This window comes from Hyperolius riggenbachi, chromosome 6, assembly GCF_040937935.1.
Source record: "Hyperolius riggenbachi isolate aHypRig1 chromosome 6, aHypRig1.pri, whole genome shotgun sequence".
Classification (NCBI taxonomy): Eukaryota; Metazoa; Chordata; class Amphibia; order Anura; family Hyperoliidae; genus Hyperolius; species Hyperolius riggenbachi.
Genome location: NC_090651.1, coordinates 172,898,733 through 172,965,290, shown reverse-complemented (window position 1 = coordinate 172,965,290; position 66,558 = coordinate 172,898,733). Strand labels below are relative to the sequence as shown.

At 42.3% G+C, this 66,558-nt stretch overlaps 3 protein-coding genes and 1 pseudogene across 3 annotated transcripts; all 4 read left to right on the top strand.

Annotated features, from left to right (window-relative positions):
• Positions 1 to 16,979: 16,979 nt before the first annotated feature.
• On the top strand, positions 16,980 to 18,519 carry LOC137522605 (uncharacterized; the record flags this gene model as incomplete). Its single annotated transcript, XM_068242680.1, has 3 exons — positions 16,980 to 17,371; positions 17,508 to 17,872; positions 18,272 to 18,519. Coding segments are annotated over 3 exons (1,005 nt in total), but the record flags the coding sequence as incomplete, so codon positions are not given.
• Positions 18,520 to 24,217: 5,698 nt separating this feature from the next.
• LOC137522604 (uncharacterized) lies at positions 24,218 to 24,998 on the top strand (the record flags this gene model as incomplete). The annotated part of the gene is made up of 2 exons (XM_068242679.1): positions 24,218 to 24,611; positions 24,664 to 24,998. Coding segments are annotated over 2 exons (729 nt in total), but the record flags the coding sequence as incomplete, so codon positions are not given.
• A 2,040-nt stretch (positions 24,999 to 27,038) lies between these two features.
• LOC137522603 (uncharacterized) lies at positions 27,039 to 28,575 on the top strand (the record flags this gene model as incomplete). The annotated part of the gene is made up of 3 exons (XM_068242678.1): positions 27,039 to 27,433; positions 27,567 to 27,928; positions 28,328 to 28,575. Coding segments are annotated over 3 exons (1,005 nt in total), but the record flags the coding sequence as incomplete, so codon positions are not given.
• A 1,197-nt stretch (positions 28,576 to 29,772) lies between these two features.
• On the top strand, positions 29,773 to 44,777 carry LOC137522088 (uncharacterized; annotated as a pseudogene).
• Positions 44,778 to 66,558: the final 21,781 nt, after the last annotated feature.

Here is a 66,558-nt window from a genome sequence, read left to right as displayed (position 1 = left end):
GGTTCTTCTTCTTCTTGTTCTGGGTCTTTTTCAGATTATTCGTATTCTTCTTCTGGTTATTCTTCTTCTTCTTCTTCTTCTGGTTCTTCTTCTTCTGGTTCTTCTTCTTCTGGTTCTTTTTCTTCTTCTGTTTCTTCTTCTTCTGGTTCTTTTTCTTCTTTTTCTTGTTCTTCTTCTTCTTCTGGTTCTTCTTCTTCTTCTTCTTGTTCTTCTGGTTCTTCTTCTTCTGGTTCTTCTTCTTCTGGTTCTTCTTCTTTTGGTTCTTCTTCTTCTTCTGCTGGTTCTTCTTCTGGTTCTTCTTCTTGTTCTTTTCTTCTGTTTTTTCTTGTTCTGGTTCTTCTTCTTCTTCTTGTTCTGGTTCTTCTTCTTGCTCTGGGTCTTCTTTTTCTTCTGGGTCTTCTTCTTCTGGTTCTTCTTCTTGTTGTTGTTCTAGTTCTTCTTCTTCTTCTTGCTTGGGGTCTTCTACTTCTTCTGGGTCTTCTGGTTCTTTTTCTTCTGGTTCTGGTTCTTCTTCTTCTGGTTCTGGTTCTTCTTCTGGTTCTGTTTTTTCTTCTTCTTATGGTTCTTCTTCTTCTTCTGTTTTTTCTTATTCTGGTTCTCCTTCTGGTTCTTCTGGTTCTACATCTTCTTGTTCTTCTGGTTCTTCTTCTTCTGGTTCTTCTTCTGGTTCTTCTTCTTCTGGTTTTTCTTCTTCTTCTTCTGGTTCTTCTTCTGGTTCTTCTTCTTCTTCTTCTGGTTTTTCTTCTGGTTTTTCTTCTTCTGGTTCTTCTTCTTCTGTTTCTTCGTCTTCTTCTGGTTGTTCTTCTTCTGGTTCTTCTTCTTCTTGTTCTGGTTCTTCTTGTTCTGGTTCTTATTCTTGCTCTGGGTTTTCTTCTTCTTCTGGTTCTTCATCTTGTTCTTCTTCTGGTTCTTCTTCTGGTTCTACTTCTGGTTCTTCTTCTGGTTTTTCTTCTTCTGGTTCTTCTTCTGGTGGTTCTTCTTCTTCTGCTTCTGGTTCTTCTTCTAGTTCTTCTTCTGCTTCTGGTTCGTCTTCTGCTACTGGTTCTTCTTCTTCTTCTTCTTCTGGTTCTTCATTTTCTTCTTTTGGCTCTTCTTCTTCTTTTGGTTCGTCTTCTTCATCTGGTTCTTCTTCTTCTGGTTCTTCTTCTTCTTGTTCTTCTTCGTGTTTTGTTTCTTCTTCTTCTGGTTCTTCTTCTGGTTCTTCTTCTTCTTCTGGTTCTTCTTTTTCTTCTGGTTCTTCTTCTTCTTCTTCTTCTTCTGATTATTCTTGTTCTTCTTCTGGTTCTTCCTCTTTTTCTTCTTCTGGTTCTTCTTCTTCTGGTTCTTCTTGTTCTGGTTCTTCTTATTTTTCTTGTTCTGGTTCATCTTTTTCTTCTTGCTCTGGGTCTTCTTCTTCTTCTGGGTCTTCTTCTTCTGGTTCTTCTTCTTGTTCTGGTTCTTTTTCTTCTTCTTGCTCGGGGTCTTCTTCTTCTTCTGGGTCTTCTGGTTCTTTTTCTTTTGGTTCTGGTTCTTCTTCTTCTGGTTCTGTTTTTTCTTCTTCTTCTGGTTCTTCTTCTTCTTCTGGTTCTTCTCATTCTGGTTCTCCTTCTGGTTCTTCTTCTTCTTCTGGTTCTTCATCTTCTTGTTCTTCTGGTTCTTCTTTTTCTGGTTCTTTTTCTGGTTCTTCTTCTTCTGTTTTTTCTTCTTCTTCTTCTTCTTCTTCTTCTTCTTCAGGTTCTTCTTCTTCCTCTGGTTCTTCTTCTGTTTCTTCTTCTTCTGGTTCTTCTTCTTGTTCTGGTTCTTCTTGTTCTGGTTCTTCTTCTTCTTGCTCCGGTTTTCTTCTTCTTCTGGTTCTTCATCTTGTTCTTCTTCTGGTTCTTCTTCTGGTTCTACTTCTGGTTCTTCTTCTGGTTCTACTTCTGGTTCTTCTTCTGGTTCTTCTTCTTCTTCTGGTTCTTCTTCTGGTGGTTCTTCTTCTTCTGCTTCTGGTTCTTTTTCTGGTTCTTCTTCTTCTGCTTCTGGTTCTTCTTCTTCTGCTTCTGGTTCTACTTCTTCTTCTGGTTCTTCTTCTTCTTCTGGTTCTTCTTCTTCTGCTTCTTCTTCTTCTGCTTCTGGTTCTGCTTCTTCTTCTGGTTCTTCTTCTACTTCTGGTTCTTCTGCTTCTGGTTCTTCTTCTGCTACTGGTTCTTCTTTTTCTTCTTCTGGTTCTTCTTCTTCTTCTGGTTCTTCTTCTTCTGGTTCTCCTTCTTCTTCTTCTGGTTCTTCTTCTGGTTCTGGTTCTTCTTCTTCCGGTTCTTTTTCTTCTGGTTCTTCTTCTTCTGGTTCTTCTTCTGGTTCTTCTTCTTCTTCCTCCTCCCCCTCCTTCCTCATTCTTCTTCTGGTTCTTTCTATTCTTCTTCTGGTTCTTCTTCTTCTGGTTCTTCTTTTTCTTCTTCCGGTTCTTCTTCTGGTTCTTCTTCTTCTTCTTTTTCTGGTTCTTCTTCTTCTTCCGGTTCTTCTTCTTCTGGTTCTTCTTCTTCTAGTTCTTCTTCTTCTCCTGGTTCTTCTTCTTCTTTTTCTTCTGGTTATTCTTCTTCTGGTTCTTCTTCTTCTTCTGGTTCTTCTTCTTCTTCTGGTTCTTCTTCTTCTTCTTCTTCTGCTTCTGGTTCTGCTTCTTCTTCTGGTTCTTCTTATTCTTCTGGTTCTTCTTATTCTGGTTCTCCTTCTTCTTCTGGTTCTTCTTCTTTTTCTTTTTCTTGTTCTTCTGGTTCTTCTTCTTCTGGTTCTTCTTCTTCTGGTTCTTCTTCTTTTGGTTCTTCTTCTTCTTCTGCTGGTTCTTCTTCTGGTTCTTCTTCTTGTTCTTTTCTTCTGGTTTTTCTTGTTCTGGTTCTTCTTCTGGTTCTTCTTCTTGTTGTTCTGGTTCTTCTTCTTGCTCTGGGTCTTCTGGTTCTTCTTCTGGGTCTTCTTCTTCTGGTTCTTCTTCTTGTTGTTGTTCTGGTTCTTCTTTTTCTTCTTGCTTGGGGTCTTCTACTTCTTCTGGGTCTTCTGGTTCTTTTTCTTCTGGTTCTGGTTCTTCTTCTTCTGGTTCTGGTTCTTCTTCTTTTGGTTCTGGTTTTTCTTCTTCTTATGGTTCTTCTTCTTCTTCTGTTTTTTTCTTATTCTGGTTCTCCTTCTGGTTCTTCTTCTGGTCCTACATCTTCTTGTTCTTCTGGTTCTTCTTCTTATGGTTCTTCTTCTGGTTCTTCTTCTTCTGGTTTTTCTTCTTCTTCTTCTGGTTCTTCTTCTTCTTCTTCTGGTTCTTCTTTTTCTTCTTCTGGTTTTTCTTCTGGTTTTTCTTCTTTTGGTTCTTCTTCTTCTGTTTCTTCGTCTTCTTCTGGTTGTTCTTCTTCTGGTTCTTCTTCTTCTTGTTCTGGTTCTTCTTGTTCTGGTTCTTATTCTTGCTCTGGGTTTTCATCTTCTTCTGGTTCTTCATCTTGTTCTTCTTCTGGTTCTTCTTCTGGTTCTACTTCTGGTTCTTCTTCTGGTTCTTCTTCTTCTGGTTCTTCTTCTTCTGGTTCTTCTTCTAGTTCTTCTTCTTCTGGTTCTGGTTCGTCTACTGCTACTGGTTCTTCTTCTTCTTCTGCTTCTGGTTCTTCTTCTTCTTCTTCTGGTTCTTCATTTTCTTCTTCTGGCTCTTCTTCTTCTTTTGGTTCTTCTTCTTCATCTGGTTCTTCTTCTTCTGGTTCTTCTTCTTCTGGTTCTTCTTCGTGTTTTGTTTCTTCTTCTTCTGGTTCTTCTTCTGGTTCTTCTTCTTCTTCTGGTTCTTCTTTTTCTTCTGGTTCTTCTTCTTCTTCTTCTGATTCTTCTTGTTCTTCTTCTGGTTCTTCCTCTTCTTCTTCTTCTGGTTCTTCTTCTTCTGGTTCTTCTTGTTCTGGTTCTTCTTCTTTTACTTGTTCTGGTTCATCTTATTCTTCTTGCTCTGGGTCTTCTTCTTCTTCTGGGTCATCTTCTTCTGGTTCTTCTTCTTGTTCTGGTTCTTTTTCTTCTTCTTGCTCGGGGTCTTCTTCTTCTTCTGGGTCTTCTGGTTCTTTTTCTTTTGGTTCTGGTTCTTCTTCTTCTGGTTCTGTTTTTTCTTCTTCTTCTGGTTCTTCTTCTTCTGGTTCTTCTCATTCTGGTTCTCCTTCTGGTTCTTCTTCTTCTTCTGGTTCTTCATCTTCTTGTTCTTCTAGTTCTTCTTTTTCTGGTTCTTTTTCTGGTTCTTCTTCTTCTGTTTCTTCTTCTTCTTCTTCTTCTTCTTCTTCTTCTTCTTCTTCTTCTTCTTCTTCTTCTTCTTCTTCTTCTTCTTCTTCAGGTTCTTCTTCTTCCTCTGGTTCTTCTTCTGTTTCTTCTTCTTCTGGTTCTTCTTCTTCTTGTTCTGGTTCTTCTTGTTCTGGTTCTTCTTCTTCTTGCTCCGGTTTTCTTCTTCTTCTGGTTCTTCATCTTGTTCTTCTTCTGGTTCTTCTTCTGGTTCTACTTCTGGTTCTTCTTCTGGTTCTTCTTCTTCTTCTGGTTCTTCTTCTGGTGGTTCTTCTTCTTCTGCTTCTGGTTCTTCTTCTGGTTCTTCTTCTTCTGCTTCTGGTTCTTCTTCTTCTGCTTCTGGTTCTACTTCTTCTTCTGGTTCTTCTTCTTCTGCTTCTGGTTCTTCTTCTTCTGCTTCTGGTTCTGCTTCTTCTTCTGGTTCTTCTTCTACTTCTGGTTCTTCTGCTTCTGGTTCTTCTTCTGCTACTGGTTCTTCTTTTTCTTCTTCTGGTTCTTCTTCTTCTTCTGGTTCTTCTTCTTCTGGTTCTCCTTCTTCTTCTTCTGGTTCTTCTTCTGGTTCTGGTTCTTCTTCTTCCGGTTCTTTTTCTTCTGGTTCTTCTTCTTCTGGTTCTTCTTCTGGTTCTTCTTCTTCTTCCTCCTCCCCCTCCTTCTTCTTATTCTTCTTCTGGTTCTTTCTATTCTTCTTCTGGTTCTTCTTCTTCTGGTTCTTCTTTTTCTTCTTCCGGTTCTTCTTCTGGTTCTTCTTCTTTTGGTTCTTCTTCTTCTTCTGCTGGTTCTTCTTCTGGTTCTTCTTCTTGTTCTTTTCTTCTGTTTTTTCTTGTTCTGGTTCTTCTTCTTCTTCTTGTTCTGGTTCTTCTTCTTGCTCTGGGTCTTCTTTTTCTTCTGGGTCTTCTTCTTCTGGTTCTTCTTCTTGTTGTTGTTCTAGTTCTTCTTCTTCTTCTTGCTTGGGGTCTTCTACTTCTTCTGGGTTTTCTGGTTCTTTTTCTTCTGGTTCTGGTTCTTCTTCTTCTGGTTCTGGTTCTTCTTCTGGTTCTGTTTTTTCTTCTTCTTATGGTTCTTCTTCTTCTTTTTTTTCTTATTCTGGTTCTCCTTCTGGTTCTTCTGGTTCTACATCTTCTTGTTCTTCTGGTTCTTCTTCTTCTGGTTCTTCTTCTGGTTCTTCTTCTTCTGGTTTTTCTTCTTCTTCTTCTGGTTCTTCTTCTTCTTCTTCTGGTTCTTCTTCTTCTTCTTCTGGTTTTTCTTCTGGTTTTTCTTCTTCTGGTTCTTCTTCTTCTGTTTCTTCGTCTTCTTCTGGTTGTTTTTCTTCTGGTTCTTCTTCTTCTTGTTCTGGTTCTTCTTGTTCTGGTTCTTATTCTTGCTCTGGGTTTTCTTCTTCTTCTGGTTCTTCATCTTGTTCTTCTTCTGGTTCTTCTTCTGGTTCTACTTCTGGTTCTTCTTCTGGTTCTTCTTCTTCTGGTTCTTCTTCTGGTGGTTCTTCTTCTTCTGCTTCTGGTTCTTCTTCTTCTGCTTCTGGTTCTGCTTCTTCTTCTGGTTCTTCTTCTTCTTCTTCTGGTTCTTCTTCTAGTTCTTCTTCTGCTTCTGGTTCGTCTTCTGCTACTGGTTCTTCTTCTTCTTCTTCTTCTGGTTCTTCATTTTCTTCTTTTGGCTCTTCTTCTTCTTTTGGTTCGTCTTCTTCATCTGGTTCTTCTTCTTCTGGTTCTTCTTCTTCTTGTTCTTCTTCGTGTTTTGTTTCTTCTTCTTCTGGTTCTTCTTCTGGTTCTTCTTCATCTTCTGGTTCTTCTTTTTCTTCTGGTTCTTCTTCTTCTTCTTCTGATTCTTCTTGTTCTTCTTCTGGTTCTTCCTCTTCTTCTTCTTCTCGTTCTTCTTCTTCTGGTTCTTCTTGTTCTGGTTCTTCTTATTTTTCTTGTTCTGGTTCATCTTATTCTTCTTGCTCTGGGTCTTCTTCTTCTTCTGGGTCTTCTTCTTCTGGTTCTTCTTCTTGTTCTGGTTCTTTTTCTTCTTCTTGCTCGGGGTCTTCTTCTTCTTCTGGGTCTTCTGGTTCTTTTTCTTTTGGTTCTGGTTCTTCTTCTTCTGGTTCTGTTTTTTCTTCTTCTTCTGGTTCTTCTTCTTCTTCTGGTTCTTCTCATTCTGGTTCTCCTTCTGGTTCTTCTTCTTCTTCTGGTTCTTCATCTTCTTGTTCTTCTGGTTCTTCTTTTTCTGGTTCTTTTTCTGGTTCTTCTTCTTCTGTTTTTTCTTCTTCTTCTTCTTCAGGTTCTTCTTCTTCCTCTGGTTCTTCTTCTGTTTCTTCTTCTTCTGGTTCTTCTTCTTCTTGTTCTGGTTCTTCTTGTTCTGGTTCTTCTTCTTCTTGCTCCGGTTTTCTTCTTCTTCTGGTTCTTCATCTTGTTCTTCTTCTGGTTCTTCTTCTGGTTCTACTTCTGGTTCTTCTTCTGGTTCTTCTTCTTCTTCTGGTTCTTCTTCTGGTGGATCTTCTTCTTCTGCTTCTGGTTCTTCTTCTGGTTCTTCTTCTTCTGCTTCTGGTTCTTCTTCTTCTGCTTCTGGTTCTACTTCTTCTTCTGGTTCTTCTTCTTCTTCTGGTTCTTCTTCTTCTGCTTCTGGTTCTTCTTCTTCTGCTTCTGGTTCTGCTTCTTCTTCTGGTTCTTCTTCTACTTCTGGTTCTTTTGCTTCTGGTTCTTCTTCTGCTACTGGTTCTTTATTTTCTTCTTCTGGTTCTTCTTCTTCTGGTTCTCCTTCTTCTTCTTCTTCTGGTTCTTCTTCTGGTTCTGGTTCTTTTTCTTCTGGTTCTTTTTCTTCTGGTTCTTCTTCTTCTGGTTCTTCTTCTGGTTCTTCTTCTTCTTCCTCCTCCCCCTCCTTCTTCTTATTCTTCTTCTGGTTCTTTCTTTTCTTCTTCTGGTTCTTCTTCTTCTGGTTCTTCTTTTTCTTCTTCCGGTTCTTCTTCTGGTTCTTCTTCTTCTTCTTTTTCTGGTTCTTCTTCTTCTTCCGGTTCTTCTTCTTCTGGTTCTTCTTCTTCTAGTTCTTCTTCTTCTCCTGGTTCTTCTTCTTCTTTTTCTTCTGGTTATTCTTCTTCTGGTTCTTCTTCTTCTTCTGGTTCTTCTTCTTCTTCTGGTTTTCTTCTTCTTCTTCTTCTTCTGCTTCTGGTTCTGCTTCTTCTTCTGGTTCTTCTTATTCTTCTGGTTCTTCTTATTCTGGTTCTCCTTCTTCTTCTGGTTCTTCTTCTTTTTCTTGTTCTTCTGGTTCTTCTTCTTCTGGTTCTTCTTCTTCTGGTTCTTCTTCTTTTGGTTCTTCTTCTTCTTCTGCTGGTTCTTCTTCTGGTTCTTCTTCTTGTTCTTTTCTTCTGGTTTTTCTTGTTCTGGTTCTTCTTCTTGTTGTTCTGGTTCTTCTTCTTGCTCTGGGTCTTCTTCTTCTTCTGGGTCTTCTTCTTCTGGTTCTTCTTCTTGTTGTTGTTCTGGTTCTTCTTTTTCTTCTTGCTTGGGGTCTTCTACTTCTTCTGGGTCTTCTGGTTCTTTTTCTTCTGGTTCTGGTTCTTCTTCTTCTGGTTCTGGTTCTTCTTCTTCTGGTTCTGTTTTTTCTTCTTCTTATGGTTCTTCTTCTTCTTCTGTTTTTTCTTATTCTGGTTCTCCTTCTGGTTCTTCTTCTGGTCCTACATCTTCTTGTTCTTCTGGTTCTTCTTCTTCTGGTTCTTCTTCTGGTTCTTCTTCTTCTGGTTTTTCTTCTTCTTCTTCTGGTTCTTCTTCTTCTTCTTCTGGTTCTTCTTTTTCTTCTTCTGGTTTTTCTTCTGGTTTTTCTTCTTCTGGTTCTTCTTCTTCTGTTTCTTCGTCTTCTTCTGGTTGTTCTTCTTCTGGTTCTTCTTCTTCTTGTTCTGGTTCTTCTTGTTCTGGTTCTTATTCTTGCTCTGGGTTTTCATCTTCTTCTGGTTCTTCATCTTGTTCTTCTTCTGGTTCTACTTCTGGTTCTTCTTCTGGTTCTTCTTCTTCTGGGTCTTCTTCTGGTGGTTCTTCTTCTTCTGCTTCTGGTTCTTCTTCTTCTGCTTCTGGTTCTGCTTCTTCTTCTGGTTCTTCTTCTTCTGGTTCTTCTTCTAGTTCTTCTTCTTCTGCTTCTGGTTCGTCTTCTGCTACTGGTTCTTCTTCTTCTTCTGCTTCTGGTTCTTCTTCTTCTTCTTCTTCTGGTTCTTCATTTTCTTCTTCTGGCTCTTCTTCTTCTTTTGGTTCTTCTTCTTCATCTGGTTCTTCTTCTTCTGGTTCTTCTTCTTCTGGTTCTTCTTCGTGTTTTGTTTCTTCTTCTTCTGGTTCTTCTTCTTCTTCTGGTTCTTCTTTTTCTTCTGGTTCTTCTTCTTCTTCTTCTTCTGATTCTTCTTGTTCTTCTTCTGGTTCTTCCTCTTCTTCTTCTTCTGGTTCTTCTTCTTCTGGTTCTTCTTGTTCTGGTTCTTCTTCTTTTTCTTGTTCTGGTTCATCTTATTCTTCTTGCTCTGGGTCTTCTTCTTCTTCTGGGTCTTCTTCTTCTGGTTCTTCTTCTTGTTCTGGTTCTTTTTCTTCTTCTTGCTCGGGGTCTTCTTTTTCTTCTGGGTCTTCTGGTTCTTTTTCTTTTGGTTCTGGTTCTTCTTCCTCTGGTTCTGTTTTTTCTTCTTCTTCTGGTTCTTCTTCTTCTGGTTCTTCTCATTCTGGTTCTCCTTCTGGTTCTTCTTCTTCTTCTGGTTCTTCATCTGCTTGTTCTTCTGGTTCTTCTTTTTCTGGTTCTTTTTCTGGTTCTTTTTCTGGTTCTTCTTCTTCTTCTGTTTTTTCTTCTTCTTCTTCTTCTTCTTCTTCTTCTTCTTCTTCTTCTTCTTCAGGTTCTTCTTCTTCCTCTGGTTCTTCTTCTGTTTCTTCTTCTTCTTGTTCTTCTTCTTCTTGTTCTGGTTCTTCTTGTTCTAGTTCTTCTTCTTCTTGCTCCGGTTTTCTTCTTCTTCTGGTTCTTCATCTTGTTCTTATTCTGGTTCTTCTTCTGGTTCTACTTCTGGTTCTTCTTCTGGTTCTTCTTCTTCTGGTTCTTCTTCTGGTGGTTCTTCTTCTTCTGCTTCTGGTTCTTCTTCTGGTTCTTCTTCTTCTGCTTCTGGTTCTTCTTCTTCTGCTTCTGGTTCTACTTCTTCTTCTGGTTTTTCTTCTTCTTCTGGTTCTTCTTCTTCTGCTTCTGGTTCTTCTTCTTCTTCTGGTTCTTCTTCTACTTCTGGTTCTTCTGCTTCTGGTTCTTCTTCTGCTACTGGTTCTTCTTTTTCTTCTTCTGGTTCTTCTTCTTCTTCTGGTTCTTCTTCTTCTGGTTCTCCTTCTTCTTCTTCTGGTTCTTCTTCTGGTTCTGGTTCTTCTTCTTCCGGTTCTTTTTCTTCTGGTTCTTCTTCTTCTGGTTCTTCTTCTGGTTCTTCTTCTTCTTCCTCCTCCCCCTCCTTCTTCTTATTCTTCTTCTGGTTCTTTCTATTCTTCTTCTGGTTCTTCTTCTTCTGGTTCTTCTTTTTCTTCTTCCAGTTCTTCTTCTGGTTCTTCTTCTTCTTCTTTTTCTGGTTCTTCTTCTTCTTCCGGTTCTTCTTCTTCTGGTTCTTCTTCTTCTAGTTCTTCTTCTTCTCCTGGTTCTTCTTCTTCTTTTTCTTCTGGTTATTCTTCTTCTGGTTCTTCTTCTCCTTCTGGTTCTTCTTCTTCTTCTGGTTCTTCTTCTTCTTCTTCTTCTTCTTCTGCTTCTGGTTCTGCTTCTTCTTCTGGTTCTTCTTATTCTTCTGGTTCTTCTTATTCTGGTTCTCCTTCTTCTTCTGGTTCTTCTTCTTCTTCTTGTTCTTCTGGTTCTTCTTCTTCTGGTTCTTCTTCTTCTGGTTCTTCTTCTTTTGGTTATTCTTCTTCTTCTGCTGGTTCTTCTTCTGGTTCTTCTTCTTGTTCTTTTCTTCTGGTTTTTCTTGTTCTGGTTCTTCTTCTTGTTGTTCTGGTTCTTCTTCTTGCTCTGGGTCTTCTTCTTCTTCTGGGTCTTCTTCTTCTGGTTCTTCTTCTTGTTGTTGTTCTGGTTCTTCTTTTTATTCTTGCTTGGGGTCTTCTACTTCTTCTGGGTCTTCTGGTTCTTTTTCTTGTGGTTCTGGTTCTTCTTCTTCTGGTTCTGGTTCTTCTTCTTCTGGTTCTGGTTTTTCTTCTTCTTATGGTTCTTTTTCTTCTTCTTCTGTTTTTTCTTATTCTGGTTCTCCTTCTGGTTCTTCTTCTGGTTCTACATCTTCTTGTTCTTCTGGTTCTTCTTCTTCTGGTTCTTCTTCTGGTTCTTCTTCTTCTGGTTTTTCTTCTTCTTCTTCTTCTTCTTCTGGTTCTTCTTCTTCTTCTTCTGGTTCTTCTTCTTCTTCTTCTGGTTTTTCTTCTGGTTTTTCTTCTTCTGGTTCTTCTTCTTCTGTTTCTTCATCTTCTTCTGGTTGTTCTTCTTCTGGTTCTTCTTCTTCTTGTTCTGGTTCTTCTTGTTCTGGTTCTTATTCTTGCTCTGGGTTTTCTTCTTCTTCTGGTTCTTCATCTTGTTCTTCTTCTTGTTCTTATTCTGGTTCTACTTCTGGTTCTTCTTCTGGTTCTTCTTCTTCTGGTTCTTCTTCTGGTGGTTCTTCTTCTTCTGCTTCTGGTTCTTCTTCTTCTGCTTCTGGTTCTGCTTCTTCTTCTGGTTCTTCTTCTTCTTCTTCTGGTTCTTCTTCTAGTTCTTCTTCTTCTGCTTCTGGTTCGTCTTCTGCTACTGGTTCTTCTTCTGCTTCTTCTTCTTCTTCTTCTGGTTCTTCATTTTCTTCTTCTGGCTCTTCTTCTTTTTTTGTTTCTTCTTCTTCATCTGGTTCTTCTTCTTCTGGTTCTTCTTCTGGTTCTTCTTCGTGTTTTGTTTCTTCTTCTTCTGGTTCTTCTTCTGGTTCTTCTTCTTCTTCTGGTTCTTCTTTTTCTTCTGGTTCTTCTTCTTCTTCTGATTCTTCTTGTTCTTCTTCTGGTTCTTCCTCTTCTTCTTCTTCTGGTTCTTCTTCTTCTGGTTCTTCTTCTTCTGGTTCTTCTTCTTTTTCCTGTTCTGGTTCATCTTATTCTTCTTGCTCTGGGTCTTCTTCTTCTTCTGGGTCTTCTTCTTCTTCTGGTTCTTCTTCTTGTTCTGGTTCTTCTTCTTCTTCTTCTTGCTCAGGGTCTTCTTCTTCTTCTGGGTCTTCTGGTTCTTTTTCTTTTGGTTCTGGTTCTTCTTTTTCTGGTTCTTTTTCTGGTTCTTCCTCTTCTGTTTTTTCTTCTTCTTCTTCTTCTTCTTCTTCAGGTTCTTCTTCTTCTTCTGGTTCTTCTTCTGTTTCTTCTTCTTCTGGTTCTTCTTCTTCTTGTTCTGGTTCTTCTTGTTCTGGTTCTTCTTCTTCTTGCTCCGGTTTTCTTCTTCTTCTGGTTCTTCATCTTGTTCTTCTTCTGGTTCTTCTTCTGGTTCTACTTCTGGTTCTTCTACTGGTTTTCTTCTTCTTCTGGTTCTTCTTCTGGTGGTTCTTCTTCTTCTGCTTCTGGTTCTTCTTCTGGTTCTTCTTCTTCTGCTTCTGGTTCTTCTTCTTCTGCTTCTGGTTCTACTTCTTCTTCTGGTTCTTCTTCTTCTTCTTGTTCTTCTTCTTCTGCTTCTGGTTCTTCTTCTTCTGCATCTGGTTCTGCTTCTTCTTCTGGTTCTTCTTCTACTTCTGGTTCTTCTGCTTCTGGTTCTTCTTCTGCTTCTGGTTCTTCTTCTGCTACTGGTTCTTCTTTTTCTTCTTCTGGTTCTTCTTCTTCTGGTTCTCCTTCTTCTTCTTCTGGTTCTTCTTCTGGTTCTTCTTCTTCTTCTTCTTCCTCCTCCCCCTCCTTCTTCTTATTCTTCTTCTGGTTCTTCTGGTTCTTTCTATCCTTCTTCTGGTTCTTCTTCTTCTGGTTCTTCTTTTTCTTCTTCCGGTTCTTCTTCTGGTTCTTCTTCTTTTTCTTTTTCTTGTTCTTCTTCTTCTTCCGGTTCTTCTTCTTCTGGTTCTTCTTCTTCTAGTTCTTCTTCTTCTCCTGGTTCTTCTTCTTCTTTTTCTTCTGGTTGTTCTTCTTCTGGTTCTTCTTCTTCTTCTTGTTCTTCTTCTTCTGCTTCTGGTTCTGCTTCTTCTTCTGGTTCTTCTTCTTCTGGTTCTTCTGCTTCTGCTTCTGGTTCTTCTTCTGCTACTGGTTCTTCTTTTTCTTCTTCTTCTGCTGGTTCTTCTTCTTCTTCTGGTTTTTCTTCTTCTTCTGGTTCTTCCTCTTCTTCTTCTTCTGGTTCTTCTTCTTCTGGTTCTTCTTGTTCTGGTTCTTCTTCTTTTTCCTGTTCTGGTTCATCTTATTCTTCTTGCTCTGGGTCTTCTTCTTCTTCTGGGTCTTCTTCTTCTTCTGGTTCTTCTTCTTGTTCTGGTTCTTCTTCTTCTTCTTCTTCTTGCTCAGGGTCTTCTTCTTCTTCTGGGTCTTCTGGTTCTTTTTCTTTTGGTTCTGGTTCTTCTTTTTCTGGTTCTTTTTCTGGTTCTTCCTCTTCTGTTTTTTCTTCTTCTTCTTCTTCTTCTTCAGGTTCTTCTTCTTCTTCTGGTTCTTCTTCTGTTTCTTCTTCTTCTTCTGGTTCTTCTTCTTCTTGTTCTGGTTCTTCTTGTTCTGGTTCTTCTTCTTCTTGCTCCGGTTTTCTTCTTCTTCTGGTTCTTCATCTTGTTCTTCTTCTGGTTCTTCTTCTGGTTCTACTTCTGGTTCTTCTTCTGGTTCTTCTTCTTCTTCTGGTTCTTCTTCTGGTGGTTCTTCTTCTTCTGCTTCTGGTTCTTCTTCTGGTTCTTCTTCTTCTTCTTCTGGTTCTTCTTCTTCTGCTTCTGGTTCTTCTTCTTCTGCTTCTGGTTCTGCTTCTTCTTCTGGTTCTTCTTCTACTTCTGGTTCTTCTGCTTCTGGTTCTTCTTCTGCTTCTGGTTCTTCTTCTGCTACTTCTTTTTCTTCTTCTGGTTCTTCTTCTTCTTGTTCTGGTTCTTCTTGTTCTGGTTCTTATTCTTGCTCTGGGTTTTCTTCTTCTTCTGGTTCTTCATCTTGTTCTTCTTCTTGTTCTTATTCTGGTTCTACTTCTGGTTCTTCTTCTGGTTCTTCTTCTTCTGGTTCTTCTTCTGGTGGTTCTTCTTCTTCTGCTTCTGGTTCTTCTTCTTCTGCTTCTGGTTCTGCTTCTTCTTCTGGTTCTTCTTCTTCTTCTTCTGGTTCTTCTTCTAGTTCTTCTTCTTCTGCTTCTGGTTCGTCTTCTGCTACTGGTTCTTCTTCTGCTTCTTCTTCTTCTTCTTCTGGTTCTTCATTTTCTTCTTCTGGCTCTTCTTCTTTTTTTGTTTCTTCTTCTTCATCTGGTTCTTCTTCTTCTGGTTCTTCTTCTGGTTCTTCTTCGTGTTTTGTTTCTTCTTCTTCTGGTTCTTCTTCTGGTTCTTCTTCTTCTTCTGGTTCTTCTTTTTCTTCTGGTTCTTCTTCTTCTTCTGATTCTTCTTGTTCTTCTTCTGGTTCTTCCTCTTCTTCTTCTTCTGGTTCTTCTTCTTCTGGTTCTTCTTCTTCTGGTTCTTCTTCTTTTTCCTGTTCTGGTTCATCTTATTCTTCTTGCTCTGGGTCTTCTTCTTCTTCTGGGTCTTCTTCTTCTTCTGGTTCTTCTTCTTGTTCTGGTTCTTCTTCTTCTTCTTCTTGCTCAGGGTCTTCTTCTTCTTCTGGGTCTTCTGGTTCTTTTTCTTTTGGTTCTGGTTCTTCTTTTTCTGGTTCTTTTTCTGGTTCTTCCTCTTCTGTTTTTTCTTCTTCTTCTTCTTCTTCTTCTTCAGGTTCTTCTTCTTCTTCTGGTTCTTCTTCTGTTTCTTCTTCTTCTGGTTCTTCTTCTTCTTGTTCTGGTTCTTCTTGTTCTGGTTCTTCTTCTTCTTGCTCCGGTTTTCTTCTTCTTCTGGTTCTTCATCTTGTTCTTCTTCTGGTTCTTCTTCTGGTTCTACTTCTGGTTCTTCTACTGGTTTTCTTCTTCTTCTGGTTCTTCTTCTGGTGGTTCTTCTTCTTCTGCTTCTGGTTCTTCTTCTGGTTCTTCTTCTTCTGCTTCTGGTTCTTCTTCTTCTGCTTCTGGTTCTACTTCTTCTTCTGGTTCTTCTTCTTCTTCTTGTTCTTCTTCTTCTGCTTCTGGTTCTTCTTCTTCTGCATCTGGTTCTGCTTCTTCTTCTGGTTCTTCTTCTACTTCTGGTTCTTCTGCTTCTGGTTCTTCTTCTGCTTCTGGTTCTTCTTCTGCTACTGGTTCTTCTTTTTCTTCTTCTGGTTCTTCTTCTTCTGGTTCTCCTTCTTCTTCTTCTGGTTCTTCTTCTGGTTCTTCTTCTTCTTCTTCTTCCTCCTCCCCCTCCTTCTTCTTATTCTTCTTCTGGTTCTTCTGGTTCTTTCTATCCTTCTTCTGGTTCTTCTTCTTCTGGTTCTTCTTTTTCTTCTTCCGGTTCTTCTTCTGGTTCTTCTTCTTTTTCTTTTTCTTGTTCTTCTTCTTCTTCCGGTTCTTCTTCTTCTGGTTCTTCTTCTTCTAGTTCTTCTTCTTCTCCTGGTTCTTCTTCTTCTTTTTCTTCTGGTTGTTCTTCTTCTGGTTCTTCTTCTTCTTCTTGTTCTTCTTCTTCTGCTTCTGGTTCTGCTTCTTCTTCTGGTTCTTCTTCTTCTGGTTCTTCTGCTTCTGCTTCTGGTTCTTCTTCTGCTACTGGTTCTTCTTTTTCTTCTTCTTCTGCTGGTTCTTCTTCTTCTTCTGGTTTTTCTTCTTCTTCTGGTTCTTCCTCTTCTTCTTCTTCTGGTTCTTCTTCTTCTGGTTCTTCTTGTTCTGGTTCTTCTTCTTTTTCCTGTTCTGGTTCATCTTATTCTTCTTGCTCTGGGTCTTCTTCTTCTTCTGGGTCTTCTTCTTCTTCTGGTTCTTCTTCTTGTTCTGGTTCTTCTTCTTCTTCTTCTTCTTGCTCAGGGTCTTCTTCTTCTTCTGGGTCTTCTGGTTCTTTTTCTTTTGGTTCTGGTTCTTCTTTTTCTGGTTCTTTTTCTGGTTCTTCCTCTTCTGTTTTTTCTTCTTCTTCTTCTTCTTCAGGTTCTTCTTCTTCTTCTGGTTCTTCTTCTGTTTCTTCTTCTTCTTCTGGTTCTTCTTCTTCTTGTTCTGGTTCTTCTTGTTCTGGTTCTTCTTCTTCTTGCTCCGGTTTTCTTCTTCTTCTGGTTCTTCATCTTGTTCTTCTTCTGGTTCTTCTTCTGGTTCTACTTCTGGTTCTTCTTCTGGTTCTTCTTCTTCTTCTGGTTCTTCTTCTGGTGGTTCTTCTTCTTCTGCTTCTGGTTCTTCTTCTGGTTCTTCTTCTTCTTCTTCTGGTTCTTCTTCTTCTGCTTCTGGTTCTTCTTCTTCTGCTTCTGGTTCTGCTTCTTCTTCTGGTTCTTCTTCTACTTCTGGTTCTTCTGCTTCTGGTTCTTCTTCTGCTTCTGGTTCTTCTTCTGCTACTTCTTTTTCTTCTTCTGGTTCTTCTTCTTCTGGTTCTCCTTCTTCTTCTTCTGGTTCTTCTTCTGGTTCTGGTTCTTCTTCTTCCGGTTCTTTTTCTTCTGGTTCTTCTTCTTCTGGTTCTTCTTCTGGTTCTTCTTCTTCTTCTTCTTCCTCCTCCCCCTCCTTCTTCTTATTCTTCTTCTGGTTCTTCTGGTTCTTTCTATCCTTCTTCTGGTTCTTCTTCTTCTGGTTCTTCTTTTTCTTCTTCCGGTTCTTCTTCTGGTTCTTCTTCTTCTTCTTTTTCTTGTTCTTCTTCTTCTTCCGGTTCTTCTTCTTCTGGTTCTTCTTCTTCTAGTTCTTCTTCTTCTCCTGGTTCTTCTTCTTCTTTTTCTTCTGGTTGTTCTTCTTCTGGTTCTTCTTCTTCTGGTTCTTCTTCTTCTTCTTGTTCTTCTTTTTCTGCTTCTGGTTCTGCTTCTTCTTCTGGTTCTTCTTCTTCTTCTGGTTCTTCTGCTTCTGCTTCTGGTTCTTCTTCTGCTACTGGTTCTTCTTTTTCTTCTTCTTCTGCTGGTTCTTCTTCTTCTTCTGGTTTTTCTTCTTCTTCTGGTTCTTCTTCTTCTTGTTCTCCTTCTTCTTCTTCTGGTTCTTCTTCTGGTTCTTCTTCTTACGGTTCTTTTTCTTCTGGTTCTTCTTCTGGTTCTTCTTCTTCTTCCTCCTCCTCCTCCTCCACCTTCTTCTTCTTCTGGTTCTTCTTCTTCTTCTTCTGGTTCTTCTTTTTCTTCTTCCGGTTCTTTTTCTGGTTCTTCTTCTTCTGGTTCTTTTTCTTCTTCTTTTTCTGGTTCTTCTTCTTCTTCTGGTTCTTCTTCTTCTGGTTCTTCTTCTTCTCCTGGTTCTTCTTCTTCGTCTTTTTCTTTTGGTTCTTCTTCTGGTTCTACTTCTGGTTCTTCTTCTGGTTCTTCTTCTTCTGGTTCTTCTTCTGGTGGTTCTTTTTCTTCTGCTTCTGGTTCTTCTTCTTCTGCTTCTGGTTCTGCTTCTTCTTCTGGTTCTTCTTCTTCTTCTTCTGGTTCTTCTCATTCTGGTTCTCCTTCTGGTTCTTCTTCTTCTTCTGGTTCTTCATCTGCTTGTTCTTCTGGTTCTTCTTTTTCTGGTTCTTTTTCTGGTTCTTCTTCTGTTTTTTCTTCTTCTTCTTTTTCTTCTTCTTCTTCTTCTTCTTCAGGTTCTTCTTCTTCCTCTGGTTCTTCTTCTGTTTCTTCTTCTGGTTCTTCTTCTTCTTGTTCTGGTTCTTCTTGTTCTAGTTCTTCTTCTTCTTGCTCCGGTTTTCTTCTTCTTCTGGTTCTTCATCTTGTTCTTCTTCTGGTTCTTCTTCTGGTTCTACTTCTGGTGGTTCTTCTTCTTCTGCTTCTGGTTCTTCTTCTGGTTCTTCTTCTTCTGCTTCTGGTTCTTCTTCTTCTGCTTCTGGTTCTACTTCTTCTTCTGGTTCTTCTTCTTCTTCTGGTTCTTCTTCTTCTGCTTCTGGTTCTTCTTCTTCTTCTGGTTCTTCTTCTACTTCTGGTTCTCCTGCTTCTGGTTCTTCTTCTGCTACTGGTTCTTCTTTTTCTTCTTCTGGTTCTTCTTCTTCTGGTTCTCCTTCTTCTTCTTCTGGTTCTTCTTCTGGTTCTGGTTCTTCTTCTTCCGGTTCTTTTTCTTCTGGTTCTTCTTCTTCTGGTTCTTCTTCTGGTTCTTCTTCTTCTTCTTCTTCCTCCTCCCCCTCCTTCTTCTTATTCTTCTTCTGGTTCTTCTGGTTCTTTCTATCCTTCTTCTGGTTCTTCTTCTTCTGGTTCTTCTTTTTCTTCTTCCGGTTCTTCTTCTGGTTCTTCTTCTTCTACTTTTTCTGGTTCCTCTTCTTCTTCCGGTTCTTCTTCTTCTGGTTCTTCTTCTTCTAGTTCTTCTTCTTCTCCGGGTTCTTCTTCTTCTTTTTCTTCTGGTTGTTCTTCTTCTGGTTCTTCTTCTTCTTCTGGTTCTTCTTCTTCTTCTTCTTGTTCTTCTTCTTCTGCTTCTGGTTCTGCTTCTTCTTCTGGTTCTTCTTCTTCTTCTGGTTCTTCTGCTTCTGCTTCTGGTTCTTCTTCTGCTACTGGTTCTTCTTTTTCTTCTTCTTCTGCTGGTTCTTCTTCTTCTTCTGGTTTTTCTTCTTCTTCTTGTTCTTCTTCTTCTTGTTCTCCTTCTTCTTCTTCTGGTTCTTCTTCTGGTTCTTCTTCTTACGGTTCTTTTTCTTCTGGTTCTTCTTCTGGTTCTTCTTCTTCTTCTTCTTCCTCCTCCTCCTCCTCCACCTTCTTCTTCTTCTGGTTCTTCTTCTTCTTCTTCTGGTTCTTCTTTTTCTTCTTCCGGTTCTTTTTCTGGTTCTTCTTCTTCTGGTTCTTTTTCTTCTTCTTCTTTTTCTGGTTTTCTTCTTCTTCTTCTTCTGGTTCTTCTTCTTCTGGTTCTTCTTCTTCTCCTGGTTCTTCTTCTTCGTCTTTTTCTTCTGGTTCTTCTTCTGGTTCTACTTCTGGTTCTTCTTCTGGTTCTTCTTCTTCTGGTTCTTCTTCTGGTGGTTCTTTTTCTTCTGCTTCTGGTTCTTCTTCTTCTGCTTCTGGTTCTGCTTCTTCTTCTGGTTCTTCTTCTTCTTCTTCTGGTTCTTCTTCTAGTTCTTCTTCTTCTGCTTCTGGTTCGTCTTCTGCTACTGGTTCTTCTTCTTCTTCTGCTTCTGGTTCTTCTTCTTCTTCTTCTGGTTCTTCATTTTCTTCTTCTGGCTCTTTTTCTTCTTTTGGTTCTTCTTCTTCATCTGGTTCTTCTTCTTCTGGTTCTTCTTCTTCTGGTTCTTCTTCGTGTTTTGTTTCTTCTTCTTCTGGTTCTTCTTCTGGTTCTTCTTCTTCTTCTGGTTCTTCTTTTTCTTCTGGTTCTTCTTCTTCTTCTTCTTCTGATTCTTCTTGTTCTTCTTCTGGTTCTTCCTCTTCTTCTTCTTCTTCTGGTTCTTCTTCTTCTGGTTCTTCTTGTTCTGGTTCTTCTTCTTTTTCTTGTTCTGGTTCATCTTATTCTTCTTGCTCTGGGTCTTCTTCTTCTTCTGGTTCTTCTTCTTGTTCTGGTTCTTCTTCTTCTTCTTGCTCAGGGTCTTCTTCTTCTTCTGGGTCTTCTGGTTCTTTTTCTTTTGGTTCTGGTTCTTCTTCTTCTGGTTCTGTTTTTTCTTCTTCTTCTGGTTCTTCTTCTTTTTCTGGTTCTTCTCATTCTGGTTCTCCTTCTGGTTCTTCTTCTTCTTCTGGTTCTTCATCTTCTTGTTCTTCTGGTTCTTCTTTTTCTGGTTCTTTTTCTGGTTCTTCTTCTTCTGTTTTTTCTTCTTCTTCTTCTTCAGGTTCTTCTTCTGGTTCTTCTTCTGTTTCTTCTTCTTCTTCTGGTTCTTCTTCTTCTTGTTCTGGTTCTTCTTGTTCTGGTTCTTCTTCTTCTTGCTCCGGTTTTCTTCCTCTTCTGGTTCTTCATCTTGTTCTTCTTCTGGTTCTTCTTCTGGTTCTACTTCTGGTTCTTCTTCTGGTTCTTCTTCTTCTTCTGGTTCTTCTTCTGGTGGTTCTTCTTCTTCTGCTTCTGGTTCTTCTTCTGGTTCTTCTTCTTCTGCTTCTGGTTCTTCTTCTTCTTCTGGTTCTTCTTCTTCTGCTTCTGGTTCTGGTTCTTCTGCTTCTGGTTCTGCTTCTTCTTCTGGTTCTTCTTCTACTTCTGGTTCTTCTGCTTCTGGTTCTTCTTCTGCTTCTGGTTCTTCTTCTGCTACTGGTTCTTCTTTTTCTTCTTCTGGTTCTTCTTCTTCTGGTTCTCCTTCTTCTTCTTCTGGTTCTTCTTCTGGTTCTGGTTCTTCTTCTTCCGGTTCTTTTTCTTCTGGTTCTTCTTCTTCTGGTTCTTCTTCTGGTTCTTCTTCTTCTTCCTCCTCCCCCTCCTTCTTCTTATTCTTCTTCTGGTTCTTCTGGTTCTTTCTATCCTTCTTCTGGTTCTTCTTCTTCTGGTTCTTCTTTTTCTTCTTCCGGTTCTTCTTCTGGTTCTTCTTCTTCTTCTTTTTCTGGTTCTTCTTCTTCTTCCGGTTCTTCTTCTTCTGGTTCTTCTTCTTCTAGTTCTTCTTCTTCTCCTGGTTCTTCTTCTTCTTTTTCTTCTGGTTGTTCTTCTTCTGGTTCTTCTTCTTCTTCTGGTTCTTCTTCTTCTTCTTGTTCTTCTTCTTCTGCTTCTGGTTCTGCTTCTTCTTCTGGTTCTTCTTCTTCTTCTTGTTCTTCTTCTTCTGCTTCTGGTTCTGCTTCTTCTTCTGGTTCTTCTTCTTCTTCTGGTTCTTCTGCTTCTGGTTCTTCTTCTGCTACTGGTTCTTCTTTTTCTTCTTCTTCTGCTGGTTCTTCTTCTTCTTCTGGTTTTTCTTCTTCTTCTGGTTCTTCTTCTTCTTGTTCTCCTTCTTCTTCTTCTTCTGGTTCTTCTTCTGGTTCTGGTTCTTCTTCTTACGGTTCTTTTTCTTCTTCTGGTTCTTCTTCTTCTTCTTCTTCCTCCTCCTCCACCTTCTTCTTCTTCTGGTTCTTCTTCTTCTTCTTCTGGTTCTTTTTTTTCTTCTTCCGGTTCTTCTTCTGGTTCTTCTTCTTCTGGTTCTTTTTCTTCTTCTTCTTTTTCTGGTTCTTCTTCTTCTTCTTCTTCTTCTGGTTCTTCTTCTTCTGGTTCTTCTTCTTCTCCTGGTTCTTCTTCTTCTTCTTTTTCTTCTGGTTCTTCTTCTGGTTCTTCTTCTGGTTCTTCTTCTTCTGGTTCTTCTTCTGGTGGTTCTTTTTCTTCTGCTTCTGGTTCTTCTTTTTCTGCTTCTGGTTCTTCTTCTTCTGCTTCTGGTTCTGCTTCTTCTTCTGGCTCTTCTTCTTCTTCTTCTGGTTCTTCTTCTAGTTCTTCTTCTTCTGCTTCTGGTTCGTCTTCTGCTACTGGTTCTTCTTCTTCTTCTGCTTCTGGTTCTTCTTCTTCTTCTTCTTCTTCTGGTTCTTCATTTTCTTCTTCTGGCTCTTCTTCTTCTTTTGGTTCTTCTTCTTCATCTGGTTCTTCTTCTTCTGGTTCTTCTTCTTCTGGTTCTTCTTCGTGTTTTGTTTCTTCTTCTTCTTCTGGTTCTTCTTCTGGTTCTTCTTCTTCTTCTGGTTCTTCTTTTTCTTCTGGTTCTTCTTCTTCTTCTTCTTCTGATTCTTCTTGTTCTTCTTCTGGTTCTTCCTCTTCTTCTTCTTCTGGTTCTTCTTCCTCTGGTTCTTCTTGTTCTGGTTCATCTTATTCTTCTTGCTCTGGGTCTTCTTCTTCTTCTGGGTCTTCTTCTTCTTCTGGTTCTTCTTCTTGTTCTGGTTCTTCTTCTTCTTCTTGCTCAGGGTCTTCTTCTTCTTCTGGGTCTTCTGGTTCTTTTTCTTTTGGTTCTTCTTCTTCTGGTTCTGTTTTTTCTTCTTCTTCTGGTTCTTCTTCTTCTTCTGGTTCTTCTCATTCTGGTTCTCCTTCTGGTTCTTCTTCTTCTTCTGGTTCTTCATCTTCTTGTTCTTTTGGTTCTTCTTTTTCTGGTTCTTTTTCTGGTTCTTCTTCTTCTGTTTTTTCTTCTTCTTCTTTTTCTTCTTCAGGTTCTTCTTCTTCTTCTGGTTCTTCTTCTGTTTCTTCTTCTTCTTCTGGTTCTTCTTCTTCTTGTTCTGGTTCTTCTTGTTCTGGTTCTTCTTCTTCTTGCTCCGGTTTTCTTCTTCTTCTGGTTCTTCATCTTGTTCTTCTTCTGGTTCTTCTTCTGGTTCTACTTCTGGTTCTTCTTCTGGTTCTTCTTCTTCTTCTGGTTCTTCTTCTGGTGGTTCTTCTTCTTCTGCTTCTGGTTCTTCTTCTGGTTCTTCTTCTTCTGCTTCTGGTTCTTCTTCTTCTGCTTCTGGTTCTACTTCTTCTTCTGGTTCTTCTTCTTCTTCTTCTGCTTCTGGTTCTGCTTCTTCTTCTGGTTCTTCTTCTACTTCTGGTTCTTCTGCTTCTGGTTCTTCTTCTGCTTCTGGTTCTTCTTCTGCTACTGGTTCTTCTTTTTCTTCTTCTGGTTCTTCTTCTTCTGGTTCTCCTTCTTCTTCTTCTTCTGGTTCTTCTTCTGGTTCTGGTTCTTCTTCTTCTGGTTCTTCTTCTGGTTCTTCTTCTTCTTCCTCCTCCCCCTCCTTCTTCTTATTCTTCTTCTGGTTCTTCTGGTTCTTTCTATCCTTCTTCTGGTTCTTCTTCTTCTGGTTCTTCTTTTTCTTCTTCCGGTTCTTCTTCTGGTTCTTCTTCTTTTTCTTTTTCTTGTTCTTCTTCTTCTTCCGGTTCTTCTTCTTCTGGTTCTTCTTCTTCTAGTTCTTCTTCTTCTCCTGGTTCTTCTTCTTCTTTTTCTTCTGGTTGTTCTTCTTCTGGTTCTTCTTCTTCTTCTTGTTCTTCTTCTTCTGCTTCTGGTTCTGCTTCTTCTTCTGGTTCTTCTTCTTCTGGTTCTTCTGCTTCTGCTTCTGGTTCTTCTTCTGCTACTGGTTCTTCTTTTTCTTCTTCTTCTGCTGGTTCTTCTTCTTCTTCTGGTTTTTCTTCTTCTTCTGGTTCTTCCTCTTCTTCTTCTTCTGGTTCTTCTTCTTCTGGTTCTTCTTGTTCTGGTTCTTCTTCTTTTTCCTGTTCTGGTTCATCTTATTCTTCTTGCTCTGGGTCTTCTTCTTCTTCTGGGTCTTCTTCTTCTTCTGGTTCTTCTTCTTGTTCTGGTTCTTCTTCTTCTTCTTCTTCTTGCTCAGGGTCTTCTTCTTCTTCTGGGTCTTCTGGTTCTTTTTCTTTTGGTTCTGGTTCTTCTTTTTCTGGTTCTTTTTCTGGTTCTTCCTCTTCTGTTTTTTCTTCTTCTTCTTCTTCTTCAGGTTCTTCTTCTTCTTCTGGTTCTTCTTCTGTTTCTTCTTCTTCTTCTGGTTCTTCTTCTTCTTGTTCTGGTTCTTCTTGTTCTGGTTCTTCTTCTTCTTGCTCCGGTTTTCTTCTTCTTCTGGTTCTTCATCTTGTTCTTCTTCTGGTTCTTCTTCTGGTTCTACTTCTGGTTCTTCTTCTGGTTCTTCTTCTTCTTCTGGTTCTTCTTCTGGTGGTTCTTCTTCTTCTGCTTCTGGTTCTTCTTCTGGTTCTTCTTCTTCTTCTTCTGGTTCTTCTTCTTCTGCTTCTGGTTCTTCTTCTTCTGCTTCTGGTTCTGCTTCTTCTTCTGGTTCTTCTTCTACTTCTGGTTCTTCTGCTTCTGGTTCTTCTTCTGCTTCTGGTTCTTCTTCTGCTACTTCTTTTTCTTCTTCTGGTTCTTCTTCTTCTGGTTCTCCTTCTTCTTCTTCTGGTTCTTCTTCTGGTTCTGGTTCTTCTTCTTCCGGTTCTTTTTCTTCTGGTTCTTCTTCTTCTGGTTCTTCTTCTGGTTCTTCTTCTTCTTCTTCTTCCTCCTCCCCCTCCTTCTTCTTATTCTTCTTCTGGTTCTTCTGGTTCTTTCTATCCTTCTTCTGGTTCTTCTTCTTCTGGTTCTTCTTTTTCTTCTTCCGGTTCTTCTTCTGGTTCTTCTTCTTCTTCTTTTTCTTGTTCTTCTTCTTCTTCTTCCGGTTCTTCTTCTTCTGGTTCTTCTTCTTCTAGTTCTTCTTCTTCTCCTGGTTCTTCTTCTTCTTTTTCTTCTGGTTGTTCTTCTTCTGGTTGTTCTTCTTCTGGTTCTTCTTCTTCTTCTTGTTCTTCTTTTTCTGCTTCTGGTTCTGCTTCTTCTTCTGGTTCTTCTTCTTCTTCTGGTTCTTCTGCTTCTGCTTCTGGTTCTTCTTCTGCTACTGGTTCTTCTTTTTCTTCTTCTTCTGCTGGTTCTTCTTCTTCTTCTGGTTTTTCTTCTTCTTCTGGTTCTTCTTCTTCTTGTTCTCCTTCTTCTTCTTCTGGTTCTTCTTCTGGTTCTTCTTCTTACGGTTCTTTTTCTTCTGGTTCTTCTTCTGGTTCTTCTTCTTCTTCCTCCTCCTCCTCCTCCACCTTCTTCTTCTTCTGGTTCTTCTTCTTCTTCTTCTGGTTCTTCTTTTTCTTCTTCCGGTTCTTTTTCTGGTTCTTCTTCTTCTGGTTCTTTTTCTTCTTCTTTTTCTGGTTCTTCTTCTTCTTCTGGTTCTTCTTCTTCTGGTTCTTCTTCTTCTCCTGGTTCTTCTTCTTCGTCTTTTTCTTTTGGTTCTTCTTCTGGTTCTACTTCTGGTTCTTCTTCTGGTTCTTCTTCTTCTGGTTCTTCTTCTGGTGGTTCTTTTTCTTCTGCTTCTGGTTCTTCTTCTTCTGCTTCTGGTTCTGCTTCTTCTTCTGGTTCTTCTTCTTCTTCTTCTGGTTCTTCTCATTCTGGTTCTCCTTCTGGTTCTTCTTCTTCTTCTGGTTCTTCATCTGCTTGTTCTTCTGGTTCTTCTTTTTCTGGTTCTTTTTCTGGTTCTTCTTCTGTTTTTTCTTCTTCTTCTTTTTCTTCTTCTTCTTCTTCTTCTTCTTCTTCAGGTTCTTCTTCTTCCTCTGGTTCTTCTTCTGTTTCTTCTTCTGGTTCTTCTTCTTCTTGTTCTGGTTCTTCTTGTTCTAGTTCTTCTTCTTCTTGCTCCGGTTTTCTTCTTCTTCTGGTTCTTCATCTTGTTCTTCTTCTGGTTCTTCTTCTGGTTCTACTTCTGGTGGTTCTTCTTCTTCTGCTTCTGGTTCTTCTTCTGGTTCTTCTTCTTCTGCTTCTGGTTCTTCTTCTTCTGCTTCTGGTTCTACTTCTTCTTCTGGTTCTTCTTCTTCTTCTGGTTCTTCTTCTTCTGCTTCTGGTTCTTCTTCTTCTTCTGGTTCTTCTTCTACTTCTGGTTCTCCTGCTTCTGGTTCTTCTTCTGCTACTGGTTCTTCTTTTTCTTCTTCTGGTTCTTCTTCTTCTGGTTCTCCTTCTTCTTCTTCTGGTTCTTCTTCTGGTTCTGGTTCTTCTTCTTCCGGTTCTTTTTCTTCTGGTTCTTCTTCTTCTGGTTCTTCTTCTGGTTCTTCTTCTTCTTCTTCTTCCTCCTCCCCCTCCTTCTTCTTATTCTTCTTCTGGTTCTTCTGGTTCTTTCTATCCTTCTTCTGGTTCTTCTTCTTCTGGTTCTTCTTTTTCTTCTTCCGGTTCTTCTTCTGGTTCTTCTTCTTTTTCTTTTTCTTGTTCTTCTTCTTCTTCCGGTTCTTCTTCTTCTGGTTCTTCTTCTTCTAGTTCTTCTTCTTCTCCTGGTTCTTCTTCTTCTTTTTCTTCTGGTTGTTCTTCTTCTGGTTCTTCTTCTTCTTCTTGTTCTTCTTCTTCTGCTTCTGGTTCTGCTTCTTCTTCTGGTTCTTCTTCTTCTGGTTCTTCTGCTTCTGCTTCTGGTTCTTCTTCTGCTACTGGTTCTTCTTTTTCTTCTTCTTCTGCTGGTTCTTCTTCTTCTTCTGGTTTTTCTTCTTCTTCTGGTTCTTCCTCTTCTTCTTCTTCTGGTTCTTCTTCTTCTGGTTCTTCTTGTTCTGGTTCTTCTTCTTTTTCCTGTTCTGGTTCATCTTATTCTTCTTGCTCTGGGTCTTCTTCTTCTTCTGGGTCTTCTTCTTCTTCTGGTTCTTCTTCTTGTTCTGGTTCTTCTTCTTCTTCTTCTTCTTGCTCAGGGTCTTCTTCTTCTTCTGGGTCTTCTGGTTCTTTTTCTTTTGGTTCTGGTTCTTCTTTTTCTGGTTCTTTTTCTGGTTCTTCCTCTTCTGTTTTTTCTTCTTCTTCTTCTTCTTCAGGTTCTTCTTCTTCTTCTGGTTCTTCTTCTGTTTCTTCTTCTTCTTCTGGTTCTTCTTCTTCTTGTTCTGGTTCTTCTTGTTCTGGTTCTTCTTCTTCTTGCTCCGGTTTTCTTCTTCTTCTGGTTCTTCATCTTGTTCTTCTTCTGGTTCTTCTTCTGGTTCTACTTCTGGTTCTTCTTCTGGTTCTTCTTCTTCTTCTGGTTCTTCTTCTGGTGGTTCTTCTTCTTCTGCTTCTGGTTCTTCTTCTGGTTCTTCTTCTTCTTCTTCTGGTTCTTCTTCTTCTGCTTCTGGTTCTTCTTCTTCTGCTTCTGGTTCTGCTTCTTCTTCTGGTTCTTCTTCTACTTCTGGTTCTTCTGCTTCTGGTTCTTCTTCTGCTTCTGGTTCTTCTTCTGCTACTTCTTTTTCTTCTTCTGGTTCTTCTTCTTCTGGTTCTCCTTCTTCTGGTTCTTCTTCTGGTTCTGGTTCTTCTTCTTCCGGTTCTTTTTCTTCTGGTTCTTCTTCTTCTGGTTCTTCTTCTGGTTCTTCTTCTTCTTCTTCTTCCTCCTCCCCCTCCTTCTTCTTATTCTTCTTCTGGTTCTTCTGGTTCTTTCTATCCTTCTTCTGGTTCTTCTTCTTCTGGTTCTTCTTTTTCTTCTTCCGGTTCTTCTTCTGGTTCTTCTTCTTCTTCTTTTTCTTGTTCTTCTTCTTCTTCCGGTTCTTCTTCTTCTGGTTCTTCTTCTTCTAGTTCTTCTTCTTCTCCTGGTTCTTCTTCTTCTTTTTCTTCTGGTTGTTCTTCTTCTGGTTCTTCTTCTTCTGGTTCTTCTTCTTCTTCTTGTTCTTCTTTTTCTGCTTCTGGTTCTGCTTCTTCTTCTGGTTCTTCTTCTTCTTCTGGTTCTTCTGCTTCTGCTTCTGGTTCTTCTTCTGCTACTGGTTCTTCTTTTTCTTCTTCTTCTGCTGGTTCTTCTTCTTCTTCTGGTTTTTCTTCTTCTTCTGGTTCTTCTTCTTCTTGTTCTCCTTCTTCTTCTTCTGGTTCTTCTTCTGGTTCTTCTTCTTACGGTTCTTTTTCTTCTGGTTCTTCTTCTGGTTCTTCTTCTTCTTCCTCCTCCTCCTCCTCCACCTTCTTCTTCTTCTGGTTCTTCTTCTTCTTCTTCTGGTTCTTCTTTTTCTTCTTCCGGTTCTTTTTCTGGTTCTTCTTCTTCTGGTTCTTTTTCTTCTTCTTTTTCTGGTTCTTCTTCTTCTTCTGGTTCTTCTTCTTCTGGTTCTTCTTCTTCTCCTGGTTCTTCTTCTTCGTCTTTTTCTTTTGGTTCTTCTTCTGGTTCTACTTCTGGTTCTTCTTCTGGTTCTTCTTCTTCTGGTTCTTCTTCTGGTGGTTCTTTTTCTTCTGCTTCTGGTTCTTCTTCTTCTGCTTCTGGTTCTGCTTCTTCTTCTGGTTCTTCTTCTTCTTCTTCTGGTTCTTCTCATTCTGGTTCTCCTTCTGGTTCTTCTTCTTCTTCTGGTTCTTCATCTGCTTGTTCTTCTGGTTCTTCTTTTTCTGGTTCTTTTTCTGGTTCTTCTTCTGTTTTTTCTTCTTCTTCTTTTTCTTCTTCTTCTTCTTCTTCTTCAGGTTCTTCTTCTTCCTCTGGTTCTTCTTCTGTTTCTTCTTCTGGTTCTTCTTCTTCTTGTTCTGGTTCTTCTTGTTCTAGTTCTTCTTCTTCTTGCTCCGGTTTTCTTCTTCTTCTGGTTCTTCATCTTGTTCTTCTTCTGGTTCTTCTTCTGGTTCTACTTCTGGTGGTTCTTCTTCTTCTGCTTCTGGTTCTTCTTCTGGTTCTTCTTCTTCTGCTTCTGGTTCTTCTTCTTCTGCTTCTGGTTCTACTTCTTCTTCTGGTTCTTCTTCTTCTTCTGGTTCTTCTTCTTCTGCTTCTGGTTCTTCTTCTTCTTCTGGTTCTTCTTCTACTTCTGGTTCTCCTGCTTCTGGTTCTTCTTCTGCTACTGGTTCTTCTTTTTCTTCTTCTGGTTCTTCTTCTTCTGGTTCTCCTTCTTCTTCTTCTGGTTCTTCTTCTGGTTCTGGTTCTTCTTCTTCCGGTTCTTTTTCTTCTGGTTCTTCTTCTTCTGGTTCTTCTTCTGGTTCTTCTTCTTCTTCTTCTTCCTCCTCCCCCTCCTTCTTCTTATTCTTCTTCTGGTTCTTCTGGTTCTTTCTATCCTTCTTCTGGTTCTTCTTCTTCTGGTTCTTCTTTTTCTTCTTCCGGTTCTTCTTCTGGTTCTTCTTCTTCTACTTTTTCTGGTTCCTCTTCTTCTTCCGGTTCTTCTTCTTCTGGTTCTTCTTCTTCTAGTTCTTCTTCTTCTCCGGGTTCTTCTTCTTCTTTTTCTTCTGGTTGTTCTTCTTCTGGTTCTTCTTCTTCTTCTGGTTCTTCTTCTTCTTCTTGTTCTTCTTCTTCTGCTTCTGGTTCTGCTTCTTCTTCTGGTTCTTCTTCTTCTTCTGGTTCTTCTGCTTCTGCTTCTGGTTCTTCTTCTGCTACTGGTTCTTCTTTTTCTTCTTCTTCTGCTGGTTCTTCTTCTTCTTCTGGTTTTTCTTCTTCTTCTTGTTCTTCTTCTTCTTGTTCTCCTTCTTCTTCTTCTGGTTCTTCTTCTGGTTCTTCTTCTTACGGTTCTTTTTCTTCTGGTTCTACTTCTGGTTCTTCTTCTTCTTCTTCTTCCTCCTCCTCCTCCTCCACCTTCTTCTTCTTCTGGTTCTTCTCCTTTTTCTTCTGGTTCTTCTTTTTCTTCTTCCGGTTCTTTTTCTGGTTCTTCTTCTTCTGGTTCTTTTTCTTCTTCTTCTTTTTCTGGTTTTCTTCTTCTTCTTCTTCTGGTTCTTCTTCTTCTGGTTCTTCTTCTTCTCCTGGTTCTTCTTCTTCGTCTTTTTCTTCTGGTTCTTCTTCTGGTTCTACTTCTGGTTCTTCTTCTGGTTCTTCTTCTTCTGGTTCTTCTTCTGGTGGTTTTTTTTCTTCTGCTTCTGGTTCTTCTTCTTCTGCTTCTGGTTCTGCTTCTTCTTCTGGTTCTTCTTCTTCTTCTTCTGGTTCTTCTTCTAGTTCTTCTTCTTCTGCTTCTGGTTCGTCTTCTGCTACTGGTTCTTCTTCTTCTTCTGCTTCTGGTTCTTCTTCTTCTTCTTCTGGTTCTTCATTTTCTTCTTCTGGCTCTTTTTCTTCTTTTGGTTCTTCTTCTTCATCTGGTTCTTCTTCTTCTGGTTCTTTTTCTTCTGGTTCTTCTTCGTGTTTTGTTTCTTCTTCTTCTGGTTCTTCTTCTGGTTCTTCTTCTTCTTCTGGTTCTTCTTTTTCTTCTGGTTCTTCTTCTTCTTCTTCTTCTGATTCTTCTTGTTCTTCTTCTGGTTCTTCCTCTTCTTCTTCTTCTTCTGGTTCTTCTTCTTCTGGTTCTTCTTGTTCTGGTTCTTCTTCTTTTTCTTGTTCTGGTTCATCTTATTCTTCTTGCTCTGGGTCTTCTTCTTCTTCTGGTTCTTCTTCTTGTTCTGGTTCTTCTTCTTCTTCTTGCTCAGGGTCTTCTTCTTCTTCTGGGTCTTCTGGTTCTTTTTCTTTTGGTTCTGGTTCTTCTTCTTCTGGTTCTGTTTTTTCTTCTTCTTCTGGTTCTTCTTCTTTTTCTGGTTCTTCTCATTCTGGTTCTCCTTCTGGTTCTTCTTCTTCTTCTGGTTCTTCATCTTCTTGTTCTTCTGGTTCTTCTTTTTCTGGTTCTTTTTCTGGTTCTTCTTCTTCTGTTTTTTCTTCTTCTTCTTCTTCAGGTTCTTCTTCTGGTTCTTCTTCTGTTTCTTCTTCTTCTTCTGGTTCTTCTTCTTCTTGTTCTGGTTCTTCTTGTTCTGGTTCTTCTTCTTCTTGCTCCGGTTTTCTTCCTCTTCTGGTTCTTCATCTTGTTCTTCTTCTGGTTCTTCTTCTGGTTCTACTTCTGGTTCTTCTTCTGGTTCTTCTTCTTCTTCTGGTTCTTCTTCTGGTGGTTCTTCTTCTTCTGCTTCTGGTTCTTCTTCTGGTTCTTCTTCTTCTGCTTCTGGTTCTTCTTCTTCTTCTGGTTCTTCTTCTTCTGCTTCTGGTTCTGGTTCTTCTGCTTCTGGTTCTGCTTCTTCTTCTGGTTCTTCTTCTACTTCTGGTTCTTCTGCTTCTGGTTCTTCTTCTGCTTCTGGTTCTTCTTCTGCTACTGGTTCTTCTTTTTCTTCTTCTGGTTCTTCTTCTTCTGGTTCTCCTTCTTCTTCTTCTGGTTCTTCTTCTGGTTCTGGTTCTTCTTCTTCCGGTTCTTTTTCTTCTGGTTCTTCTTCTTCTGGTTCTTCTTCTGGTTCTTCTTCTTCTTCCTCCTCCCCCTCCTTCTTCTTATTCTTCTTCTGGTTCTTCTGGTTCTTTCTATCCTTCTTCTGGTTCTTCTTCTTCTGGTTCTTCTTTTTCTTCTTCCGGTTCTTCTTCTGGTTCTTCTTCTTCTTCTTTTTCTGGTTCTTCTTCTTCTTCCGGTTCTTCTTCTTCTGGTTCTTCTTCTTCTAGTTCTTCTTCTTCTCCTGGTTCTTCTTCTTCTTTTTCTTCTGGTTGTTCTTCTTCTGGTTCTTCTTCTTCTTCTGGTTCTTCTTCTTCTTCTTGTTCTTCTTCTTCTGCTTCTGGTTCTGCTTCTTCTTCTGGTTCTTCTTCTTCTTCTTGTTCTTCTTCTTCTGCTTCTGGTTCTGCTTCTTCTTCTGGTTCTTCTTCTTCTTCTGGTTCTTCTGCTTCTGGTTCTTCTTCTGCTACTGGTTCTTCTTTTTCTTCTTCTTCTGCTGGTTCTTCTTCTTCTTCTGGTTTTTCTTCTTCTTCTGGTTCTTCTTCTTCTTGTTCTCCTTCTTCTTCTTCTTCTGGTTCTTCTTCTGGTTCTGGTTCTTCTTCTTACGGTTCTTTTTCTTCTTCTGGTTCTTCTTCTTCTTCTTCTTCCTCCTCCTCCACCTTCTTCTTCTTCTGGTTCTTCTTCTTCTTCTTCTGGTTCTTTTTTTTCTTCTTCCGGTTCTTCTTCTGGTTCTTCTTCTTCTGGTTCTTTTTCTTCTTCTTCTTTTTCTGGTTCTTCTTCTTCTTCTTCTTCTTCTGGTTCTTCTTCTTCTGGTTCTTCTTCTTCTCCTGGTTCTTCTTCTTCTTCTTTTTCTTCTGGTTCTTCTTCTGGTTCTTCTTCTGGTTCTTCTTCTTCTGGTTCTTCTTCTGGTGGTTCTTTTTCTTCTGCTTCTGGTTCTTCTTTTTCTGCTTCTGGTTCTTCTTCTTCTGCTTCTGGTTCTGCTTCTTCTTCTGGCTCTTCTTCTTCTTCTGGCTCTTCTTCTTCTTCTTCTGGTTCTTCTTCTAGTTCTTCTTCTTCTGCTTCTGGTTCGTCTTCTGCTACTGGTTCTTCTTCTTCTTCTGCTTCTGGTTCTTCTTCTTCTTCTTCTTCTTCTGGTTCTTTATTTTCTTCTTCTGGCTCTTCTTCTTCTTTTGGTTCTTCTTCTTCATCTGGTTCTTCTTCTTCTGGTTCTTCTTCTTCTGGTTCTTCTTCGTGTTTTGTTTCTTCTTCTTCTTCTGGTTCTTCTTCTGGTTCTTCTTCTTCTTCTGGTTCTTCTTTTTCTTCTGGTTCTTCTTCTTCTTCTTCTTCTGATTCTTCTTGTTCTTCTTCTGGTTCTTCCTCTTCTTCTTCTTCTGGCTCTTCTTCCTCTGGTTCTTCTTGTTCTGGTTCATCTTATTCTTCTTGCTCTGGGTCTTCTTCTTCTTCTGGGTCTTCTTCTTCTTCTGGTTCTTCTTCTTGTTCTGGTTCTTCTTCTTCTTCTTGCTCAGGGTCTTCTTCTTCTTCTGGGTCTTCTGGTTCTTTTTCTTTTGGTTCTTCTTCTTCTGGTTCTGTTTTTTCTTCTTCTTCTGGTTCTTCTTCTTCTTCTGGTTCTTCTCATTCTGGTTCTCCTTCTGGTTCTTCTTCTTCTTCTGGTTCTTCTTCTGTTTCTTCTTCTTCTTCTGGTTCTTCTTCTTCTTGTTCTGGTTCTTCTTGTTCTGGTTCTTCTTCTTCTTGCTCCGGTTTTCTTCTTCTTCTGGTTCTTCATCTTGTTCTTCTTCTGGTTCTTCTTCTGGTTCTACTTCTGGTTCTTCTTCTGGTTCTTCTTCTTCTTCTGGTTCTTCTTCTGGTGGTTCTTCTTCTTCTGCTTCTGGTTCTTCTTCTGGTTCTTCTTCTTCTGCTTCTGGTTCTTCTTCTTCTGCTTCTGGTTCTACTTCTTCTTCTGGTTCTTCTTCTTCTTCTGGTTCTTCTTCTTCTTCTTCTGCTTCTGGTTCTGCTTCTTCTTCTGGTTCTTCTTCTACTTCTGGTTCTTCTGCTTCTGGTTCTTCTTCTGCTTCTGGTTCTTCTTCTGCTACTGGTTCTTCTTTTTCTTCTTCTGGTTCTTCTTCTTCTGGTTCTCCTTCTTCTTCTTCTTCTGGTTCTTCTTCTGGTTCTGGTTCTTCTTCTTCTGGTTCTTCTTCTGGTTCTTCTTCTTCTTCCTCCTCCCCCTCCTTCTTCTTATTCTTCTTCTGGTTCTTCTGGTTCTTTCTATCCTTCTTCTGGTTCTTCTTCTTCTGGTTCTTCTTTTTCTTCTTCCGGTTCTTCTTCTGGTTCTTCTTCTTCTTCTTTTTCTGGTTCTTCTTCTTCTTCCGGTTCTTCTTCTTCTGGTTCTTCTTCTTCTAGTTCTTCTTCTTCTCCTGGTTCTTCTTCTTCTGGTTTTTCTTCTTCTTCTGGTTCTTCTTCTTCTTGTTCTCCTTCTTCTTCTTCTGGTTCTTCTTCTGGTTCTGATTCTTCTTCTTACGGTTCTTTTTCTTCTGGTTCTTCTTCTGGTTCTTCTTCTTCTTCTTCTTCCTCCTCCTCCTCCTCCACCTTCTTCTTCTTCTGGTCCTTCTTCTTCTTCTTCTGGTTCTTCTTTTTCTTCTTCCGGTTCTTCTTCTGGTTCTTCTTCTTCTGGTTCTTTTTCTTCTTCTTCTTTTTCTGGTTCTTCTTCTTCTTCTTCTTCTGGTTCTTCTTCTTCTGGTTCTTCTTCTTCTCCTGGTTCTTCTTCTTCTTCTTTTTCTTCTGGTTCTTCTTCTTCTTCTGGTTCTTCTTCTTCTGGTTCTTCTTCTTCTGGTTCTTCTTCTTCCTCCTCCTCCTTCTTCTTCTGGTTCTTCTTCTTCTTCTTCTGGTTCTTCTTCTTCTGGCTCTTCTTCTGGTTCTTCTTCTGGTTCTTCTTTTTCTGGTTCTTTTTCTTCTTTTTCCGGTTCTTCTTCCTCTTCTTCTTCTGGTTCTTCTTCTTCTGGTTCTTCTTCTGGTTCTTCTTCTTTTTCTGGTTCTTCTTCTTCTGGTTGTGAAGAAACGCGGAAAAGCCGCCGCATGGACGCAGGATAAGGCGGCTGTTTCCACGGCTGGCATAGCGGAATGCGGAGAAACCGCCGCGTCCGACGCGGCGGTTTGTACGCATAGGCCTGCTTCTCTCAGTAAGATGGAATGCGGAGGAAACGCCACACGCTCAGACAGCGTGGCGGCGGATTCCGCATCCCATACAGCAACAACATTACAACACATGACTGGTGCGGCTGGGACTGATAGTCCACACTGGTTTAGGAGGACGCGTGCGCGCGCAGAGAGGCAGGGCCTTTATGGCAGTCAGAGGAGGGTCAGCTGACCAGGCCGGTCAGCTGGCAATTGCAGCAACTTTCATTGGTCCAGCACTTAAGGGAGGCGCTGGAGAGCTCTGGTGTATATATACTGGTTGCTGGTCATTTCTCTGGCGTCTGGCGTTGCGATCACTACGTGGTAGCACTCAGACCTTGTCAGTATCTGTGTTCTAGCATAGTTTCCAAAGGTGTTGACGATCATGGAGCTCACACCTTAGCGTTAGGAATATTGAACTGTATTATCTGTTATGACCTTCTGCCTGCCTGACTATCCTCCTGAACTCTGATACTGTGCCTTGCTATTTCTGATACTCCGTTGCCAACCCTGCCTGTTCATTGGATTCCGTATCTGTCTCCTGAATCTGTACCTTATCTTTCTGTGTGGTTACGACCTGGCTTGCCCGACCTCGAGAACTGGCCTTACTGTTAGAGGCAGTTCCCAGACCTGTTAGTGACACCCTCTCACTGGTGTCACTCACGCTCTGTCCTTCCTACTCTCAGCCTAGCTCCTCCCCCGGGAGAGTCTAGGCCTCCGGAAGGAACTTTCTCCTGTGCAGTACTCTCCGTATTGCTGTTGCACTTAACACCAGTGGTGCTCAGCAGAGCTCGAATATTCGAGTAGCTCGAATATTCGAGCTCTTTTCCAGCTATTCGAGCTCGGTATTCGAGCTCCGAATAGCTGTAGCTATTCGAATGGGCTATTCGAGTACACTCGAATAGCCCATTCACTATTCGAGCTATTCGAGCAAAACGGCGCTATTCGAGCTCGGTACCGAGCTCGAATAGCGTCATAGCCCAGATTGATGTCCTTAGAGCCAATCAGAGGGCTCCCAGGCCCTCTGACGGCAGCCAATCACAGAGGGGGACCCTGGCCAGCCCCTACCCTATAAATAGCGGCCGCCATGTTAGGTTTCTCCGTGCTTGCCTGAGACTTGTACAGAGAGAGAGTTGCTCCTTTGTGCTTTGGCTTAGCAAGAGCTCTATTGTGGTCATTTACCTAGCATTTTTGCTCACATACACCTCCTATACACACCTATATTGTTGTTAGTTAGTTAGACATTGTATTTTAGTTAGTAGCTTTTGTGTTACATAGAGACAGGCCAGCTGCTGCAGGCTTACAGCTTTAGGCCTCAGGGCCTTGCCTGTGTGGGCAGCTGTCCTCCTGTCCTCTGTTTATTTCTCTCTATTCTATACCAGTATTTCTGCTGTCCTTTACTACTGATTGTATTAGTATTGTAGTTACATACTGTAACTGTACTAGGACACTCACTGTCACTGTTCATAGGCTACTAGCTGCTCCTGCGTGTGTGCACTCACTTTCTGTGTACACACTACACACACTCTATTTCCTTCTGATAACTGATTGATTATTGTAATTGATTATTGTAATTAGTTAGTTGTACTTACTGTTACTACTTACTGTACTAGGAGTCTAGGACACTCAGTCACTGTTCATAGGCTACTAGCTCCTGCGTGTGTGCACTCACTGTCTGTGTACACACTACACACACTCTATTTCCTTCTGATAACTGATTGATTATTGTAATTAGTTAGTTGTACTTACTGTTACTACTTACTGTACTAGGAGTCTAGGACACTCAGTCACTGTTCATAGGCTACTAGCTCCTGCGTGTGTGCACTCACTGTCTGTGTACACACACTACACACACTCTATTTCCTTCTGATAACTGATTGATTATTGTAATTAGTTAGTTGTTTGTACTTACTGTTACTACTTACTCTTACTGTACTAGGAGTCTAGGACACTCAGTCACTGTTCATAGGCTACTAGCTCCTGCGTGTGTGCACTCACTGTCTGTGTACACACACTACACACACTCTATTTCCTTCTGATAACTGATTGATTATTGTAATTAGTTAGTTGTTTGTACTTACTGTTACTACTTACTCTTACTGTACTAGGAGTCTAGGACACTCAGTCACTGTTCATAGGCTACTAGCTCCTGCGTGTGTGCACTCACTGTCTGTGTACACACACTACACACACTCTATTTCCTTCTGATAACTGATTGATTATTGTAATTAGTTAGTTGTACTTACTGTTACTACTTACTCTTACTGTACTAGGAGTCTAGGACACTCAGTCACTGTTCATAGGCTACTAGCTCCTGCGTGTGTGCACTCACTGTCTGTGTACACACACTACACACACTCTATTTCCTTCTGATAACTGATTGCTTATTGTAATTAGTTAGTTGTACTTACTGTTACTACTTACTCTTACTGTACTAGGAGTCTAGGACACTCAGTCACTGTTCATAGGCTACTAGCTCCTGCGTGTGTGCACTCACTGTCTGTGTACACACACTACACACACTCTATTTCCTTCTGATAACTGATTGCTTATTGTAATTAGTTAGTTGTACTTACTGTTACTACTTACTCTTACTGTACTAGGAGTCTAGGACACTCAGTCACTGTTCATAGGCTACTAGCTCCTGCGTGTGTGCACTCACTGTCTGTGTACACACACTACACACAGTCACACACTCTATTTCCTTCTGATAACTGATTGATTATTGTAATTAGTTAGTTGTACTTACTGTTACTACTTACTCTTACTGTACTAGGAGTCTAGGACACTCAGTCACTGTTCATAGGCTACTAGCTCCTGCGTGTGTGCACTCACTGTCTGTGTACACACACTACACACACTCTATTTCCTTCTGATTACTGATTGATTATTGTAATTAGTTAGTTGTACTTACTGACTGTTACTACTTACTTACTTACTGTACTAGGGACACTCACTCAGTCACTGTTCATAGGCTAGCTCCTGCGCGTGTTTGCGCGTGCGTGCACTCACTGTCTGTAGTGTACGCACACTAAATTTACTTGTGATTACTACTGATTATTGTAACTGCTAGTTGTACTTCCTGACTGTTACTACTTACTTACTGTACTAGGGACACTCACTCAGTCACCTCACCCACCAACCCACTCCATTAAAGTACCCCACTTTTCACCCGCCCTTTTAAAAAACTTTTGTCTATACGCCCAAAACATCGAAGATGTCTGGAAGTGGCAGCCAGCGCGGTTTGGGCAAGGGGAAGGGCAGCAAGGGAATCAGGAGGAGAGGGAGCAGCATTGTGGCAGGCCGCGGCCGCGCCACCATGCACAGTTCCGCAGCAGCAGCAGTAGCGTCAGTGGCTAACATTCCTCCCATAGCCACTGGCCGTGGACGCCTTGGGCGCCGCCCAGCAGGAGCATCTGCAACTCACGCTGCAGAGACACAGCAGCAGCAGCGTGTAGCACCTGCTCCGATTTTCCTCCAGCCGGGTCGGAAACGTCCCATTGAGGAAAAGCATGCAGACACTGTGGTGCAACTCATGACGGAGGATGAGCAGCCCGCCATCAGCTCTGCATCCGAGGCCTCGACCCTCACCACCACCACCACCACCCCTGTTCGCAGCAGCCGCCCAGCAGGGTCTGGGGAGGAGGCCAGTTCACCGTCACTCGCCGACCTGTCATTCAGCAGTCTTTTGACCCCAGGCATCATGAGTAAATTGTCTGCTGTTGTTGGCGATCTTGAGGAGGAGATGCTGATGGGGGATGAGGGATTGGACAGCAAGACTGTGGCGACAGTCAAGCAGCCCATCCATGCATCAGGAGAGGAGTTTGGGGGGTCATCATCCCAGCAGGACATGTTTCAGGAGGGGGAGGATGATGATGACCCGGTGACAGACAGAGACTGGGTGCCACCACCTCCAGGGGATGTCGTCCTCAGCAGCTCTGAGGAGGAGGAGGAGGATGCGCTTGTGGGCCTTGCAAGGAGGCGCATCATTGCAAGCATTGGCAGCAGTAGGCAGGTCCCACAGCCTGCTGGTGTCTCAGGCTCAGCAGCAGCAGCAGCAGCATCTGCCAGTACCACCACCAGCCGCACCCAAGCCCCCCCCCCCCCCCAACCACCACAGGGAGACAGGCAGCAGAGCTTCCATGCCGTAGGGGGATGTTTCTGTCACCAATCTGGCGATATTTCACCATGCCCACTGTGTACAGCAAGTACGCCACTTGCAACCACCGTCAGCGGAAGTTGAGCAGAGGTGCAGACCCCTTAAAGTTCAGCACCAGCTCGCTCATCAACCACCTTGCTGCGAAACATTTCCACCAGCATGAGGAGTTCCAGAGGCTGAAGGCATCTGGTACTGGCAGTGGCACCACACCCATCACTGCACAGCCTTCAGCAGCAGCAGCAGCAGCAACAGCAGCCACCCGCCCTCCTGCTCCTCCAGCAGCACCAGCAGGAGTGCGGAAACGCACTGCTCCTCCCCCCTCTGCAACTCCTGCCGCCGACACTGAGGCCTGTTCTGGCAGCCAGTCCTCAGTGGCCCCTCCGCTGTGTCTGCTGATTCCCGTGCCAGCAAAAGGCCACGCCAGAGCCTTTTGAGCGAGTCCTTCCAGGGGGTGGTTAGGGCTCTGCCTCCCAGCAGCCGTCGCGTGCGGCAGCTGAACGGCTTGCTGGCACGGGCCATGTGCTCCCAACTCCTGCCGTACACGCTCGTGCAGGAGGGGAGCGACATTCGTGCGCTGCTTGCTTGCGCAGCCCCAGACTGGCAGCTCCCCAGCAGACACTTTTTCTCCCGCAAGGCCATTCCTGCACTGCACCGCTTTGTGATGGCCAATGTGGAGCGAGGGCTGGAGCACGCGGTTGGTGAAAGGGTCCACGTCACCATGGACTCCTGGAGCAGCCGCTTCGGGACAGGCCGCTACCTGTCCTTCACTGTCCACTGGGTCAGCTTGGTGGAAGGGGGTGAGGATGGGAGAGCAGCAGCGGGCACAGCAGCAGCAGCAACACAGTGGGTGGTGCCACCCCGCAGGGTCAGGGGAACTGCAGCAGGTTCCTCCGATCCTCTGCCATCCTCCGGCACACCTGGCCAAACCCCCCGCCTCAGCAGCAGCGTGAAGGCCCGCCACTGCCAAGCGCTGCTGCACTTGGTCAGCCTTGGGAAGACCAAGCTGACGGCAACCCATGTGTTGGCCAAACTCCAGGAGCAGGAGAGGATTTGGCTGACCCCCAGAGGCCTCAGAGTCGGAGAGGTGGTTGCCGCAATAGACAGGGGAAACCTGACCCACATCCCCTGTCTTGCCCACGTGCTGAACCTGGTGGTGCAGAAGTTCTTGCGCACCTACCAGGGGATGGGCGAACTGCTGGAAACGGCAAGGAACGTTGTGCGTCACTTCCGGCGCTCGGCTGCAGCCTGTGCGAGCCTGCAAGACGTGCAAAAGGAGCTGGATCTGCCACGCCATCGGCTGATCCTTGACGTTCCGACTCGCTGGAACTCCACCCTGGCGATGTTGGAGCGTCTGGTTGAACAGAAGCGCGCTGTCAAACAGTACCTTGCCCTGGCCACTGTTTCCGCCGCTCAGAGAAGGGACAAGACCAGCAACATCCCGTCCATCGTCCCCGATGATGACTGGAGGCACATGCAGCAGGTGTGCTTAGTGCTGGCTCCCTTTCTGCAGGCCACTAACATGGTGAGCAGGGACCATGCTATGGTCTGCGAGTGGGTGCCCCTGGTTTGTCTGCTGAACAGGGCCCTCGATGCTTTGCTGGAACAGGGAGCGGCAGCCTTGGACCAGCAGGAGCGGCAAGCAGCTGCACAGTCCACCTCTGAGGGGGAGGAGGAGGAGGACTTGGTGGAGGTCCCTGACCTTGCTGCTGATGAGGGGGAGCAGCACAGTGCAGCTGAGTTGGTGCGGGGGTGGAGAGAGGATGAGGCTGACGAGGCAGAGGAGGAGGATGAGGACAGCAGCACTGCCGTCGATGTGCCAGCAGACGTGGCCCGCCTCTTCCCAATGGCAGCGCACATGCTGACGTGCCTGCGCAGAGACCCCAGGGTGATCCAGATGAAGCAGAGGGAGGACATCTGGATCAGCATGATGTTGGACCCACGCCTCAAGGGGAAGTTGAGCCAGTTCCTGCCGCCTGCAGGAGGAGACCCAGCGCAACAAATAAGGAGCTTGCAGCAGGCCCTTGTTGAGCGCTTGGAGGAAGCCTTCCCCCAGCCTTCCACCCCCACTGTCCAGCAGCCAGCACAGAGGCAGCAGCAGGTGCCTGCATCCAGCAGCAAGCGCCCCACAGACCTGCTGTCTCTCAGCCACGAGCTCTACAGGACTGTAGAGGCTCCGGCAGCAGTGACTAGAGAGGAGGTGCATGCAGCAGCATCCTCCACCGGTCACAGCCAGCGCCTGACCCGCATGGTGGCTGACTACATGGGGTCCTACAGCGGGCTTGACAGCGATGCCCCTGTTGATCCCATGGAGTATTGGGTCAAGCGCCTGGAGATCTGGAGCGAGCTGGCGCAGTACGCCCTGGAAGTGCTGTCCTGCCCCCCTTCCAGCGTGCTGTCCGAGCGCTGCTTCAGTGCAGCTGGTGGTGTGGTCACCGAGAAACGCTCACGTCTGTCTCACAAGTCTGTGGACAGACTGACGTTTCTCAAGATGAACCAGGCGTGGGTGGAAGGCGAGTTCGTGGCCCCTGTTGTCGGCGAGAGGGGGACATGAACTGGCTAAGAACCATCGTTAATGTGCCTTACCACCCTTTACCACCTCCTGGCTCCTGCTCACTAAGCCAGCCTGGTTCACTTTGACTATTACGTCGCCTGCAGCCACACATTTTACACCTACAGTGGGCTGCTGTGTACTGCCCTTCTGCTGTCTGTCTGTGTTTCCCACTGCCAGGGTACACAGATTTACCTTCTGCTGCCACTCTGCCACCAGCTATTACGTCAAACAATAGCTATATATCTGTGTAATTTGTTTTACAAACAAAACCAAAAAACCATTAAAAAAAAAAAAAGGTTTAATTTTTCTGAGGTGCCCGGGTTGAAAACTGTGTTGTCCCAGTTGTGTATTGGACACGATGTGGGCTGCACGACCGCTGTCTGGGACCTCCTGTTGTGTTCATTTACGGCCTGGTATCACCGCTAGGTACCAGGGCTATTATGTCACGCTGCCTGCCTGCTGCCACACTCACACTCCTCCTCCATTCCTCCTGCTGCTGCTGTCTGTCTGTGTTTCCCACTGCCAGGGTACACAGAATTACCTTCTGCTGCCAGTCTGCCACCAGCTATTACGTCAAACAATAGCTGCACACATAATTACTCCTCCATTCCTCCTGCTGCTGCTGCTGTCTGTCTGTGTTTCCCAACGCCAGGGTACACAGATTTACCTTCTGCTGCCACTCTGCCACCAGCTATTACGTCAAAAAATAGCTATATCTGTGTAATTGGTTGTAAAACCAAAACTACAAAACCATTACAAAAAAAAAAGGTTTAATTTTTCTGAGGTGCCCGGGTTGAAAACTGTGTTGTCCCAGTTGTGTATTGGACACGATGTGGGCTGCACGACCGCTGTCTGGGACCTCCTGTTGTGTTCATTTACGGCCTGGTATCACCGCTAGGTACCAGGGCTATTATGTCACGCTGCCTGCCTGCTGCCACACTCACACTACTCCTCCATTCCTCCTGCTGCTGCTGTCTGTCTGTGTTTCCCACTGCCAGGGTACACAGAATTACCTTCTGCTGCCAGTCTGCCACCAGCTATTATGTCACACAATAGCTGCACACATAATTACTCCTCCATTCCTCCTGCTGCTGCTGCTGTCTGTCTGTCTGTGTTTCCCAACGCCAGGGTACACAGATTTACCTTCTGCTGCCACTCTGCCACCAGCTATTACGTCAAAAAATAGCTATATCTGTGTAATTGGTTGTAAAACCAAAACTACAAAACCATTACAAAAAAAAAGGTTTAATTTTTCTGAGGTGCCCGGGTTGAAAACTGTGTTGTCCCAGTTGTGTATTGGACACGATGTGGGCTGCACGACCGCTGTCTGGGACCTCCTGTTGTGTTCATTTACGGCCTGGTATCACCGCTAGGTACCAGGGCTATTATGTCACGCTGCCTACCTGCTGCCACACTCACACTACTCCTCCATTCCTCCTGCTGCTGCTGTCTGTCTGTGTTTCCCACTGCCAGGCTACACAGAATTACCTTCTGCTGCCAGTCTGCCACCAGCTATTACGTCACACAATAGCTGCACACATAATTACTCCTCCATTCCTCCTGCTGCTGCTGCTGTCTGTCTGTCTGTGTTTCCCAACGCCAGGGTACACAGATTTACCTTCTGCTGCCACTCTGCCACCAGCTATTACGTCAAAAAATAGCTATATCTGTGTAATTGGTTGTAAAACCAAAACTACAAAACCATTACAAAAAAAAAGGTTTAATTTTTTTGAGGTGCCCGGGTTGAAAACTGTGTTGTCCCAGTTGTGTATTGGACACGATGTGGGCTGCACGACCACTGTCTGGGACCTCCTGTTGTGTTCATTTACGGCCTGGTATCACCGCTAGGTACCAGGGCTATTATGTCACGCTGCCTACCTGCTGCCACACTCACACTACTCCTCCATTCCTCCTGCTGATGCTGCTGTCTGTCTGTGTTTCCCACTGCCAGGGTACACAGATTTACCTTCTGCTGCCACTCTGCCACCAGCTATTACGTCAAACAATAGCTGCACACATAATTACTCCTCCATTCCTCCTGCTGCTGCTGCTGTCTGTCTGTGTTTCCCACTGCCAGGGTACACAGATTTACCTTCTGCTGCCACTCTGCCACCAGCTATTACGTCAAAAAATAGCTATATCTGTGTAATTTGTTGTAAAAACAAAACAAAAAAAACCAAAAAAAAAAAAAAAAGGTTTAATTTTTCTGAGGTGCCCGGGTTGAAAACTGTGTTGTCCCAGTTGTGTATTGGACACAATGTGGGCTGCACGACCGCTGTCTGGGACCTCCTGCCTGCTGTGTTTATTTACAGCCCTGGTATCACCGCTAGGTACCAGGGCTATTATGTCACGCTGCCTGCCTCATTGACTGCCTGCTGCCACACACTCATCCTCCTCCTCCTGCTGCTGAATTTACCTCCTGCTGTCTGTGTGTTTCCACTGCCAGGGAGCACATACAATGGCGCTTCCAACATGCGTGCGCCACCAGCTATTTGTTACGCTCAAAAATAGCTGCATTTCTTTAAAAAAAAAAATTTGAAAAGAGAAATAAGTGAAGAAGAAGACGATATAGAAGAAGATGAAGAAGAAGAAGATGAAGAAGAAGAAGAAGAAGAAGAAGAAGAAGGAGAAGAAGATGAAGATGAAGAAGAAGAAGATGAAGAAGATGAAGAAGATGAAGATGAAGAAGATGAAGAAGATGAAGAAGAAGAAGATGAAGAAGAAGATGAAGAAGAAGAAGATGAAGAAGAAGAAGATGAAGAAGAAGAAGAAGATGAAGAAGATGAAGAAGATGAAGATGAAGAAGATGAAGAAGAAGAAGATGATGATGAAGAAGAAGATGAAGAAGAAGAAGATGAAGATGAAGAAGAAGAAGAAGATGAAGAAGATGAAGAAGATGAAGAAGAAGATAAAGAAGATGAAGAAGATGAAGAAGAAGAAGATGATGAAGAAGAAGAAGATGAAGAAGATGAAGAAGATGAAGAAGAAGATGAAGAAGATGAAGAAGATGAAGATGAAGAAGATGAAGAAGATGAAGAAGAAGAAGATGAAGAAGATGAAGAAGAAGATGAAGAAGATGAAGAAGATGAAGAAAAAGAAGATAAAGAAGAAGAAGATGATGATGAAGAAGATGAAGAAGATGAAGAAGAAGAAGAAGACAATATAAAAGAAGAAGAAGATATAGAAGAAGATATAGAAGAAGAAGATATAGAAGAAGAAGATATAGAAGAAGAAGAAGAAGAAGATATAGAAGATAAAGAAGAAGAAGAAGAAGTATATACAGTACTGAACACATTTCTGGACACAACTTCTCTTTTCAACTTTTTTTTTTTAAAGGAACATCCCCACATAATCACTTGCTGTTGTTACTTGGAAAAAAAGAGGTTTCTTGCATCATTCACCCTCAAAACAAGTGTTGGAAGCTATTTAAGGCCATTTCGAATAGTCAGCTCGAATAATGAGCTCGAATACCGACTCGAATAGTGAGCTCGAATTCCGAGGTCGAATCGAATAGTAAAAATTATTCGACTCGAATATTCGACTGACCTCGAATAATTTACTATTCGAATTCGACCTAACTCGAATTTTGAAAAGGGGTATTTGAGCACCACTGCTTAACACTCACTTGTTATCTCAGGTGTCCAGAGGTTAGTAGATATATCTGATTATCGGTGATACTGCAGATCATCAATAATCAGGTATATTCTGTATTCTCTGTGATACTGCAGTTCACCGGTAATCAGACCCTCTCTGTGTTACACCGATCGTTACAGAACGCCAGACCAAAAATACAAATGGACGCACACTCTGACCGTCTGGGCGCACTTGCCACTTCGGTGGACAACATCAATCAAGTGCTGGGGAGTCACAAGACTATGATTGAAGCCTTGTCTGGTTCTTTACAAACCCTCCAGACAGCAGTAGATGAGGTGCGATCCCCTCCTAGTTCTGATAGACGTTTACCCGTACCTGAGAAATTTTCTGGTCACAGATCTGACTTCCGAAATTTTAGAAGTAGAGTGTTATCTTATTTTGAGTTGAGACCCCGATCTTCTGGAACAGTGGCCCAAAGGGTCACATTTATTAAGACGTTGTTATCTGGTGATTCTCAGACGTAGGCGTACAGTTTGCCCACTGGAGACTTGGCCCTCACTTCAGTGGACGAATTTGTTAAAGCTATGGCAGTAATTTACGACGACCCAGACATTGATGCGACTTCTGAGCGGAAGCTCCAGCTTTTGCGTCAAGGCAAGGGTCCGGTCGAGGATTACGCAGCGGAATTTAGGAGGTGGTCAGTTTCAGCCAGGTGGGACACTTATGCCCTCTTAGATTGCTTTTTATCGGGACTGTCGGATGAGGTCTCAAATCTCATGCTAAGTCTGCCTGAACCTAAAACAGTCGATGAGGCCATTTCATCGGCCATTCGAGTTGACCGCAGGCTGCGCTATCAGAAGCAGACCCGGGGTAGTAGTCAGGTAAAGATGATGTCCTACGCTGCGCCTCCAGTAACTCCACCTCCTCCTGTCTCGCCTCCACCCGAACCTATGCAAATTGGTCGGTCAAAACTATCCCAAGTGGAGCGAAGACGTAGGATGTCTGAGCAGCTGTGCCTTTACTGTGCAGAGGGGGGTCATAGAGTACGTAATTGTCCCAATAAGTCGGGAAACGCTACCGCCTAGGAGTTGTAGGGGGTAACACCCTAGGCGCGCGTCTCTTACCCCTAGAAGATAAACGGTTACTTCTTCCTTGTACTGTTACATGGGAAGATAAAACCGAGATTTCCGAGGCCTTTGTTGATTCAGGCTCTGCAGCAAATTTTATGGATTTTGAATTTGCAAAGAATTTAGGTATTCCGCTCACCCCGGTAAAACCATCCATTCAGGTTACGGCAGTAGATGATTCCCCCTTGCAGAGTAATCATCCGCTGTCTCAGACACCAGAGGTGGAGGTCACTATAGGGGTACTACACAATGAAAGATTACAGTTTTTTTTGTTATTCATGACCACCTCCACAGTCATCCTTGGCATGCCATGGTTGCACCTTCACTCTCCACAGATCGATTGGACCACTGGGCAGTTAACCAGCTGGTCACCTCTTGTTTCCAGCAGTGTTTAGGGAAGGTGACATTAGGCCAGACCAGGATTCATTTGGAGGGGGTTCCAGTACAATATTCCGAGTATTCTGATGTGTTCTGCCCCAAGGCTGCTGACAAGTTGCCGCTGCATCGCCCGTTTGATTGCCCCATCGATCTCCGGTCTGGTTGTATGCCCCCAAGGGGTCATCTTTACAATTTGTCTGGGCCAGAAAAAGTGGCCATGCAAGAGTACATTCGTGAGAATTTAGCCAAGAGGTTCATTTGACCTTCCCGGTCACCCGCTGGCGCAGGGTTCTTTTTTGTTAAAAAGAAAGACGGAGGTCTGCGGCCATGCATAGATTACCGGGGTCTGAATAAAATCACAGTACAGAATCGCTACCCCTTGCCCCTGATAGATGACCTGTTTACACAAGTTACCAACGCTAAAATCTTTTCAAAATTAGATTTACGGGGTGCATACAACCTGGTGCGGATTAGAAAGGGCGATGAATGGAAGACGGCCTTTAACACGCCCGACGGGCACTACGAGTACTTGGTGATGCCCTTCGGGCTGTGTAACGCCCCGGCCGTCTTCCAAGAACTAATTAATGAGGTATTCAGAGAGGTGTTGGGTAAATTTGTGTTAGTATACCTTGATGATATACTTATTTTTTCAAACAACCTCTCTGAGCACAGGACACACGTCCGAATTGTATTGGACAAACTTAGGCAGAACATGCTTTACGCTAAATTGGAGAAATGCATCTTCGAGGTAACATCTGTCACCTTTTTAGGGTACATAATTTCAACCTTAGGCCTGTCGATGGACCCTGCCCAGGTCTCTGCTGTGCTGGAGTGGCCTCAACCTGTGGGGTTAAAATCTCTTCAGAGATTCTTGGGCTTTGCCAATTACTATAGAAGGTTCATAAAGGGGTACTCTACTGTCATTGCACCCCTCACTAGTCTCACTAAAAAAGGGGCAGATACCACCCACTGGTCTCCAGAAGCTTTGCAAGCGTTCTCCACTTTAAAAGACTTGTTTTGCTCTGCACCCATCCTAAGACACGTCGACATTTCCTACCCCTTTATTGTTGAGGTGGACGCCTCGGAGGTCGGGGTAGGGGCTGTGCTGTCGCAGCGATCAGGGTTGCAGGGTAGATTACATCCATGCGCCTATTTTTCTCGTAGGTTCCCTCCGGCAGAGAGAGACTACGACATAGGCAACAGGGAGCTCCTGCCCATCAAGTTAACCTTTGAGGAATGGCGTGATTGGTTGGAAGGAGCAGAACATACGATCACAGTTTTCACTGATCACAAAAAATTGGAATACATCGAGGGAGCTAAAAGATTAAGCCCCGTCAGGCTCGATGGTCTTTGTTTTTCTCGAGGTTCAGATTTATAATTACGTACAATCCAGGTAGCAAGAACATTAAGGCAGATGCCCTGTCCAGATGTTTTGAGCCAGAGACAGCACAGCCCTCTACCCCAGAGACGATTGTTCCGCAGAAACTGATTCTAGCAACAACTGAGACATGGAAAGACTGGACGGAGACCTTAGGGCCCTTTCAGCAGGACGCCCCGGAGGGGAAGCCTGAAGGGGTTATGTTTATCCCACTGCCATTCCGTCTTCAGATTTTACAAATGTTCCATCCACACAAAAATGCGGGACACCCTGGGGCCTCCAGAACACAGGATCTGGTTGCCAGGTGCGCTTGGTGGCCTTCTCTGGCAACGGATTGCAAGGAGTACGTTAGAGAGTGTGCAGTGTGTGCAAAAAGTAAGCCCTCCTGGCTGGCACCTGTGGGAACGTTGCAGCCCTTACCCACCCCGAGTGAGCCGTGGACCCACCTGTCCATGGATTTTGTGGGTGAGCTTCCCAGGTCCGAGGGCATGTCGGTCATTTGGGTGGTAGTCGACCGCTTTAGTAAAATGGCCCATTTTGTGCCCTTAAAAGGACTCCCCTCAGCCCACGAGTTGGCCGATTTGTTCATCATCCACGTTTTCCGATTGCATGGCATTCCGGAAAACATTGTGTCAGATCGGGGAGTCCAATTTGTTTCGAGATTTTGGAGGGCATTCTGTCACCAAATGGGCATGGAACTGTTATCTCAGGTGTCCAGAGGTTAGTAGATATATCTGATTATCGGTAATACTGCAGATCATAGGTATGCAGTTCACCGGTAATCAGACCCTCTCTGTGTTACACCGATCGTTACACTGGTTCTTCTTTTTCTTCTTCTGGGTTTTATTCTGGTTCTTCTTCTTCTGATTCTTCTTCTGGTTCTGGTTTTTCTTCTTCTTATGGTTCTTCTTCTTCTTCTGGTTCTCCTTCTGGTTCTTCTTCTTCTTCTGGTTCTTCATCTTCTTGTTCTTCTGGTTCTTGTTCTTCTGGTTCTTCATCTTCTTGTTCTTCTGGTTCTACTTTTTCTGGTTCTTCTTCTGGTTCTTTTTCTGGTTCTTCTTCTTCTTGTTCTTCTTCTGGTTCTTCTTCTTCTGGTTCTTTGTCTGTTTCTTCTTCTTCTTCTGGTTCTTCTTCTTCTTGTTCTGGTTCTTCTTCTTCTTGCTCTGGGTCTTCTTCTTCTTCTGTTTCTTCATCTTCTTGTTCTTCTGGTTCTTCTTCTGGTTCTTCTTCGTCTTCTGGTTCTTCTTCTTCTGGTTCTTCTTCTTCTTCTTCTGGTTCTTCTTTTTCTTCTTCTGGTTCTTCTTCTGGTTCTTCTTCTTCTTCTGGTTCTTCTTCGTGTTCTGTTTCTTCTTCTTCTGGTTCTTTTTCTGGTTCTTCTTCTTCTTCTGGTTCTTCTTCTTCTTCTGGTTCTTCTTCTTGTTCTTCTTCTGGTTCTTCCTCTTCTTCTTCTGGTTCTTCTTCTTCTTCTTGTTCTGGTTCATTTTCTTCTTCTTGTTCTGGGTCTTCTTCTTCTTCTTCTTGCTCGGGGTTTTCTTCTTCTTCTGGGTCTTCTGTTTTTTTTTTCTTCTGGTTCTGGTTCTTCTTCTTCTGGTTCTTCTTCTTCTGGTTCTGTTTTTTCTTCTTATTCTGGCACTTCTTATTCTGGTTCTCCTTCTGGTTCTTCTTCTTCTTCTGGTTCTTCATCTTCTTGTTCTTCTGGTTCTTCTTCGTGTTCTGTTTCTTCTTCTTCTGGTTCTTCTTCTGGTTCTTCTTCTTCTGGTTCTTCTTCTTCTTCTTCTTCTGGTTCTTCTTCTGGTTCTTCTTGTTCTTCTTCTGGTTCTTCCTCTTCTTCTTCTGGTTCTTCTTGTTCTGGTTCTTCTTCTTCTTCTTCTTCTTGTTCTGGTTCATCTTCTTCTTCTTGCTCTGGGTCTTCTTCTTCTGCTGGTTCTTCTTTTACTGGTTCTTCTTCTTCTTCTTGTTCTGGTTCTTCTTCTTCTTCTTGCTCGGGGTTTTCTTCTTTTTCTGGGTCTTCTGGTTCTTTTTCTTCTGGTTCTGGTTCTTCTTCTTCTGGTTCTTCTTCTTCTGGTTCTGTTTTTTCTTCTTCTTCTGGTTCTTCTTATTCTGGTTCTCCTTCTGGTTCTTCTTCTTCTTCTGGTTCTTCATCTTCTTGTTCTTCTTTTTCTGGTTCTTTTTCTGGTTCTTCTTCTTCTGTTTTTTCTTCCTCTTCTTCTTCTGGTTCTTCTTCTTCTTTTTCTGGTTCTTATTCTGGTTCTTTTTCTTCTTCTGGTTCTTCTCCTTCTTCTGTTTTTTCTTCTTCTTCTGGTTCTTCTTCTTCTTGTTCTGGTTCTTCTTGTTCTGGTTCTTCTTATTCTTGCACAGGGTTTTCTTCTTCTTCTGGTTCTTCATCTTGTTCTTCTTCTGGTTCTACTTCTGGTTCTTCTTCTGGTTCTTCTTCTTCTTCTTCTTCTTCTTCTTCTTCTGGTTCTTCTTCTGGTGGTTCTTCTTCTTCTGCTTCTGGTTCTTCTTCTAGTTCTTCTTCTTCTGCTTCTAGTTCTTCTTCTTCTTCTGGTTCTTCTTCTTCTTCTGGTTCTTCTTCTTCTTCTGGTTCTTCTTCTGGTTTTTCTTCTTCTTCTTCTGGTTCTTCTTCTTCTTCTTCTGGTTCTTCTTCTGGTTCTGGTTCTTCTGGTTCTGGTTCTTCTTCTTCCAGTTCTTCTTCTTCTGGTTCTTCTTCTTCTGATTCTTCTTCTGTTTCTTCTTCTTCCGCCTCCTCCTCCTTCTTCTTCTTCTTCTTCTTCTTCTGATTCTTCGTCTTCTGGTTCTTCTTTTCCTTCTTCCAGTTCTTCTTCTGGTTCTTCTTCTTCTGGTTCTTTTTCTTCTTCTTCTTTTTCTGGTTCTTCTTCTTCTTCTTCTGGTTCTTCTTCTTCTGGTTCTACGTCTTCTTCTTCTTTTTGTCTTCTGGTTCTTCTTCTTCTGGTTCTTCTTCTTCTGGTTCTTCTTCTGGTTCTTCTTCTGGTTCTGGTTGTTCTTCTTATGGTTCTTCTTCTGGTTCTTCTTCTTCTTCCTCCTCCTCTTCCTTCTTCTGGTTCTTCTGGTTCTTCTTCTTCTGGTTCTTCTCCTTCTTCTGGTTCTTCTTCTTCTTCTTCTTCTGGTTCTGGTTCTTCTTCTGGTTCTTCTTCTTTTTGCTCCGGGTTTTCTTCTTCTTCTGTTCTTCATCTTGTTCTTCTTCTGGTTCTACTTCTGGTTCTTCTTCTGGTTCTTCTTCTTCTTCTGGTGGTTCTTCTTCTTCTGCTTCTTGTTCTTCTTCTAGTTCTTCTTCTTCTGCTTCTGGTTCTTCTTCTTCTTCTGGTTCTTCTTCTTCTTCTGGTTCTTCTTCTTCTGCTTCTGGTTCTTCTTCTTCTTCTGGTTCTTCTTCTTCTTCTTCTTCTGGTTCTTCTTCTGGTTCTGGTTTTTTCTGGTTCTTCTTCTGGTTCTGGTTCTTCTTCTTCCAGTTCTTCTTCTTCTGGTTCTTCTTCTAGTTCTTCTTCTTCTTCTTCTGGTTCTTTTTCTTCTTATGGTTCGTCTTCTTCTGGTTCTCCTTCTTCTTCTGGTTCTTCTCCTCCTTCTTCTACTTCTTCTGGTTCTCCTTCTTCTTCTGGTTCTTCTTCTTCTTCTTTTGGTTCTTCTTCTTCCGATTCTTCTTCTGTTTCTTCTTCTTCTACCTCCTCCTCCTTCTTCTTCTGGTTCTTCTTCTTCTTCTTCTTCTGGTTCTTCTTCTTCTGGTTCTTCTTTTTCTTCTTCCGGTTCTTCTTCTGGTTCTTCTTCTTCTGGTTCTTTTTCTTCTTCTTCTTTTTCTGGTTCTTCTTCTTCTTCTTCTGGTTCTTCTTCTGGTTCTTCTTCTTCAATTTCTACGTCTTCTGGTTCTTCTTCTTCTTCTTTTTCTTCTGGTTCTTCTTCTTCTGGTTCTTCTTCTTCTGGTTCTTCTTCTGGTTCTTCTTCTGGTTCTGGTTCTTCTTCTTATGGTTCTTCTTCTTCTTCCTCCTCCTCCTCTTCCTTCTTCTGGTTCTTCATCTTCTGGTTCTTCTTCTTCTTCTGGTTCTTCTTCTTCTTCTTCTTCTTCTTCTGGTTCTGGTTCTTCTTCTGGTTCTTCTTCTTCTGGTTCTTCTTCTGGTTCTTCTTCTTCCTCCTCCTCCTCCTTCTTCTTCAGGTTCTTCTGGTTCTTCTTCTTCTTCTGGTTCTTCGTCTTCTGGCTGTTCTTCTGGCTCTTCTTCTGGTTCTTTTTCTGGTTCTTCTTCTTCTGGTTCTTTTTCTTCTTCTTCTTTTTCTGGTTCTTCTTCTTCTTCTTCTGGTTCTTCTTCTTCTATTTCTACGTCTTCTGGTTCTTCTTCTTCTTCTTTTTCTTCTGGTTCTTCTTCTTCTGGTTCTTCTTCTGGTTCTTCTTCTGGTTCTGGTTCTTCTTCTTATGGTTCTTCTTCTTCTTCCTCCTCCTCTTCCTTCTTCTGGTTCTTCATCTTCTGGTTCTTCTTCTTCTTCTGGTTCTTCTTCTTCTTCTTCTTCTGGTTCTGGTTCTTCTTCTGGTTCTTCTTCTTCTGGTTCTTCTTCTGGTTCTTGTTCTTCCTCCTCCTCCTCCTTCTTCTTCAGGTTCTTCTGGTTCTTCTTCTTCTTCTGGTTCTTCGTCTTCTGGCTGTTCTTCTGGCTCTTCTTCTGGTTCTTCTTCTTCTGGTTCTTCTTTTTCTTCTTCTGGGTTTTATTCTGGTTCTTCTTCTTCTGGTTTTTCTTCTGGTTCTGGTTTTTCTTCTTCTTATGGTTCTTCTTCTTCTGGTTCTCCTTCTGGTTCTTCTTGTTCTTCTGGTTCTTCATCTTCTTGTTCTTCTGGTTCTTGTTTTTCTGGTTCTTCATCTTCTGGTTCTTCTTCTGGTTCTTTTTCTGGTTCTTCTTGTTCTGGTTCTTCTTCTGGTTCTTTTTCTTCTGGTTCTTCGTCTGTTTCTTCTTCTTCTTCTGGTTCTTCTTCTTCTGGTTCTTCTTCTTCTTGCTCTGGGTCTTCTTCTTCTTCTTCTGTTTCTTCATCTTCTTGTTCTTCTGGTTCTTCTTCTGGTTCTTCTTCTTCTGCTTCTGGTTTTTCTTCTTCTTCTTCTGGTTCTTCTTCTTCTTATGCTTCTGGTTCTTCTTCTTCTGGTTCTTCTTTTTCTTCTTCTGGTTCTTCTTCTTCTTCTGGTTCTTCTTTTTCTTCTTCTGGTTCTTCTTCTTCTTCTGGTTCTTCTTCTTCTTCTTCATCTTCTTGTTCTTCTGGTTCTTCTTCTGGTTCTTCTTCTTCTTCTTCTGGTTCTTCTTCTTCTTTATCTGGTTCTTCTTCTTCTGGTTCTTCTTCTTCTGCTTCTGGTTCTTCTTCTTCTTCTTCTGGTTCTTCTTCTTCTTCTTCTGGTTCTTCTATTTCTTCTTCTGGTTCTTCTTTTTCTTCTTCTTCTGGTTCTTCTTTTTCTTCTTCTGGTTCTTCTTCTTCTTCTGGTTCTTCTTCTTCTTCTTCTTCTTCTGGTTCTTCTTCTTCTGGTTCTTCTTAGTGTTCTGTTTCTTATTCTTCTGGTTCTTTTTCTGGTTCTTCATCTTCTTCTGGTTCTTCTTTCTCTTCTGGTTCTTCTTCTGGTTCTTCTTGTTCTTCTTCTGGTTCTTCCTCTTCTTCTTCTGGTTCTTCTTCTTCTGGTTCTTCTTGTTCTGGTTCTTCTTCTTGTTCTGGTTCATCTTCTTCTTCTTGTTCTGGGTCTTCTTCTTCTGGGTCTTCTTCTTCTGGTTCTTCTTCTTCTTCTTCTTGTTCTGGTTCTTCTTCTTCTTCTTGCTCGGGGTCTTCTTCTTCTTCTGGGTCTTCTGGTTCTTTTTTGTAAGGAAACGCGGAAAATCAGCCGCCTCCACTCAGCGTGAGGCGGCTGTTTCCATGGAGAGCATGGTGGAATGCCGAAAAACCGTCAGACGCGGCGGTTAGCACGCATGGCTCTGTTGCTGACACTTTGACCCAGCGCGGGGAGGCAGCCACCGGTGCAGATAGCGGTGTGACCAACCCCGTGCATGGGTCAGTGGAGACATTGCTGAGCAGTACTGGTGTGGCTGGGACTGATAGTCCACCTAGGTTCAGAATGACGCGCGTGCGCTCGGAGAGGCAGAACCTTTATGGCAGTCAGAGAAAGGTCAGCTGACCAGGCCGGTCAGCTGACGATCACAGCAACTTTCATTGGTCCAGCACTTGAGGGAGATGCTGGAGAGCACAGGTGTATATATACTGGGTGCTGGTCATTCTCTGGTTGTCTGTCGTTGCGATCACTGTGTGTTAGCACTCAGGCCTTGTCTGTATCTGTGTTCTAGCATAGTTTCCAAAGGTGTTGACGATCACGGACCTCACACCTTAGCGTTAGGAAATTGAACTGTATTATTTGTTATGACCTTTTGCCTGCCTGACTATCCTGCTAAACTCTGATTCTGTACCGTGCTATCTCTGATATCCTGTTGCCAAACTCTGCTCATTCCTGGACTCTGTATTTGCCTCTCGATTCTGTACCCCGCTATTCTGAAACTCTGTTGCCAAACCCTGCCTGTTCATTGGATTCTGTATCTGTCTCTTGAATCTGTACCGTATTTGTCTGTGTGTTAACGACCTGGATTGCCCAACCTCGAGAACTGGCCTTACTGTTAGGGTGCGTTTCCACTAGTGCAGTGGGAAATCGCCGCGGATTCTCCGTGGACGAATTCGCATGCAGGAGCGAAATCGCATGCGGTTGTATGCGAATTTTACCGCGAATTTGCATAAGATTTCGCATGGATGACGCTGTGTGCGAATTTAACCATGTCAGTGCCTGTGTGCTTTTTCATTGATTCCATGCGAAATCGTATGCGAAAATTCGCATGAAAAAACACCATGCGAATTCCCTATTAAATACATTGTATGCGAATCGCATGCGTGTTTGCGGTGTCCTAATTCGGATGGCTCTGCTGAGCAGATTTTTCCTGCACAAGAAAACGCTTTCCTGACAAGTGGACACAGGCTCATTCACTTTTATTGGTTATGCGAATTTGCATGCGGGGAACGCATGCGAATTCGCGAATTCGCGTTAGTGGAAACGCACCCTTAGAGGCAGTTCCCAGACCTGTTAGTGACACCCTCTCTCTGGTGTCACTCACGTTCTGTCCTTCCTATCCTCAGCTTAGCTCCTCCCCCGGGAGAGTCTAGGCATACGGAAGGAACCTACTTCTGTGCAGTACTCTTTACTGCTTCTGTACCTTCTCCTAAGGTGCTATATTCAAAGTATTACTGTTACACCAAAACACTCTTATTCCTCAGGTGTCCAGAGGTTAGAATATATATCTGATTATCGGTGATACTGCAGATCACCAATAATCGGGTATATTCTGTATTCTCGGTGATACTGCAGATCACCGGTAATCAGACCCTCTCTGTTACACCGACCAGTACATTTTTCTTCTGGTTCTGGTTCTTCTTCTTCTGGTTCTTCTTCTTCTGGTTCTGTTTTTTCATCTTCTTCTGGTTCTTATTCTTCTTCTGGTTCTTCTTATTCTGGTTCTTCTTCTTCTTCTGGTTCTTCATCTTCTTGTTCTTCTGGTTCGTCTTCTTCTGTTTCTTTTTCTGGTTCTTCTTCTTCTGTTTCTTCTTCTTCTTCTTCTTCTTCTGGTTCTTCTTCTTCTTCTGGTTCTTTTTCTTCTTCTGGTTCTTCTTCTTCTTCTGGTTCTTCTTCTTCTGGTTCTTCTTCTTCTTGTTCTGGTTCTTCTTGTTCTGGTTCTTGCTCTGGGTTTTCTTCTTCTTCTTCTGGTTCTTCATCGTGTTCTTCTTCTGGTTCTACTTCTGGTTCTTCTCCTGGTTCTTCTTCTGGTTTTACTTCTGGTGGTTCTTCTTCTTGTGCTTCTGGGTCTTCTTCTGGTTCTTCTTCTTCTGCTTCTGGTTCTTCTTCTTCTTCTGGTTCTTCTTCTTTTGCTTCTGGTTCTTCTTCTTCTTCTGGTTCTTCTTTTTCTTCATCTGGTTCTTCTTCTTCTTCTTCTTCTGGTTCTTCTACTGGTTCTGGTTCTTCTGGTTCTTTTTCTGGTTCTGGTTATTCTTCTTCCAGTTCTTCTTCTTCTGGTTCTTCTTCTTCTGATTCTTCTTCTGTTTCTTCTTCTTCTTCTTCCTCCTCCTCCTTCTTCTTCTTCTTTTGGTTCTTCTTCTTCTGGTTCTTCTTTTTCTTCTTCCGGTTCTTCTTCTGGTTCTTTTTCTTCTTCTTCTGGTTCTTCTTCATCTGGTTCTTCTTCTTCTTCTTCTGGTTCTACTTCTTCTGGTTCTTCTTTTTCTTCTATTTCTTCTGGTTCTTCTTCTTCTGGTTCTTCTTTTTCTTCTTCCGGTTCTTCTTCTGGTTCTTTTTCTTCTTCTTCTGGTTCTTCTTCTTCTTCTTCTTCTGGTTCTTCTTCTTCTGGTTCTACTTCTTCTGGTTCTTCTTTTTCTTCTGGTTCTTCTTCTTCTGGTTCTTCTTCTTCTTCATCTGGTTCTTCTTCTTCTTCTTCTGGTTCTTCTTCTTCTGGTTCTTCTTCTTTTTCTGGTTCTTCTTCTTCTGGTTCTTCTTTTTCTTCTTCTGGGTTTTATTCTGGTTCTTCTTCTTCTGGTTCTTCTTCTGGTTCTGGTTTTTCTTCTTCTTATGGTTCTTCTTCTTCTTCTGGTTCTCATTCTGGTTCTTCTTCTTCTTCTGGTTCTTCATCTTCTTGTTCTTCTGGTTCTTGTTCTTCTGGTTCTTCATCTTATTGTTCTTCTGGTTCTTCTTCTTCTGGTTCTTCTTCTGGTTCTTTTTCTGGTTCTTCTTCTTCTGGTTCTGGTTCTTCTTCTGGTTCTTCTTCTTCTTCTGGTTCTTCGTCTGTTTCTTCTTCTTCTTCTGGTTCTTCTTCTTCTTCTTCTGGTTCTTCTTCTTCTTGCTCTAGGTCTTCTTCTTCTTCTGGTTCTTCATCTTCTTGTTCTTCTGGTTTTTCTTCTGGTTCTTCTTCTTCTTCTTCTGATTCTTCTTCTGGTTCTTCTTCTTCTTCTTCTGCCTCTTCTTCTTCTTCTGGTTCTTCTTCTTCTTCTTCTGCTTCTGGTTCTTCTTCTTCTTCTTCTAGTTCTTCTTTTTCTTCTACTGGTTCTTCTTCTTCTTCTGGTTCTTCCTCTTCTTCTTCTGGTTCTTTTTTTTCTGGTTCTTCTTCTTTTTCTTCTGGTTCTTCTTCGTGTTCTGTTTCTTCTTCTTCTGGTTCTTCTTCTTCTTCTTCTGGTTCTTCTTTTTCTTCTTCTGGTTCTTCTTCTGGTTCTTCTTGTTCTTCTTCTGGTTCTTCCTCTTCTTCTTCTGGTTCTTCTTGTTCTTCTTCTGGTTCTTCCTCTTCTTCTTCTGGTTCTTCTTCTTCTGGTTCTGGTTCTTCTTCTTCTTGTTGTTCTGGTTCTTTCTTCTTCTTCTTGCTCGGGGTCTTCTTCTTCTTCTGGGTCTTCTGGTTCTTTTTCTTCTGGTTCTGGTTCTTCTTCTTCTGGTTCTTCTTCTTCTGGTTCTGTTTTTTCTGGTTCTTCTTATTCTGGTTCTTCTTCTTCTTCTGGTTCTTCATCTTCTTGTTCTTCTGGTTCTTCTTTTTCTGGTTCTTTTTCTGGTTCTTCTTCTTCTGTTTTTTCTTCTACTTCTTCTTCTGGTTCTTCTTCTTCTTTTTCTGGTTCTTCTTCTGGTTCTTCTTCTTCTTCTGTTTCTTCTTCTTCTGGTTCTTCTTCTTCTGGTTCTTCTTCTTCTTGTTCTGGTTCTTCTTGTTCTGGTTCTTCTTCTTCTTGCTCCGGGTTTTCTTCTTCTTCTGGTTCTTCATCTTGTTCTTCTTCTGGTTCTTCTTCTGGTTTGAGGGTGCGTTTTCACTAACGCGAATTCGCATGCGTTCCCCGCATGCAAATTCGCATAACCAATAAAAGTGAATGAGCCTGTGTCCACTTGTCAGGAAAACGGAGCGTTTTCTTGTGCAGGAAAAATCTGCTCAGCAGAGCCATCCGAATTCGGACACCGCACACACGCATGCGATTCGCATACAATGTATTTAATAGGGAATTCGCATGGTGTTTTTTCATGCGAATTTTCATGTAAATTCGCATACGATTTCGCATGGAATCAATGAAAAAGCACACAGGCACTGACATGGTTAAATTCGCACACAGCGTCATCCATGCGAAATCGTATGCGAATTCGCGGTAAAATTTGCATACAACTGCATGCGATTTCGCTCCTGCATGCGAATTCGTCCGCGGAGAATCCGCGGCGATTTCCCACCGCACTAGTGGAAACGCACCCTTACTTCTGGTTCTTCTTCTGGTTCTTCTTCTTCTGGTGGTTCTTCTTCTTCTGTTTCTGGTTCTTCTTCTAGTTCTTCTTCTTCTGCTTCTGGTTCTTCTTCTTCTGCTTCTGGTTCTTCTTCTTCTTCTGGTTCTTCTTTTTCTGCTTCTGGTTCTTCTTCTTCTTCTTCTGGTTCTTCTTCTTCTTTTTCTGGTTCTTCTTCTGGTTCTGGTTCTTCTGGTTCTTCTTCTGGTTCTTCTTCTTCTGTTTCTTCTTCTTCCGCCTCCTCCTCCTTCTTCTGGTTCTTCTTCTTCTTCTGGTTCTTCTTCTTCTGGTTCTTCTTTTTCTTCTTCCGGTTCTTTTTCTGGTTCTTCTTCTTTTGGTTCTTTTTCTTTTTCTTTATTTTCTGGTTCTTCTTCTTCTTCTTCTTCTGGTTCTTCTTCTTCTTCTTCTGGTTCTACTTCTTCTGGTTCTTCTTCTTTTTCTTCCGGTTCTTCTTCTTCTGGTTCTTCTTCTTCTTCTTATGGTTCTTCTTCTGGTTCTGGTTCTTCTTCTTATGGTTCTTCTTCTGGTTCCTCTTCTTCTTCCTCCTCCTCCTCCTTCTTCCGGTTCTTCTTCTTCTGGTTCTTCTTCTGGTTCTTCTTCTTCTGGTTCTTCTTCTGGTTCTTCTTCTGGTTCTTCTTCTTCTTCTTCTTCTTCCTCCTCCTCCTCCCTTTTCTTCAGCTTCTTCTGGTTCTACTTCTTCTTCTTCTTGTTCTTCGTCTTCTGGCTGTTCTTCTGGCTCTTCTTCTGGTTGTTCTTCTGGTTCTTCTTCTTCTGGTTCTTTTTCTTCTTCTTCTGGTTCTTCTTCTTTTGCTTCTTCTTCTGGTTCTTCTTCTTCTGGTTCTTCTTCTTCTGGTTCTTCTTCTTCTGGTTCTTCTGGTTCTTCTTCTTTTTCTGGTTCTTCTTCTTCTGGTTCTTCTTTTTCTTCTTCTGGGTTTTATTCTGGTTCTTCTTCTTCTGGTTCTTCTTCTGGTTCTGGTTTTTCTTCTTCTTATGGTTCTTCTTCTTCTTCTGGTTCTTCTTATTCTGGTTCTCCTTCTGGTTCTTCTTCTTCTTCTGGTTCTTCATCATCTTGTTCTTCTGGTTCTTGTTCTTCTGGTTTTTCATCTTCTTGTTCTTCTGGTTCTTCTTCTTCTGGTTCTTCTTCTTCTTGTTCTGGTTCTTCTTCTGGTTCTTCTTCTTCTGGTTCTTCGTCTGTTTCTTCTTCTTCTTCTGGTTCTTCTTCTTCTTGTTCTGGTTCTTCTTCTTCTTGCTCTGGGTCTTCTTCATCTTCTTTTTCTTCTGGTTCTTCTTCTGGTTCTTCTTCATCTGGTTCTTCTTCTGGTGGTTCTTCTTCTGGTGGTTCTTCTTCTGGTTCTTCTTCTTCTTCTGGTTCTTCTTCTTATGCTTCTGGTTATTCTTCTTCTTCTTCTGGTTCTTCTTTTTCTTTTTCTGGTTCTTCTTCTTCTTCTGGATCTTCTTTTTCTTCTTCTGGTTCTTCTTCTTCTTCTGGTTCTTCTTCTTCTTCTTCTTCTGGTTCTTCTTCTTCTTCTTCTTCTGGTTCTTCTTTGTGTTCTGTTTCTTATTCTTCTGGTTCTTCTTCTGATACTTCTTCTGGTTCTTCTTCTTCTTCTGGTTCTTCTTCTTCTTCTGGTTCTTCTTCTGGTTCTTCTTGTTCTTCCTTTTCTTCTTCTGGTTCTTTTTCTGGTTCATCTTCTTCTTCTTGCTCTGGGTCTTCTTCTTCTGGGTCTTCTTATTCTGGTTCTTCTTCTTCTTCTTGTTCTGGTTCTTCTTCTTGCTCGGGGTCTTCTTCTTCTTCTGGGTCTTCTGGTTCTTTTTCTTCTGGTTCTGGTTTTTCTTCTTCTGGTTCTTCTTCTTCTGGTTCTGTTACATAGTTATTTTGGTTTAAAAAAGACATATGTCCATCGACTTCAACCAGTACAAAGTACAACTCCAGCCCATCCCCCACATACCCCTGTTGATCCAGAGGAAGGCGAAAAAAACCCCACAAGGCATGGTCCAATTAGCCCCAAAAGGGAAAAATTCCTTCCCGACTCCAGATGGCAATCAGATAAAATCCCTGGATCAACATCATAAGGCATAACCTAGTAATTGTAGCCATGGATGTCTTTCAAAGCAAGGAAAGCATCTAAGCCCCCTTTAAATGCAGGTATAGAGTTTGCCATAATGACTTCCTGTGGCAATGCATTCCACATCTTAATCACTCTTACTGTAAAGAACCCTTTCCTAAATAAATGGCTAAAACATTTTTCCTCCATGCGCAGATCATGTCCTCTAGTCCTTTGAGAAGGCCTAGGGACAAAAAGCTCATCTGCCAAGCTATTATATTGCCCTCTGATGTATTTATACATGTTAATTAGATCTCCTCTAAGGCGTCTTTTCTCTAGACTAAATAAACCCAGTTTATCTAACCTTTCTTGGTAAGCGAGACCTTTCATCCCACGTATCAATTTTGTAGCTCGTCTCTGCACCTGCTCTAAAACTGCAATATCTTTTTTGTAATGTGGTGCCCAGAACTGAATTCCATATTCCAGATGTGGCCTTACTAGAGAGTTAACAGGGGCAATATTATGCTAGCATCTCGAGTTTTTATTTCACTTTTAATGCATCCCAAAATTTTGTTCGCTTTAGCTGCAGCGGCTTGGCATTGAGTACGATTATTTAACTTGTTGTCGATGAGTACTCCTAAGTCCTTCTCCAAGTTTGATGTCCCCAACTGTATCCCATTTATTTTGTATGGTGCTAGACCATTGGTACGACCAAAATGCATGACTTTACATTTGTCAACATTGAACTTCATCTGCCATGTATGTGCCCATATAGCCATCCTATCCAGATCCTGTTGCAATATGACACTATCTTCCTGAGAGTTGATGATTCTGCACAATTTTGTATCATCTGCAAAAATAGCAACATTGCTCACTACTGCATCTACTAGGTCATTAATAAATAAATTGAAGAGCACTGGACCCAGTACAGACCCCTTTGGGACCCCACTGCTAACAGTCTCCCATTTTGAGTACGATCCATTGACCACAACTCTTTGTTTTCTGTCCATTAGCCAGTTCCCTATCCATGCACACAAACTCTTCCCCAGTCCTTGCATCCTCAACTTTTGCACCAGACTTCTGTGGGGAACAGTCTTCTTCTTCTGGTTCTTCTTCTTCTTCTGGTTCTTCTTATTCTGGTTCTCCTTCTGGTTGTTGTTCTTCTTCTTCTGGTTCTTCATCTTCTTCTTCTTCTGGTTCTTCTTCTTCTTCTGGTTCTTTTTCTGGTTCTTCTTCTTCTGTTTTTTCTTCTTCTTCTGGTTCTTCTTCTTCTTCTGGTTCTTTTTCTTCTTCTGGTTCTTCTTCTTCTGGTTCTTCTTCTTCTTGTTCTGGTTCTTCTTGTTCTGGTTCTTGCTCCGGGTTTTCTTCTTCTTCTGGTTCTTCATCGTGTTCTTCTTCTGGTTCTCCTTCTGATTCTACTTCTGGTTCTTTTTCTGGTTCTTCTTCTGGTGGTTCTTCTTCTTCTGCTTCTGGTTCTTCTTCTGTATCTTCTTCTTCTGCTTCTGGTTCTTCTTCTTCTGCTTCTGGTTCTTCTTCTTCTGGTTCTTCTTCTTCTTCTGGTTCTTCTTCTTCTGCTTCTGGTTCTTCTTCTTCTTCTGGTTCTTCTTTTTCTTCTTCTGGTTCTTTGTCTTCTGGTTCTTCTTCTGGTTCTGGTTCTTCTGGTTCTTCTTCTGGTTCTGGTTCTTCTTCTTCCAGTTCTTCTTCTTCTGTTTCTTCTGATTCTTCTTCTTCTTCCTCCTCCTCCTTCTTCTTCTTCTGGTTCTTCTTCTTCTGGTTCTTCTTCTTCTGGTTCTTCTTTTTCTTCTTCCGGTTCTTCTTCTGGTTCTTCTTCTTCTGGTTCTTTTTCTTCTTTTTCTGGTTCTTCTTCTTCTTCTTCTGGTTCTTCTTCTTCTTCTGGTTCTACTTCTTCTGGTTCTTCTTCTTCTTCTTTTTCTTCTGGTTCTTCTTCTCCTGGTTCTTCTTCTTCTGGTTCTTCTTCTTCTTATGGTTCTTCTTCTGGTTCTGGTTCTTCTTCTTCTTCTGGTTCTTCTTCTGGTTCTTCTTCTTCTGCTTCTGGTTCTTCTTCTTCTGCTTCTGGTTCTTCTTCTGGTTCTTCTTCTTCTGCTTCTGGTTCTTCTTCTTCTGCTTCTGGTTCTTCTTCTTCTGGTTCTTCTTCTTCTTCTGGTTCTTCTTTTTCTTCTTCTGGTTCTTCGTCTTCTGGTTCTTCTTCTGGTTCTGGTTCTTCTGGTTCTTCTTCTGGTTCTGGTTCTTCTTCTTCCAGTTCTTCTTCTTCTGTTTCTTCTTCTTCTGATTCTTCTTCTTCTTCCTCCTCCTCCTTCTTCTTCTTCTTCTGGTTCTTCTTCTTCTGGTTCTTCTTCTTCTGGTTCTTCTTTTTCTTCTTCCGGTTCTTCTTCTGGTTCTTCTTCTTCTGGTTCTTTTTCTTCTTTTTCTGGTTCTTCTTCTTCTTCTTCTGGTTCTTCTTCTTCTTCTGGTTCTACTTCTTCTGGTTCTTCTTCTTCTTTTTCTTCTGGTTCTTCTTCTCCTGGTTCTTCTTCTTCTGGTTCTTCTTCTTCTTATGGTTCTTCTTCTGGTTCTGGTTCTTCTTCTTCTGGTTCTTCTTCTGGTTCTTCTTCTTCTTCCTCCTCCTCTTTCTTCTGGTTCTTCTTCTTCTGGTTCTTCTTTTTCTTCTTCTGGTTCTTCTTCCGGTTCTTCTTCTGGTTCTTCTTCTTCTTCTTCTTTTTCTGGTTCTTCTTCTTTTGGTTCTTCTTCTTCTTATGGTACTTCTTCTTCTTCTGGTTCTTCTTATTCTGGTTCTCCTTTTGGTTCTTCTTCTTCTTCTGGTTCTTCATCTTCTTGTTCTTCTGGTTCTTCTTCTTCTGGTTCTTCTTCTTCTTCTGGTTCTTCTTCTTATTCTGGTTCTTCTTCTGGTTCTTCTTCTTCTGGTTCTTCTTCTTCTTGTTCTTCTTGTTCTGGTTGTTCTTCTTCTTGCTCTGGGTCTTCTTCTTCTTCTGGTTCTTCATCTTCTTGTCCTTCTGGTTCTTCTTCTAGTTCTTCTTCTTCTTCTGGTTCTTCTTCTGGTGGTTCTTCTTCTTCTTCTTCTGTGGGGAACAGTCTTCTTCTTCTGGTTCTTCTTCTTCTTCTGGTTCTTCTTATTCTGGTTCTCCTTCTGGTTGTTGTTCTTCTTCTTCTGGTTCTTCATCTTCTTCATCTTCTTCTTCTTCTGGTTCTTCTTCTTCTTCTGGTTCTTTTTCTGGTTCTTCTTCTTCTGTTTTTTCTTCTTCTTCTGGTTCTTCTTCTTCTTCTGGTTCTTTTTCTTCTTCTGGTTCTTCTTCTTCTGGTTCTTCTTCTTCTTGTTCTGGTTCTTCTTGTTCTGGTTCTTGCTCCGGGTTTTCTTCTTCTTCTGGTTCTTCATCGTGTTCTTCTTCTGGTTCTCCTTCTGATTCTACTTCTGGTTCTTCTTCTGGTTCTTCTTCTGGTGGTTCTTCTTCTTCTGCTTCTGGTTCTTCTTCTGGATCTTCTTCTTCTGCTTCTGGTTCTTCTTCTTCTGCTTCTGGTTCTTCTTCTTCTGGTTCTTCTTCTTCTTCTGGTTCTTCTTCTTCTGCTTCTGGTTCTTCTTCTTCTTCTGGTTCTTCTTTTTCTTCTTCTGGTTCTTTGTCTTCTGGTTCTTCTTCTGGTTCTGGTTCTTCTGGTTCTTCTTCTGGTTCTGGTTCTTCTTCTTCCAGTTCTTCTTCTTCTGTTTCTTCTGATTCTTCTTCTTCTTCCTCCTCCTCCTTCTTCTTCTTCTGGTTCTTCTTCTTCTGGTTCTTCTTCTTCTGGTTCTTCTTTTTCTTCTTCCGGTTCTTCTTCTGGTTCTTCTTCTTCTGGTTCTTTTTCTTCTTTTTCTGGTTCTTCTTCTTCTTCTTCTGGTTCTACTTCTTCTGGTTCTTCTTCTTCTTCTTTTTCTTCTGGTTCTTCTTCTCCTGGTTCTTCTTCTTCTGGTTCTTCTTCTTCTTATGGTTCTTCTTCTGGTTCTGGTTCTTCTTCTTCTGGTTCTTCTTCTGGTTCTTCTTCTTCTGCTTCTGGTTCTTCTTCTTCTTCTTCTGGTTCTTCTTCTTCTGCTTCTGGTTCTTCTTCTTCTGCTTCTGGTTCTTCTTCTTCTGGTTCTTCTTCTTCTTCTGGTTCTTCTTTTTCTTCTTCTGGTTCTTCGTCTTCTGGTTCTTCTTCTGGTTCTGGTTCTTCTGGTTCTTCTTCTGGTTCTGGTTCTTCTTCTTCCAGTTCTTCTTCTTCTGTTTCTTCTTCTTCTGATTCTTCTTCTTCTTCCTCCTCCTCCTTCTTCTTCTTCTTCTGGTTCTTCTTCTTCTGGTTCTTCTTCTTCTGGTTCTTCTTTTTCTTCTTCCGGTTCTTCTTCTGGTTCTTCTTCTTCTGGTTCTTTTTCTTCTTCTTCTTTTTCTGGTTCTTCTTCTTCTTCTTCTGGTTCTTCTTCTTCTTCTGGTTCTACTTCTTCTGGTTCTTCTTCTTCTTTTTCTTCTGGTTCTTCTTCTCCTGGTTCTTCTTCTTCTGGTTCTTCTTCTTCTTATGGTTCTTCTTCTGGTTCTGGTTCTTCTTCTTCTGGTTCTTCTTCTGGTTCTTCTTCTTCTTCCTCCTCCTCTTTCTTCTGGTTCTTCTTCTTCTGGTTCTTCTTTTTCTTCTTCTGGTTCTTCTTCTGGTTCTTCTTCTGGTTCTTCTTCTTCTTTTTCTGGTTCTTCTTCTTTTGGTTCTTCTTCTTCTTATGGTACTTCTTCTTCTTCTGGTTCTTCTTATTCTGGTTCTCCTTTTGGTTCTTCTTCTTCTTCTGGTTCTTCATCTTCTTGTTCTTCTGGTTCTTCTTCTTCTGGTTCTTCTTCTTCTTCTGGTTCTTCTTCTTATTCTGGTTCTTCTTCTGGTTCTTCTTCTTCTGGTTCTTCTTCTTCTTGTTCTTCTTGTTCTGGTTGTTCTTCTTCTTGCTCTGGGTCTTCTTCTTCTTCTGGTTCTTCATCTTCTTGTCCTTCTGGTTCTTCTTCTAGTTCTTCTTCTTCTTCTGGTTCTTCTTCTGGTGGTTCTTCTTCTTCTTCTTCTTCTGGTTCTTGTTCTGGTTCTTCTACTTCTGCTTCTGGTTCTTCTTCTTCTTCTGGTTCTTCTTCTTCTGGTTCTTCTTTTTCTTCTTTTGGTTCTTCTTCTTCTTCTTGTTCTTCTTCTTCTTCTGGTTCTTCCTCTTCTTCTTTTTCTGGTTCTTCTTCTTCTTCTTCTGGTTCTTCTTCTGGTTCTTCTTCTTCTTCTGGTTCTTCATCTTCTTCTTCTTCTTCTGGTTCTTCCTCTTCTTCTTCTGGTTCTTCTTCTTCTGATTCTTCTTCTTCATTTTTTTGTGTTCATATTCTTCCTCTTGTACCTAACTTAATGTTTTTCCCTTACAGAACTAAACTGTAAAATTTGTTCTTCAACAGCATAGCTAAATTTGTAGCGTAATAGCTAGTGGCGCATGGCTGCAGTGCATAATTCTGTGGACCGTGGCGGTGGGACCACAGACAGCAGGAGGTTAAATACAGCAGCAAGAGGAGGAGGAGGAGGGACGTGTGGCAACAGGCAATGTAGTAGGCCGTGGCACTTAGCGTTGGTACCACAGCTGTAATAAACACCATACAGCAGGAGGCTCCGGACAGCAGTTGTGAAGCGCACATTGTGTCCAATACACAACTGGGACAGCACAGTGTTCAACCAGACACCCCAGAATAATTTTTTTTTTATTTTTTTTACACAAGAACAGAAATAGTAGTGTAAGGAAACGTGGAAAAGCCGCTGTGTGTGCTGATAGCATGGCGACTGATTCCGCGTCCATCGCGGCGGTTTGCACGCAGGAGCGTGCGTCTGGTACTGTGAGAGAACACGGAAAAACCGCCGCGTGTACTGATAGCAAGGCGGCTGGTTCCGCGTCCAGTGCGGCGGTTTGCACGCAGCAGCATGCGTCTGGTGTGGCTGCGTCTGTTAGTTCACACAGATTCTGGAATACGCGCGCGCGTGCTGAGAGGCAGAACTTTTATGATGGCCAAGGGGGGATCAGCTGACCAGGCAGGTCAGCTGACCTCAGAGCAAGTAACTATTGGTCTATCACTTAGGGGTGGCGCCAGAGAGCACTGCTCTATATATAGATAATGCTGGCCAGTCACAAGTTGTCTGCCATTGCGATCACTACGTGGAAGCACTCAGACCTTAGTCAGATCCAACAGTGTGCTTGAACCAGGAGGACCTGGGAATTCACACTGAGCCAGTTTACTTGTGTTATCATTCTGTTATACTTCAGACTAGTTCCAGGGTGTAGAGACCACAGACCTCACACCCAAGATTAGGGAACTTGTGTTATCATTCTGTTATACTTCAGACTAGTTCCAGGGTGTAGAGACCACGGACCTCACACCCAAGATTAGGGAACTTGTGTTATCATTCTGTTATACTTCAGACTAGTTCCAGGGTGTAGAGACCACGGACCTCACACCCAAGACTAGGCATTGCTTGATTTCTGTTATGACCTATTGCTTTCTTGACTATCCCTCCGCTCTCTGATTCGGTACCACGCACATCTGATTATCCGTTGCCAACCCTGCCTGCCTTGGATACCGAATCAGCCTTCTGTCTTTGTACTTTATCTGTCCGTGTGTTGCCGACCTGGCTTGCCCGACCTCGAGAGCTATCTCTCCCCTTTAGGAGATAGTCTCCAGATCAGCTAGTGACATCCACCTTCAGGTGTCACTCACTCACTGGCCCTTCCTACTTTCAACCTGAGACTCCACCCCTTGGAAGGTCTCAGGCTGCTGGAAGGTTCTCGTGCTTCTCTAAAGAGCAGTATTGCCCATACTGCCAAGGATCACCTGCTCATCAGGTGGTTTACTCAAAGTCATTACTGTTGCACCAAACACTCACGATATATACAGGTGTCCAGAGGTTAGTACTATATCTGTATTGTTGGTGATTCTGCAGATCATCAATAATCAGGTATATATCTGTATTCTTGGTGATACTGCAGATCACCAATAATCAGATTCTCTCTGTGTGCTGACACCGATCGTTACAGAATGGCAGACCAAAACAAAATAGACGCACTTAACAGCCGTCTGAATTCACTCACCACCTCGGTGGAGAATTTCATCCAAGTGCTGGACAGTCATCAGACCCAGATCAACGCCTTGTCTGGGTCTGCACGTGTCCTACAGATGGCTGTGGATACAGTGCGATCTCCTCCAGGGACAGACTTACGTATGCCTGTGCCCGAAAAGTTTTCTGGCCACAGATCTGACTTTCAGAACTTTAAAAAACGAGTGTTATCGTACTTTGAGTTGAGACCTAATTCTTCGGGAACCGTGGCACAGAGAATTACGTTCATTAAGACTCTGTTGTCAGGGGATTCCCAGACCTGGGCATATAATCTTCAGCCAGGGAATGAGGCTTTAGCCTCGGTTGGGGAATTTTTTAAAGCTATGGCTATAATTTATGATGATCCGGACATTGCCTCTACCGCTGAGCGGAAGGTCAAGACTTTGCGGCAGGGCAGGGATCCGGTTGAAGTTTACGCAGCTGAGTTCAGAAAATGGGCAGTTTCGGCTAGATGGGGCTCATTCGCACTTCTAGACTGTTTTTTGTCAGGGCTGTCAGACCTCGGTCTCAGAGCTAATGTTGGGTCATCCTGAGCCGAAGTCTATTGATGAGGCCATTTCGTTAGCAGTCAGGGTTGATCGTCGCCTACGTTACCAAAGACATACTCGGAGTAGGAACAATGTGAGATATGTTTCCTACGCCGCGCCTCCATCTGTTTCATCCCCACCCGTTTCATCTTCACCAGAACCAATGCAGATTGGTCGGTCGAAATTGTCTCGGGTGGAGCAGAGGCGCAGAAAAACTGAGCAGCTCTGTCTATACTGTGCAGAGGAGGGTCATAGAGTACAGAATTGTCCCAAGAAGTTGGGAAACGCTGCCGCCTAGGTGTAGTCGGAGGTAATACCCTAGGCGTGCAGTCGTTATCTCTAGATGATAAACGTTTGCTCCTCCCTTGTACTATATCTCTATACCTTGGAAGGGTAAGACAGAGACTACTGAGGCCTTCATTGACTCTGGCTCAGCAGCCAATTTTATGGATTACGAATTTGCTAAGAAATTGGGGATCCCTATTTTTCCGTTGTGGCAGTGGATGATTCTCCTCTGCAGAGTAAACACCCTCTGTCTCAGACCCCAGATTTAAGGGTTACGGTGGGGGTGTTACATAAAGAGAATCTACAGTTTCTGGTCTTACGGATGACAACCTCCACGATCATTCTTGGTATGCCATGGTTACAACTTCACTCTTCTCAGATCAATTGGGCTACAGGTCAGCTA